General features: G+C 36.6%; 1 pseudogene; it reads left to right on the top strand.

Moving 5' to 3' along the window:
• The first annotated feature begins 30,457 nt into the window (after positions 1-30,457).
• LOC102966382 lies at positions 30,458-66,791 on the top strand (annotated as a pseudogene).
• The last annotated feature ends 5,298 nt before the right edge of the window (positions 66,792-72,089 follow it).

Here is a 72,089-nt window from a genome sequence, read left to right as displayed (position 1 = left end):
CTGCAACAAATACTTTGTATACCAGGAACCCTCTTGAATCATGAAGGAGATAAATAGATGAAAACCAAAAATCTCATAGACAACTAGAGGAATGCAATTAAACTTATGAAAAGATATCCAACAACAACAAACCTACAAATAAAAGTCATGAAAATTTATTCTCAGCCAAAAAATATAAATTGCATGAGAAAGTTTGCTGCCATGCCATTCTTACATAAAAAGTATGTATGTCATACATATTGTGCATATGCATGTATATTGTACATATACATTTGAGAAAAGCTTCTGCAGAAGGTGTTCCACACCATCAACAAAAGATAGCTCAGCAGGATGAAAGGAGGTAGATACACGATCACTTCATTTTCCACGTATACATATCTTTATTGTTTGACTTCTATCAACTACAAATATATATTAGTTTTATAATTGAGAAATGTAAATGAGATAAATTTTGGAAAACAAGAAACAACTTGTTATGATTTGATCCCTGTTTTCATATAAATCTATTGGCCTCATATAAATCTATTGGCAATTCATAGTTAATTGCTAAATTAAAAAAAAGCAGATTACATGAGGTATATACAGTATAATCCCAGTTATTGTTGCTAATACAACAAAGTGCAAACGTATATGTATATGTGTAAGTACAAATGTGTCTAAATGGATATGGCCAAAAATAGCCACATATTCACACGCGCGCACACACACACACACACACAATCCCTCAGAGACACTCACACTGGCAGCTTTCACTTCATAAAACAGGGGTGAAACTTCCTGTCAGAAGTTCAGAGAACCAGGCAGCATCTGACTCTGCAGGAAGGCCTGCCTCTGCCATTCAAATCTAGAGCAAGCCCTGTTTGGTGGTCAGACCAGAGGCCCCTCCCTCCCCAAATCCTTGTAGAGCCTCCACCAGAGGTATCCAGAAATGTAGTTGTGACTCTGACCAGCAGGTGGTGATTATCTCAATATGTTACCTTTATTGCAAAAGAAAAGTCAATTTTTACAAAAAGAGACAAAGACTATGGAATAAATAGTCCTAAATTTATTTTTAAATTCACATATATAGAGGAATATATATATATATATATATATATATATATATATAATTTTTATGACTGAAATCATATGTATACCAGTTTCATTGGTTAATGACTTCTAGAACTGAGTCTCTCACAACTATTCATTTATTCAGCACATATATGTGGGGCACTGCTGGCTCAAGTCCATGTGTTCATCCCGCTGTTCTCTCTGATCCCCGGACTCTCATTTCCAACTACCTACAGGACATGGTCACTGGGAGAAAAATGACTACAATTCCTTTCTACGTGTATAGAGCCAGTGTGTATGTGTGTATGCGTTTCTCTGCTGTTAAACTGAAGACTGAAGAATCAGACAGGATAAATCATTAAATAATAAAAACAAATGGCAAAAATATCCTTTCCTCTTTCCAACTCCATCAGGAAACATATACTACAATGAAAAAAAATAGTACCAAAGCTCATAAATGTGTGTACACTTCATGTTTTTTGTGTATGTTTTCATATGTTATTTATTACAGTCATGCTATTTCTTTTATGTCAAAATCTCATTTTTATAGAAGGGAGGATTCGGGGACTAACATTTTTAACATTTCTTAAAGGCCTAGTATATGCCAGACACTTTCTTTTTTTTTTTTTTTTAATATATGAAATTTACTGTCAAATTGGTTTCCATACAACACCCAGTGCTCATCCCAAAAGGTGCCCTCCTCAATACCCATCACCCACCCTGCCCTCCCTCCCACCCCCCATCAACCCTCAGTTTGTTCTCAGTTTTTAACAGTCTCTAATGCTTTGGCTCTCTCCCACTCTAACCTCTTTTTTTTTTTTTTCCCTTCCCCTCCCCCATGGGTTTCTGTTATGTTTCTCAGGATCCACATAAGAGTGAAACCATATGGTATCTGTCTTTCTCTGTATGGCTTATTTCACTTAGCATCACACTCTCCAGTTCCATCCATGTTGCTACAAAAGGCCATATTTCATTTTTTCTCATTGCCACGTAGTATTCCATTGTGTATATAAACCACAATTTCTTTATCCATTCATCAGTTGATGGACATTTAGGCTCTTTCCATAATTTGGCTATTGTTGAGAGTGCCGCTATAAACATTGGGGTACAGGTGCCCCTATGCATCAGTACTCCTGTATCCCTTGGATAAATTCCTAGCAGTGCTATTGCTGGGTCATAGGGTAGGTCTATTTTTAATTTTCTGAGGAACCTCCACACTGCTTTCCAGAGCGGCTGCACCAATTTGCATTCCCACCAACAGTGCAAGAGGGTTCCTGTTTCTCCACATCCTCTCCAGCATCTATAGTCTCCTGATTTCTTCATTTTGGCCACTCTGACTGGCGTGAGGTGGTATCTGAGTGTGGTTTTGATTTGTATTTCCCTGATAAGGAGCGACATTGAACATCTTTTCATGTGCCTGTTGGCCATCCGGATGTCTTCTTTAGAGAAGTGTCTATTCATGTTTTCTGCCCATTTCTTCACTGGGTTATTTGTTTTTCAGGTGTGGAGTTTGATGAGCTCTTTATAGATTTTGGATACTAGCCCTTTGTCCGATGTGTCATTTTATGCCAGACACTTTCTATAGCTTATCTGATATTCTTCATCAAAATCTTATTAGGCAGGAATTTTCCTACTCAGCAATATCTATTTCCTTCATTATTTTCCATTCATATTTACATATGATAATAGAGATGCAATTAACTGTTTATGAAAACACTGCATAGATGAAAGGGCTGGGGGAAAAGCAAAAAAATAAGCCACAGCCAAAATCTGTCACATCTCAGCAGTCACCAGTGCAGGGAGCAACCTAGTGCCATAGGATCAAGTAAGCCACCACTGCTTATTGCCTCCCCACCCATCCACAACCATTCATATAAACAAAACCACATGATGGAGAGTGGTTGGGTGGAGGGCAAGACTAACCTGAGAGACTGTAAATATTTTCGAGGGAACAGACAGTGCTGGAGTAGGAAAAGCCAGGTGCAATCAGAGCCAATGAGGACAACCAGAGCAGTTATACAGAGATAAAGGCCCTACATAGTTTTGTTGATCTAAGTGTATAGAGGGCAAATTTGGGCACCATTGTGCTAGAAAAGAATCAAATTGGAATTCTCAGTTTATTTTTTTTTAATTTTTTTAACGTTTATTTATTTTTGAGAGAGAGACAGAGCATGAACGGGAGAAGGGCAGAGAGAGGGAGACACAATCGGAAGCAGGCCCCAGGCTCTGAGCCATCAGCTCAGAGCCCAAAGCGGGGCTCGAACTCACGGACCGTGAGATCGTAACCTGAGCTGAAGTCAGATGCTTAACCGACTGAGCCACCCAGGCACCCCTGGAATTCTCAGTTTAATGATAAATGTATAAGTTAATATCTTGAGTAGAAAGTCTATTGCCTTTTCATTGTGGACATTCACTTCTTCACTTTAAACTAACACTCTGTTCTCATGCCTTTTGCCAAACCATTTTTGTTCCCAGTGTATGAAAATGAATTCTTTCAATGGAAGAACAAGGATGCTTTGTATTCAGCCATAGTTATTTTGAGAAAATAATAGAAAGTATTCATAGTTAGACGGTTTTCTTGGAGGGTGAGGGTCAAACATCCTTTAAATAAGAATAAAGGAAACCCAAATTCGTTCTCAAGTTGCATTGTCTGTATTTATATTACCCACAAGCAAACATATTGTTAATCAATCTTTCATTAGTGAGTGCATTAAAATAAAATATTGAAATTTGAGAAAAATTATTTAGTAGGAAATTCTGTTTTTGTATGCTTCTTGCTTAGTTTTGACAGTGAGATTTTTGAACTGGTGGTTTTTTTTTTCCAGAGTCAAATGATCAATAGGTTTCTTTCTCTGTAAATATTGTCCATGTACCAGAAGATAAAACTTTAGAAATGAGGTTAAAAGGTGTCCTGAGTCTTTCACATTGATAAGATTTTAAAAATAGTACTCAAAGCTCAGCAAAGACTGTTGCTGACTTTTCTGATTTCTAGACATCTGGTTGACATTTCTGCTTTCACTATGTGAACTTGTGACTGAGATTTGCATGAATAAAAAGTTATTTATTCCTAGTCCTTTACCTCTAACAAGGTTTATGCCCTTGATTTCCTGACCTATGAAATATATATTATCACTCCTTGCCAAAAAAGAGACTGTGGTCATTATACAAGAGCCTATAAATTGAGAATCCCTGCACAATACAAGAAAGCCATATTTATACTACTCACGACATGTCAGAAATGAGAAACATTCTTATTTTAGGAAGGGTCTTTGAGGGATGGTTGTAGTGTCACCATTTTTCTCATTGAATATTATATTTATCCTTGATAGTTCTGAAATTTTGGCAAACATTTTCATTAACCTCCATAATAACCCAAGCAATGAAAAAACTTCTCTTCGATATCCAGATGAAGTATGTAATGCTAGCTTTTTCATATTTCTGCTTTTAATTTCATTCCATTTATTTTTTTACTTCTGATTTTCTAACTGACTCTCTTTATACAAAGATAATTGTGAAATATTAATCAAACACATCTTTTGACTTTAGTTTATCTGGTTTTAGGTGTCTCTTATTCCTTTAATTAGTATAGTTTACAACAGAGGATAAAAATTGGTGACCTAAGGACCACAATTTTTTCCATATAATGTTTATTATTTAAATAGTTGTCAACTTCTAAAAATTGGGAGATTTCATATATAAGTACAGCTTTCTGGCTTATCTTGAAAAATAAGATTTGGCCACATGGAGCCTACATCTTTACATTCCCTTAGGAAAACAACTGGCTGAAGCTGATAGCAGTTCCCTCACTAGCAGTTCATCATAACATTTATCACTCCCTATTGCATGACTTCCCACACTGACACAGAATGTTCATTTTTTATTTTACTATGAATGCTATTACTTCTTACAGTGAAGAGAAAACTTAAATATTTCTTGTCTTTATTTAATGAAAAGTGGGGGAGTAAAGATTGACTGTGTTGTTTATTTCAAGAAAACTGGAGGGAAGGTGTTTACCTGTAGAAGCAAAGGTTCTTCCCTTGATTTTTATATACACCAACTTTCATTATTTATGTTACCAACATGGCCAACACAGGCTTTGAATTTAGCCTTCGTGGAGTTAAAAGTTTTCCACATCACAACACTAATGTGCCATACAAGTCTTACGAGGAGAATATGATATATATGCACATTCTAGAATATTTTAACACTTAAAGGACAAGCATATTTGAAGTGACTTCTTAGGAACAGGGGAAGATGGTGGCGTAGGAGGATGCTGGACTCACCTTGTCTTGCTGATTGCTTAGATACCACCCACATAGGCCTAAATAACCCAGAAAACCACCAGAAGACTAGCAGAACAGATTCTCCAGAGCCAAGCATAGACAAGAGGCCCACGGAAGAGGGTAGGAAGGGCGGAGAGGCGGTGTGTGCAACACGGACTGAAAGTAGGGAGCCGGGGGAGTGGAGAGGTGGCCTGTGGGCAAAGCAGAGACTCCAAAGTCTGGCTTGCAAAAGCAGAGTGGCTGGACTGGGTGAGTTCTGACAGCCAGCAGGACTTAACAGCTGGAATGTTAATAGTTAACAGCTCTGCTATCAGATAACGGGGAAGGCGAGAGGACACCGGGAGGAAGAGTTTTTGAGCCCCCGAAGGAGAAAGCTCAGCAGGGGAACAAAGGCGCTGGCCAGCACCACTTCGCTCTCCCATCGCCCAGCCAAAATCCCAAAGGAAACCAGTTCCTGCCACCAATCTTGCTTGCACTGTGCAAACGCCCAATGCTGCGCTTCTGTGGATCCATCCTTCTGATGGGTCTGTCTCCCTCCCAGTGCTGCAGAACCCTCCCACAGGGGACCACTGAGGGCAAAGCTAAGCCCGCCCCTCCCACCCCTGTGCACCTTGCGAATCCACCCCGTCTATATGCCCTTGGCCAGATCCCTTCGAAGCAGCATGACATGCCTGGCAGTGTGCAAGCAGCCCAGACAGGGGCCACACCACTCCATAGTGAGTCCTGCTCCTGGGAGAGGGGAAGATAAGGTACACACCAGTCTGACTGTGGCCCCAGCGGTAGGCTGGGGTCAGACATCAGGTCTGACTGTGGTCCCTCCCACCAACACAAGTTACTCCAGACAGCACAGGGGAAGTGCCCTGCAGTTTGGAGCTACTGCAGGGACTAACCAAAATGATGAAACAGAAGAATTCTCCTCAAAAGAAATTCCAGGAAGTAGAGACAGCTAACGAATTGATCAAAACCGATTTAAGCAATGTAACAGAACAAGAATTTAGAATAATAGTCATAAAATTAATCGCTGGTCTTGAAAAAAGCATACAGGACAGCAGAGAATCTATTGCTATAGAGATCAAAGGACTAAGAAATAAAATGCTAAACTGCTATAAATGAGGTGCAAGATAAAATGGATGCAACCATAGCACAGATTGAAGAGGCAGAGGAGAGGATAGGTGAATTAGAAGATAAAACTATGGAAAAAGAAGAAGCTGAGAAAAAGAGACATAAAAAAATCCAGGAGTATGAGGGGAAAATTAGAGAACTAAGTAATGCAATCAAATGAAACAATATCCATATCATAGGAATTCGAGAAGAGGAAGAGAGAGAGAAAGGGGCTGAAGGTGTACTTGAACAAATCATAGCTGAGAACTTCCCCGATGTGGGGAAGGAAAAAGGCATTGTAACCCAGGATGCACATAGAACTCCCTTCAGACAAAACTTGAATCGGTCTTCTGCATGACACATCATAGTGAAGCCGGCAAAATACAAGGATACAGAGAATTCTAAAAGCAGCTAGGGATAAATGGGCCCTAACATACAAAGGTAGATACATAAGGGTAGTAGCAGACCTAACTGCTGAAACTAGGCAATCCATAAAAGAATGGCAGAAAATCTTCAATGTGATGAACAGAAAAAACATGCAGCCTAGAATCCTTTATCCAGAAAGTCTGTCATTCACAATAGAAGGAAAGATAAAGGTTTTCCCAAACAAAAACTGAAGGAATTCATCACCACTAAACCAGCCCTACAAGATATCCTAAGGAGGAATTTGTGAGTGAAATGTTGCAAGGACCACAGAGTACCAGAGACATCACTACAAGCATGAAACCTACAGACATCACAATGACTCTAAACCCATATCTTTCAATAATAACACTGAATGTAATAGACTAAATGCTCCAACCAAAAGACATAGGGTATCAGAATGGATAAAAAAACAAGATCCATCTATTTTCTGTCTGCAAGAGACTCATTATAGACCTGAGGACACCTTCAGATTGAAAGTGAGGGCAAGGAGAACTATCTATCATGATACTGGAAGTCAAAAGGCAGCTGGAGTAGCCATACTTATATCAGACAAACTAGACTTTAAATTAAAGGCTGTAACAAGAGATGAAGAAGGGCATTATATAATTACAGGGTCTGTCCATCATGAAGAGCTAACAATTATAAAGGTCTAAGCACCGAATACTGGAGCCCCCATATATATAAAAAACAATCACAAACATAAGCAACCTTATCGATAAGAATGTGGTAATTTCAGTGGACCTTAATACTCCACTAACAACAATGAATAGATCATCAAGACACAGAATCAATAAAGAAACAAGAGCCCTGAATGATACATTGGATCAGATGGACTTGACAGATGTATTTAGAACTCTGCATCCCAAAGCAACAGAATATACTTTCTTCTTGAGTGCACATGGAACATTCTACAAGATAGATCACATACTGGGTCACAAAACAGCCCTTCATAAGAATACAAGAATTGAAATCATACCATGCACACTTTCAGACCACAATGCTATGAAGCTTGAAATCAACCACAGGAAAAAGTCTGGAAAACCTCCAAAAGCATGGAGGTTAAAGAACACCATACTAAAGAATGAATGGGTCAACCAGACAGTTAGAGAAGAAATTTAAAAATATATGGAAACAAATGAAAATGAAAAGACAACAATCCAAACGCCGTGGGATGCAGCAAAGGCAGTCCTAAGAGGAAAATACATTGCAATCCAGACCTATCTCAAGAAACAAGAAAAATCCCAAATACAAAATCTAACAGCATACCTAAGGAAACTAGAAGCAGAACATCAAAGACACCCCAAATCCAGCAGAAGAGGAGAAATAATAAAGATCAGAGCAGAAATAAACAATATAGAATCTAAAAAAACTGTAGAGCAGATCAATGAAACCAAGAATTGTGTTTTTGAAAAAATAAACAAAATTGATACACCTCTAGCCAGGCTTCTCCAAAAGAAAAGGGAGATGACCCAAATAGATAAAATCGTGAATGAAAATGGAATTATTACAACCAATCCCTCAGAAATATAAGCAATAACCAGGGAATACTATGAAAAATTATATGCCAACAAACTGGACAACCTGGAAGAAATGGACAAACTCCTAAGCACCCACGCACTTCCAAAACTCAAACAGGAAGAAATAGAAAAATTGAACAGACCCATAACCAGTGAAGAAATTGAATCAGCTATCAAAAATCTCCCAACAAATAAGAGTCCAGAACCATATGGCTTCCCTGGGGAATTCTACCAGACATTTAAAGCAGAGATAATACCTATCCTTCTCAAGCTATTCCAGAAATAGAAAGGGAAGGAAAACTTCCAGACTAATTCTATGAAGCCAGCATTCCTTTGATTCCCAAACCAGACAGAGAGCCAGCAAAGAAAGAGAACCACAGACCAATATCCCTGATGAATATGGATGCAAAAATTCTCAATAAGATACTAGCAAATCGAATTCAACAGCATATAAAAAGAATTATTCACCATGATGAAGTGGGATTCACTCCTGGGCTGCAGAGCTGGTTCAACATTTGCAAATCAATCAATGTGATACATCACATTAACAAAAGAAAAGATAAGAACCATATGATCCTGTCAATTGATGCAGAAAAAGCATTTGACAAAATTCAGCATCCTTTCTTAATAAACCCCCCCCCCGAGAAAGTTGGGATAGAGGGAACATACTTAAACGTCATCAAAGCCATTTATGAAAAGCACACAGCTAATATCACCCTCAATGGGGAAAAACTGAGAGCTTTCCCCCTGAGATCAGGAACTCGACAGGCATGTCCACTCTCACTGCTGTTGTTTAACATAGTGTTGGAAGTTCTAGCATCAGCAATCAAACAAAAGGAAATCAAAGGTATCAAAATTGGCAAAGATGAAGTCAAGCTTTAACTTTTTTTTAATATGAAATTAATTGTCAAATTGGTATCCATACAACACCCAGTTCACATCGAAACAGGTGCCCTCCTCAATGCCCATCACCCAACCCCCCTCCCTCTCACCCCCACAAACCCTCAGTTCATTCTCAGTTTTTAAGAGTCTCTCATAGTTTGGCTCTTTCCCTCTCTCACTTTTTTTCCTTCCCCTCCCCCATGGTCTTCTGTCAAGTTTCTCAGGATCCACATAAGAGTGAAAACATATGGTATCTGTCTTTCTCTGTATGACTTATTTCACTTAGCATAACACTCTACAGTTCCATCCACATTGCTACAAAAGTAAAATTGGCAAAGATGAAATCAAGCTTCACTTTTTGCAGGTGCCATGATATTATACATGGAAAACCCGACAGACTCCACCAAATTCTGCTAGAATTGATACATGAATTCAGCAAAGTCGCAGGATACACAATTAATGTACAGAAATCAATGGCATTTTTATACACTAATAATTAAACAACAGAAAGACAAAGAAACTGATCCTACTCACAATTGCACCAAGAATCATAAAATACCTACAAATAAACCTAACCAATTATGTAAAAGATCTGTATGCTGAAAACTATAGAAAGCTTATGAAGGAAATTGAAGAAGATACAAAGAAATGGAAAAACATTCCGTGCTCATGGATTGGAAGAATAAATATTGTTAAAATGGCAATACTGCTCAAAGCAATCAACACATACAATGCAATCCCAATCAAAATTGCACCAGCATTCTTCTCGAAGCTAGAACAAGCCATCCTAAAATTTGTATGGAACCACAAAAGACCCCGAATAGCCAAAGTAATAGTGAAGAAGAAGACCAAAGCGGGAGGCATCACAATCCCAGACCTTAGCCTCTACTACAAAGCTGTAATCATCAAGACAGCATGGTATTGGCACAAAAACAGACACATAGACCAATGGAATGGAATACAGACTCCAGAATTGGACCCACAAAAGTATGGCCAACTAATCATTGACAAAGCAGGAAAGAATATCCGATGGAAAAAATACAGTCTCTTTAACAAATGGTACTGGGAGAACTGGACAGCAACTCGCAGAAGAATGAAACTAGACCACTTTCTTACACCATTCACAAAAATAAACTCAAAACGGATAAGGGACCTGAATGTGAGACAGGAAACCATCAAAACCCTAGAGGAGAAAGCAGGAAAAAACCTCTCTGACCTCAGCTGCAGCAATTTCTTACTCGACACATCCCCAAAGGCACGGGAATTAAAAACAAAAATGAACTATTGGGACCTCATGAAGATAAAAAGCTTCTGCAGTGCAAAGGAAACAATCAACAAAACTAAAAGGCAACCGACGGAATGGGAAAAGATATTTGCAAATGACATATGGACAAAGGGCTAGTATCCCAAATCTATAAAGAAGTCACCAAACTCCACACCCAAAAAACAAGTAATCCACTGAAGAAATGGACAGAAAACATGAATAGACACTTCTCTAAAGAAGACATCCGGATGGCCAACAGGCACATGAAAAGATGCTCAACGTCGCTCCTCATCAGGGAAATACAAACCAAAACCACACTGAGAAACCACCTCATGCCAGTCAGAGTGGCTAAAATGAACAAATCAGGAGACTATAGATGCTGGAGAGGATGTGGAGAAATGGGAACCTTCTTGCACTGTTGGTGGGAATGCAAACCGGTGCAGCCACTCTGGAAAACAGTGTGGAGATTCGTCAAAAAATTAAAAATAGATCTACCCTATGACCCAGCAAAAGCACTGCTAGGAATTTACCCATGGGATAGAGGAATGCTGATGCACAGGGGCACTTGTATCCCAATGTTTATAGCAGCACTTTCAACAATAGCCAAATTATGGAAAGAGCCTAAATGTCCATCAACTGAGGAATGAATAAAGAAGTTGTGGTTTATATATACAATGGAATACTACTTGGCAATGAGAAAGAATGAAATATGGCCTTTGTAGCAACGTGGATGGAACTGGAGAGTGTTATGCTAAGTGAGATAAGCCATAAAAAAGACAGATACCATATGTTTTCACTCTTGTGTGGATCCTGAGAAACTTAAGACCATGGGGAGGTGAAGGAAAAAAAAAGTTAGAGAGGGAGGGAGGCAAACCATAATAGACTCTTAAAAACTGAGAATAAACTGAGGGTTTGTGGAGGGTGGGAGGGAGAGGAAAGTGTGTGATGGGCATTGAGGAAGGCACCTGTTGGGATGAGCACTGGATGTGGTTTGGAAACCAATTTGACAATAAATTTCATATTATTAAAAAATGGAGTGACTTTTTAAAGACAGATTAAAAGAATGATAGGATATAATGAACTTTCATTTGCCATATTTAGGGCCGTCATATTTTTTATCAGAAAAAGGATTATATTCTTCCTCCTGGAAGATCACAATGGAGTAGTTGAATAAAATACATATTAAATAAATTCAATTCTTCACCAAGTTACCTCTAGCCATGATATTTTCCTCTGACCTAACAAATGAAGTTATATAGAAATAGCATTTTAATTGTGCCAGCTCACTTTTAGAGGTAGATATTGGTCTGAATTAGGAAACTCTTAGACAGGCTTTGCCTGTTTTCAGAATGGTTTGCCTTATTCCTTTACAAGAAATGTATTGCAAATATTCAACATAACTTTAAGTGCCTAAAATATTAGGGAATGAACTTAATGGATTTGGATTGTTGATAACAGGAGTAACTCCTGCTGCTTTCTACATTTGTGTCTTTTATTTGTGAACCATGGGAAAGCATTAACTTAACTTCTAAATGCCTTCTCTCAAAATTTCAGGTATTTTATTTGTCCATATTCCCTGCTTGTCCTTGTTCATTTCCAGCCATTTGGTAATGCCATGAAAACAGATTTGTTTATTTACTTGTACATTTATTTCTGTCAATTATGCACAAGCAATACCTGCTTTGGTTTAAAAATGAACACATGGCCTGCAATTCTACTCCTAGGTACATACACAAAAGAATTACAACAAGTGTTCAACAGAAACTTGAATCTTAAGAGCAACATTATTTATAATAGTCAAAAGGTGGCAATTATCCACAAACCTATCAGTGGATGGATAGAGAAATGAAATGTGGTATATACATATAATGGAATATTATTTCTACGTTAAAAAGTACTGAAACATACTACAACATGGATGAACCTTGAAAGCATTATGCTAAGTGAAGGAAGCCAGACACAAAGAGTCACATATTGTATGATTCCATTTATATTACATGTCCAGAATAAGGCTAGCCATATACACAGAAAGTACATCAGTGGTTGCTTAGGACTAGAGGAAGAATGAGAGGATAAGAGAGTGATAGCTAAAGGATATGGAATTTCTATTTATTATGATGAAAATATTCTAAAATTGACAGTGATTGGTGTCATATATCTGTAAATATACTAAAAACCATTGAATTTTTACACTTTGAGAAATTGCATGGTATGTGAATGCTATCTCAATAAACTGTCACAAAAATATAATTTATTTATTTTTTTTTGCTTATTTATTTAGAGAGACAGAACATGAACAGGGGAGGGACAGAAAGAGAATGAGAGAGTGAATCTCAAGCAGTCTCCACGCTGTCAGTACAGAGCCCAATGTGGGGTTCTAACCCACGAACTGTGAAATCATGACCTAAGCCAGACTCAAAAGTTGGATGCTTAATCTACTGAGCCACCCAGGCGCCCCGAAAAAAAATATAAATTTTAAAATTAAACACATGAGCCCACTGGTTTTGCACACTAAACTTTTAATTCCAGTTTTCAGATTGACTCACAGTGAAACTGTATCAAGGAAGAAATTTTTGCTTGTTTTCTTAACCACTATATCTGCTGCATCCAGAATAGTGCCAATAAATTCCCTTTTGAACACCATGGGTAATTTTCCAATATTTAAAATCATTATCCACAAGAATATAAGCTTCAAGATGGCATGAATTTGTATCTGTTTTCTTCACTGCTCTGATTCTCCTGACCTTGAACAATGCCTGGCACAAAATGGGCACTCAACAAATATTTGTAAAATGAGTGTACTGCTCCTTCTGTCCCCAGCTCAATGGGAAACTATGTCTAAAATCCAACCAGACAATAAAATGGTGGGAGAGGAACCCAAATGAAAGAAAATGAATTGGTAATGAATAAAAACAGATCATTCACAGAAGAAATGGCAATCAAATACGTGAAAAGTTTTTCAAACCTCCTAAAACTTGAGGGTATTAAAGGAAAGCAAAGTACAGACTGATCCTGCACTTTGCACTTGCTAACACTAAGGCTTCTGTCACCACTGCACTAAGATATGTTGTATACCTCCCAAATAGACACACAACCACTGGAGAGATAAAAGACTTTGGGCTTGGTAAAAGTGGAAGTGCATTAAGGTTGGTTCAGACAGCTAACTGTCCTGATGTTGGGACCTGGTAGTCACACATATTACACATCTAGGTCCCATCTTCTCCTTACACTGGACACTCCCATTGGGATATGGGTGTGTGTGTGTGTGTGTGTGTGTGTGTGTGTGTTTATGTGTCCGCTGTGGAATGAATCAGATCCAGATCTTTGAAATCCACTTCACCCAGAACCTCTCATCTTACATGTGTTCAGCAAGTAAAATTTCGTTTAGAAAAGGTCTGCACCTGATGTTATTGAGTGAGTGCCTGTACATTGTTATCTTCATTGCCAAAAGGAGGAGACAGTGAAACATTAAACTAATGTTAAAAAAAAGAAGTCAAAGAGAACTTGAGGACCCATCCCAAATCTACTGCTTTTGCATGTAATTCAATCGGGGAATGAGCAGTCCAGTGAACTGCCCAAGATGATACAGTTAATCAGAGAGAAAAGTCTGGGATCTGATAATCAAAAATAAAGTGTATTCACTACTCTACACAGTAAGTCAGTATGTTTATGTCACCTGATTTATAACTATTGGATTTACAGTTGAGGCTCCATGGCATCCTGAAAGGAACATAAGTTTGGCAGTTAGAAGGACTTGGTTCTCATTTCTATCCACTTAGTGAATGTGTGATCCCAGACAAGATAATTCACTGATTTGTGTCCTAGTCTCTTCATCTAGGAAATGGAGGTGATATCTCCCCACACCACAAGAATGTAGAGGATAAAACTGACAGGCCAGGCAAGGTAGCAGCCACAGTGCCTAGCATACAATAGTCACTAGGGTATCTCTCAGCTCCAAAAGCAGGCAAAGGCCATACGTCTTATGTCTTAACTCTTCTGCTTCTTCTCTACACCTCAGGCTTCTGTGATTGTAACTGCCTTTCCCAGCACAGTGATTAAATGCAGAAAGGGCAATGATATCCTCCAGGAGGTACACTCCCAGGGGAAAACTAGTGTAAGTATGAATTTGACTCCTGAATTCTATTGCTAATGCTCTTGCTGACCTGAACATAAACCTCCTGATCAGCCAACTCCCTCTGTTCAACCCCCACAGTCTCAATGAATATCAGCCTTCTGCCTTTGCTAGGCAGCCTTAATGCCACAACACACCATTGCTTCAACAACTCTCCTGTCAGTTTCCTCAGTTCTCTCATCCCAACATCCTTTTATCCCAACCACTACTTTAAAAAACCACACACTATGAGGAGTGCTTGGGTGGATCATTCAGTTAAGCATCTGACTTCAGCTCAGGTCATGATCTTACATTCATGAGTTCAAGCCCTGTATCAGGCTCTGTGCTGACAGCTCAGAGCCTGGAGCCTCCTTCAGATTCTGTGCCTCTCTCTCTTTCTGCCCCTCCCCCACTTGTGTTCCATCTCTCTCTCTCTCTCTCTCTCTCTCAAAAATAAACATTAAAAAAAAATTTTAAAAAACCACCCGCTATGAAGCAATAGAGTGGCTTTATTTATCAAGCAAAATCCTGTCAACAAGACAAGGATAAATTCCCAGAAATGTTATTATAAGGTCAGAAGTTCTTCACATTTTATTTATTTTTTTTAAGTTTTTATTTAAATTCCAGTTAGTTAACATAAAATTTAATATGAGTTTCAGGTGTACAATATAGTGATTCAACAACTCCATATAACATCCGGTGCTCATCACAACAAGCGCCCTCCTTAATGCCTATCACCTCTTTAGCCCATCCCCCCACCGACCTCCCCTCTGGTAACCGTCAGTTTGTTCTCTATAGTTAAGAGTCTGTTTCTTGGTTTCTCTCTCTCTCTCTCTCTCTCTCTCTCTCTCTCTTTCCCATTTGCTCATTTGTTTGGTTTTTTTGTTTCTTAAATTCCACATATGAGTGAAATTATATAGTATTTGTCTTTCTCTGACTGACTTATTTCACTTAGCATAATAGTCTAGCTCAATCCATGTCATTGCAAATGGCAAGATTTCATTCTTTTTTATGGCTGAGTAATATTCCATTATATATATGTGTGTATGTATTCACAATATTCACAAATAAATCATGTATATATGGAGATATATATATCACTTTATCCATTCATCAGTCAATGGACCAATGGACATTTGGGCAGTTTCGATAATTTGGCTATTGTAGGCAATGCTGCTATAAACATCCAGGTGCATGTATCCCTTTAAATTAGTACTTCTGTATTCTTTGGGCAAATACTCAGTAGTGCAATTTCAGGATCACAGAGTACTTCTATTTTTAAATTTTTGAGAAATGTCCTTACTGTTTTCCACAATGGCTAGACAAGTTTGCATTCCAAACAACAGTGCAAGAGGGTTCCCCTTTTCCGCATCCTCAACACCTGTTGTTTCTTGTGTTGTTGATTTTAGCTATTCTGACAATATTCACAAATCAATCAATGTGATACATCACAATAATTTTAAAAAAAGATAAGAACTATATGATCATTTCAATAGATGCAGAAAAAGCATTTGACAAAGTACAACATCCATTCATGATAAAAAAGAAACCCTCAACAAAATAGGTGTAGTAGGAGCATACCTCAACATTAAAAAGGCCATATATAAAAAACCCACAACTAATTACATCCTTAATGGGGAAAAACTGAGATTTTTTTTTCTATGGTCAGGAATAAGACAGGGATGTCCACTCTCACTTTTATTTAACATAATACTGGAAGTTCTAACCACAGCAATCAAACAACAAAGAAATAAAAAGCATCCAAATCATTAAGGATGAAGTCAAGCTTTCAGTATTTGCAGATGACATGATATAGAAAACCCGAAAGACTCCCCCAAAAACTTGCTAGAACTGATAAACAGATTCAGTGAAGTTGCAGGATACAAAATCAATGTACAGAAATGTGTTGCATTTCTATACTCCAATAATGAAGCATCAGAAAGAGAAATTAAGGAATTAGTCCCATTTATAATTGCACCCAAACCAATAAGATACCTACTAATAAACCTAACTAAAGAGGGTAAAGACCTGTACTCTGAAAACTGTAAAAAACTGATGAAAGAAATTGAAAACAACATAAAGAAATGGAAAGACATTCCATGCTCATAGATTGGAAGAACAAATATTGTTAAAATGTCTATACTACACAAATAAATCTACACATTCAATGCAGTCTTTATGAAAATACCAAAAGCATTTTTCACAGAACTAGAATAAGAAATCCTAAAATGTATATGGAACCACAAAAGACCCCAAACAGCCAAAACACTTTTGAAAAAGAAAAGCAAGGCTGGAGGCGCCACAATTCTGAACTTCAAGTTATATTACAAAGCTGTAATGATCAAAACAGTATGGTACTGTCACAAAAAATAGACACATAGGTCACTGGAACATAATAGAAAATGCAGAAATCAACCCACAATTATATGGTCAATTAATCTTTAACAAATCAGAAAAGAATATCTAGCAGGAAAAAGTCTCTTCAACAAATGGTGTTGGGAAAACTGGACAGCAACATGCAAAAGAATGAATTATACCACTTTCTTATACCACACACAAAAGTAAACTCAAAATGGATGACAGACCTAAATGTGAGACCAGAAACCATAAAATCTTAGAGGTTCTGCACATTTTAAATTTTTAAAAATAGGTCATTCTTCAAACATATTTACATTATGTTTGGAAAGTATACTCAAATATTAAATTGTGTAAAATAGAAAAAATTATCAAAAAGAAGAAAAATCAAGATGACTTCCCCTACTAGCAATAACTTCTCTTTTCTTGTTCATATTATTGTGAGAATTTCTACATATGTGTGTACCTGTATAAATGTATATAATGCATGTATATAAATGTCACTGGCATGCATGTGGGTACCTTCTCTGACACTGTGCTGAAAGATTTGGCAGATGTAAGAGTTCTGGGGTCAGAATCAAGAGGCCAGAACAGTGTGTGGAAACTATGGCATCCCATACTAATGATCAAAGGCACAGACTCCAAGGTGGAGGATGGCAGAAATACAGATGGTTTCCTCTCATTTCTCAACACATTTGGGATAAGTCAACTTACTACTTAGAAATAGCTTTGATTCTCATTTTTAATATGATGGGGTCACATTCCTTCTCACGGTTACATTTCCAGACACACTCTAGAAGAATTACGGTGTTAGGCATCTCTTTTATGGGAGGATAGAAGACGTGGGAGGATAGAAGAGGTAGGCTAAGGCCTGGAATAACGTTTTTTTTGCTACATACAAGTCACTTAATATGGGTTTTCTCAGCTTCTGCTCACCACAATCCTGTGAGAAATATACTGTTAGTCTTATTTTACATATAACCCAACTGAGGCACACAATGACATCCACGCTGTAAGAGACAGAAGAGGAGTTTTGCATCTTGACCAACTACACCCAGAAAGCTCCCTTCTGGAAACCTTGTGGTCTTCTAGTCTCAAGGATTAGGTGTCTGAACTTGCAGGGTTGCCTTCATAGGTTGTATCTTGAAGACAAGAGGTAAGTGGCTTAGCATGGTGGCTTCATGATTCAGCCAGTCCTCAAGTTACTAAGGTAGTTTTATAAAAGCACAGACTTTACAATGGGGAAAGAAACCCTGGGAGAATGGTGATAAACTAACTATTTTAGAGTTTCCTCTCATGCCAGTATCTTTTGAACCCTTGATTTCTAACTACAACCAATGGAAACCAGATCTGCAATTCCCACTATACAAGTGAAGAAAGCAAAGTAAGGACAAAGAGGGTAAGATTCTTGAAAGCTGAACCAAGCCTAAAACAAACTTTCCTTTCACATCATCCTGATGCTTTTCTAATATGAAAATAACTTTGAATTTTGTAAGCATGTAATTTACAGCTGAGGGATTATGTTATAGCTGAACTTGGTGGTATCCTGGAGAGAATATAGGGTTGACAGTCAGAAAGGCATTAGTTACCATCTCTGTCTTTTTCTCCAGTGATTGTGAGACACTAGATAATATCTCTCTTGTTTTCAAAACTCAGTTTCCTTATCTAGAAAATGGAGATAATCATCTTCCTCGCAGGAATAAATAAAATAACATGTGGGACAAATGTTCAGAATTACCGGAGTTCCCTACAGGGCAGGAACCAGGGAATCCATCCACAATGGAACCATATACCAGTGGGTATTTAAATAACGATAGTAATAGAAGTAAATTGATGGAAAGTACAATCAAGTATAGTGGTGAAAATAACCAGTAATCCAAACACCAACTGATAAACAAAGTTAGTATTTGGATACAGTTTCTTTAGATAGATACATACATATCTTTAGATAGATGGATACATAGATAGACAGATTTATAACTTATATAACCAGATTAATATCTAACATAGATGGAAGGAAAAGAAAATATAAGGTAATAACTTGTTTTGAGCCAATATATCAATTTTTTAATCAGTGAAAGTAAACAATATAATGTCTTTTAAATATAGGAGAATCTTGTGAATTAAACCACAAAAATTATTTTAGAAATTTATTCAATTACTTGGAAAATATGTTATATGAAAAAGACATGTTGCAAACATGAGTTATGGTAAGATTGAATTTTCCTTTGAAAATATATTTGTCTTTATATTTTTATTATACATATATTAATATCTCAAACATGTATGTGTATGCACACAGATATGCAGAGTCCTCTTTAGGTGAGTGTAGTTGAAGGGAACTTGCTATCACTTGCTGTGGTTTAAGATTGTGTACATTGTGGAGGAAAGTCAATTCCAATAATTTATTATAAAACCTCACATACTTCTTTTTTATTTTATTTTATTTTTTTTAATTTACATCCAAATTAGTTAGCATATAGTGCAACAATGATTTCAGGAGTAGATTCCTTAATGTCCCTTACCCATTTAGCCCATCTCCCCTCCCACTACCCCTCCAAGTAACCCTGTTTGTTCTCCATATTTATGAGTCTTTTCTGTTTTGTCCCCCTCCCTGTTTTTATATTATTTTTGTTTCCCTTCCCTTATGTTCATCTGTTTTGTCTCTTAAAGTCCTCATGTGAGTCCTCATATGATTTTTGTCTTTCTCTGACTGACTAATTTCACTTAGCATAATGCCCTCCAGTTCCATCCACGTTGTTGCAAATGGCAAGATTTCATTCTTTTTGATTGCCAAGTAGTATTCCATTGTGTATATATACCACTTTCTCTGTATGGCTTATTTCACTTAGCATCACACTCTCCAGTTCCATCCATGTTGCTACAAAAGGCCATATTTCATTTTTTCTCATTGCCACGTAGTATTCCATTGTGTATATAAACCACAATTTCTTTATCCATTCATCAGTTGATGGACATTTAGGCTCTTTCCATAATTTGGCTATTGTTGAGAGTGCCGCTATAAACATTGGGGTACAGGTGCCCCTATGCATCAGTACTCCTGTATCCCTTGGATAAATTCCTAGCAGTGCTATTGCTGGGTCATAGGGTAGGTCTATTTTTAATTTTCTGAGGAACCTCCACACTGCTTTCCAGAGCGGCTGCACCAATTTGCATTCCCACCAACAGTGCAAGAGGGTTCCTGTTTCTCCACATCCTCTCCAGCATCTATAGTCTCCTGATTTCTTCATTTTGGCCACTCTGACTGGCGTGAGGTGTATACCACTTCTTCTTTATCCATTCATCCATCAATGGACATTTGGGGTCTTTCCATACTTTGGCTATTGTTGATAGTGCTGCTATAAACATGGGGGTGCATTTGTCCCTTCAAAACAGCACACCTGTATCCCGTGAATAAATGCGTAGTAGTGCAATTACTGGGTATAGGGTAGTTCTATTTTTAGTTTTTTGCAGAACCTCCATACTGTTTTCCAGAGTGGCTGCACCAGCTTGCATTCCCACCAGAAATGCAAAATAGATCCTCTTTCTCCGCATCCTCGCCAATATCTGTTGCTGCCTGAGTTGCTAATGTTAGCCATTCTGACAGGTGTAAGGTGGTATCTTATTGAGGTTTTGATTTGTATTTGCCTGATGATGAGTGATGTTGAGCATTTTTTCATGTGTCGGTTGGCCATCTGGATGTCTTCTTTGGAGAAGTGCCTATTCATGTCTTTTGCCCATTTCTTCACTGGATTATTTGTTTTTGGGGTGTTGAGTTCGATAAGTTCTTTATAGATTTTGGATACTAACCCTTTATCTGATATGTCATTTACAAATATCTCCCATTCTGTCAGTTGCCTTTTAGTTTTGCCAGGAGGAGGTCAAACTTTCACTCTTTGCAGATGACATGATACTCTATATGGAAAACCCAAAAGATTCCACCAAAAAACTGTGAAAACTGATCCATGAATTCAGCAAAGTGGCAGGATATAAAATCAATGCACAGAAATCGGTTGTATTCCTATATACCAACAATGAAGTGACAGACAGAAAAATCAAGGAATCGATCCCATTTACAATTGCACCAAAAACCATAAAATACCTAGGAATAAATCTAACCAAAGAGGTGAAAAATCTATACGCTGAAAACTAGAAATCTTATGAAAGAAAATGAAGAAGACACACAAAAAAATGGAAAAAGATTCCATGCTCCTGGATAGGAAGAACAAATACTGTTAAAATGTCGATACTACCCAAAGCAATCTACATATTCAATGCAATCCCTATCAAAATAACAGCAGCATTCTTCACAGAGATAGAGCAAATAATCCTAAAATTTGTATGAAACCAGAAAAAAAAACACAAATAGCCAAAGCAATCTTGAAAAAGAAAACCAAAGCAGGAGGCATCACAATCCCAGACTTCAAGCTATACTACAAAGCTGTAATCATCAAGACAGTATGGTACTTGCACAAGAACAGACACTAAGATCAATGGAACAGAATAGAGAACCCAGAAATGGACCCACAAACGTATGGCCAACTAATTTTTGACAAAGCAGGAAAGAATATCCAATGGACTATTTTATTTTATTTTTTATTTTTTAAAATTTACATCCAAATTAGTTAGCATATAGTGCAACAATGATTTCAGAAGTAGATTCCTTAATGCCCCTTACCGATTTAGCTCATCCTCCCCCAACAACCCCTCCAGTAACCCTGTTTGTTCTCCATATTTATGAGTCTCTTCTGTTTTGTCCCCCTCCCTGTTTTTATATTATTTTTGTTGACAGTCTATTTTATATTTTATAATGTTGACAGTCTATTATATATTATTTTTGAAGACAGTCTCTTCAACAAGTGGGGCTGGGAAAACTGGACAGTGTCATGCAGAAAGATGAACCTGGACCACTTTCTTACACCATACACAAAAATAATTCGAAATGGATGAAAGACCTAAATGTAAGACAGGAAGCCATCAAAAGCCTCGAGGAGAAAGCAGGCAAAAACCTCTTTGATCTTGGCCACAGCAACTTCTTACACAGGAAGAAAGCCATAAGAAGGTACCACAAATTCTGTATAAATTCTTGGCCCAAACCTCTGGTTGGCCCTTGAACTGCATACACATGGAGAGGAAAATGCTAATATTCTGTTCTTTTAGCTTGAGCTAAAAATATTTCAGCTGGTGATGATTTCAGGAACTAGATTGAATTCAAAATTGAGCCAAGTTAACTTGCTTTCTAAAACAAATGGTCTTTAAAGAAACAAAATTCAGAATCTACAGGGTATCATTCACAATATCCATGATACAGTCCAAAATTATTTGACATTTGAAAAAAATAAAAGAGTGTAACCCATACTAGAGTGGAAAGGTAATAAACAGAATTAACCCAAGATCAGCTAGATGTTAGAAACAGCAGATAATCTATTACAGCAGTACTCAAATACATAAAGAAAAATATTCCCATAATACATGAAAACACAACAAATTTCAACTGAGAGATGGAAGTATTTATAAATGGAAATGTGAGATTTAGAAAATATATTTAAAAGAAAAAAAATTCCTGGATGAGCTTCACAGAATACTGGAGGTGATGGAGGAAAGAGCCTGTAAACTTAAAGCTAAATCAATAGAAATTATACAATTTGAATAACAGGAGAAAATGTTTGAAAAAATTTGAGTCACAGTGACCTGGAGACAATTCCAGAGGTCTAACATATGTGTACCTGGGAGTGGCAGAACACAAGGGAGGCAATGGGGAATAAAAAGTATTGGAAGAAATAATGATGGAAATTTCCTCAATTTGGTGAAAGACATACATTTACAGATACAAGAATCTGAGAAAACCCCAAGCAAGACAAAGACAAAGAATACCACCCCTAAGCACATCATGGTCAAACTGCTGAATGCCAAAGACAAAGAGAAAAATCTTAAAAGAAGTTTAGGGTCAAGATAGCCCATTACATACAGAAGAGCAACAATACAAAAGATAACTGACTTCTCTTCAAAAACAATGGAGGCCAGAACCTGTCAATCTATATATTTCTATCCAGCAAAAATATATGACACTAGTCAAAGCAAAACGAAGACAGTGTCATGTAAATAAAAACTAAGAAAAGTTATCATAAGTGTACCTGAAATACAAGATAAATAATACCAGATATAAAATCTAATCTATAGGAATGAATAAAAAGCAGAAGAAGTAAATACGTGGGTAAATATAAAAAGCTATGTTTTAGTTCCCTCTTAATTTCTTTAAAATACAAATGATTGGGGGCACTTGGGTGGCTTAGTTGGTTAAGTATTCAGACTCTTGATCTCAGTTCAGGTCTTGACCTCATGGCCATGAGCTCAAGTCCCATGTTGGTCTCTGCACTGGGCATGAAGCCTACTTATAAATACATACATACATACATACATACATACATACATACGACTATTTAAAGTAACAATTATAACGTGTTATAGAATTATAATGTATGTGGATGTAATACATATGACAACTATAAGCATAAAAAGGAGGTGTGGTGAAAGGAAATGTATGACCACATGTTTCTTTCATTTTATGTGAAGTGGTACAATATGGACTCTAAAAACACTGTAAAAGGTTAGTGATCTATATTGCAATCCCTAAAGCAACCGCTTAGAAATGCAAAGAGGTATAGTTAAAAAAATAAATAAAATAGAATGGAATTCTAAAATCTATTCATTTAATCTAAAAGAAGAAGAACAGAGAAATTTTTAAAGGAAATACATTAAAAAATAACAAAATATTACAATTAAATCTAATTTTATTGATATTTATTTTAAATGTAAATAGACTAAACACCTCAGTTAAATATATGGGAATGGATTTAAAATGCAAGATCTAAATATACAATTTCTACAGGACATGCATTTTAAATAAAGGTTTTACATAAAGGCCAAATGTGATGAAAGTAAAAGGAGAGGAAAAGATACACGATGCAAATAGTAAACATAAGAAAACTGTAGTGGCTATATTAGTATCAGATTTTTGTTGTGGTGGCTATAGAACTCTGTGCCTCTGCTTCAGGATATAACCATGAACAAAATGAACAAAGTCCTTGCCTTTTTGGAGCTCATGATATAGTGAAGTGGATAATAGTAAACAAGAAGTAATATATAGAGTATGTGAGATGGTATAAGTGCTTTGGAGAGGAACAAGAAGGTAACAAGAGCAGAGACTCTGGAACCAATATGATGAGTTTCAGACACAGCTCTGCACACATAACAGCTGTGTGGCCTTAGGTAAGGTACTTAAACTTCTCAGTGTCTACCTTTCCTCATCTTATAGATGGAGATAAAGTAATAATAATAATACCTCCCTTTATGTGAGAAAATAAATGTGTTAGTACATATGAACACTTAGGTGAGCACTACCTAAGTTTTCCCTATCATTTTTATTTTGTAAAATTTAATGCAGGGAAAGGGAGAGGGAGTGCCTAGGATGGGGGTTTGAATATTTTTAAGTAGTGTAGTCATAAAAGTTCTCTGAAGAAGGTGGCATTTGAGTAAAGAATTATTTCTTTTTTTTTTTCCGAGGGAGAGAGTGAGAGAGCACAAGCAAAGGGTAGAGACAGAGGAAGAGAGAGAATCCCAAACAGGCTCCACGCCCAGCACAGAGCCCAATGAGGAACTCAGTCTCAGGATTGTGAAATCATAACCTAAGCCGAAACCAAGAGTCAGATGAGATATCAACTGAGATACCCAGGTTCCCCAAGACATATTTCTATATAGAGGATTATTGTGTGTTAGACATATTTCTATATAGAGGATTATGATGTGTTAGAGCAAAGGCCAGCACAGGGGGCAAGTAACTCACTAAAAGTCTGATGATCAGTGATGGGTCTGGTATATGAAGACTATGTATCTTGATTCCAGTCTTCTGTTCATCATGACTATCACTTTTATCAAACTTAATGGGAAATTGTTTTTTATTATTCAACTAAAATGTGAGATAACAAAGAAAAGCACACAGATTGAAAAAAAAAAGTTTCAGGTATGAATTCTGTTCCTCAGAGATTTTTGGCATTTCATTCTTATTAGCAATGTTCTTCCTCACATTAACATCTTACCTTCCTCATTGTCATCACTTTCATAAACATCTTCCTTACCTTCCAAACTTAATTCCAAAATCACCATTCCTCACGCACTCCTTACAAAGTCCTTCCATAGTATCAGTAGAATCACAAATTTTCTTTTTAACAATCATCATTAAGTAACAAATGGATATTGATTCCAATTTTTTACAGCGAACTGTATTATGAATTTATTTAGAAAAAATAATGAAAAGTTAAAAAGATTTTGTCTATCCATAAACAAAAAGAAGTAACTTTAAGGAAATGTGATTTGTGGGTAAGGTTTCCAGCATATTTCACAGACAGATATTAAATAAGCTTAATATAAAAATAACTCTGAATACCTCAAAAGGTGTTATTCAAAATCATAATGGAGCTCATGATATAGTGAGTTTATATGAAACCTCTACATCACAAACATATAAGTTTAAAGAATAAATAATTATAACATACTAAACAAAAGGTATATTATAAATAGAATGTATATATACACATTTTTATATATGTAGTGATTAAAATTTAGAAGAACAATATATATGTTCATGTGAACCTACCTATACAGTATTATATACACAGACATATATCTGGAGAATATAAACTAAATTACCAAGGATGGACATCTTGCTATGTAATAGGATCAAAGAAATGTAACAAAAACTTTTTCACAAGCAGCACACATTTTTCTACTGCATAAAATTTTGAAACAAATACATATAAAGTTTTATAACATTGTAGTTCATTTCTGATTGGGAATTTGGTCATAAATTAATGTTGTAAAATATAATACCATATTTTATATTATATATACACACACATTTCATACACATACGTACACACATAATTTTAAAAGAGAGATCACAGAAAGTTTTACAAAATATATACTTGTATGCAGGCATTTATGTATGTGCCTCACTATATATATCTATACATTTTTATTATTTCTCCCCCTCTTTCTCTGTCATACACACACACACACACACATACAAACACACACACACACGCGCACACACACACACACACACGCACACACGCACACACACAGCTTTTTATATCCTGGAGGAAGATGAAGAAAAGTTCTCATCACATGACTTAATGTGATTCAATGTCTGGGGACTCTGTCTAAATTATTTCATTTGCCAAGTAAACTTCCAAAAGAACCCTTTCCTGACTAAATGATGTACAAACCACCATTCTGGGCTTTATCACTAGATGATACTAATCTCCAATTTTTAATTTTCTCCAATGAAAAAATATTATTTGGAAAAATTAAATATCTATTAAAAGTTATTTTGCATTGTGAAAGTGTATGTAAAACAAAATCATGATTAAACCCATTTACTCAGCAGTTTTCTTCTTTTCCATGGTTCCACAGATGAAAATGATATTACCAGGCTGGGGTCAGAGCAAAGGGAGAAGGGGTTCAGGTACCACTACTACTGTGCTGTGAAGGTACACACAGTTTTCCAGAGATGCCCAACAGCCGGGTAGTGGATCTCCACACGGGATTTCCTCAGGGACAAACCAAGTCATAGAGTATTTCCTGACTGTGATACCCAGTTAGGGTCTCAGATTAGCTCCATGCTCCCCTCTTTCCCTGGTTAGTGCCCCCTTACCCCTCAGGTCTGTTTAAACCTTGCTTCCTGTGGGAAGTGTCCTCAGCCTAGTGGTTTGATTATCCTTAGTCATCTGGTAACTCCACTAGCTCACCATTGCCAGATACACTTTTTCATTTGCAAGGGATCCAATGGGAGTGAGTTCAAAATTTCTCATGGGCTGTGGCTTCACACAATGCGCTGAGAACCCTAGAGCTTTCAAATTCTTATTTGGAGCTTTGCCCCAGGATTCACCTCTTCCACTTTTTTTTTTAAATTTTTTTTAACGTTTATTTATTTTTGAGACAGAGAGAGACAGAGCATGAACGGGGGAGGGTCAGAGAGAGGGAGACACAGAATCCGAAACAGGCTCCAGGCTCTGAGCTGTCAGCACAGAGCCTGACGCGGGGCTCGAACTCACGGACCGTGAGATCATGACCCGAGCCGAAGTCGGACGCTCAACCGACTGAGCCACCCAGGCGCCCCATCACCTCTTCCACTTTTGAGAAGGATGCCCAGGACATGGGCCATTTGAGTAATGGAACTGCAGAGCTGTTCCATAGAGAACAATTGGGGCACGTACTGTAGGGAAACTGTGGAGGCTGCGGATTGATGCTTCCTCCTCTAAAAGATCCAATGAGAGCTCTGTTGTGACTCTGTTCCTTTTACCAGACACGGTTGTCCATAGCAAAGACCACATGAACCTTCTAGAGGTAGAGTTGCAGGTTAGAAAGTTTTAAACCATTTACTTTGTGGAATACTGTTGAAAATATATTTCCAAAATATATAAATGAATTTGGAAAAGAGGAAAAATTAAAAAGGACATTTTTTAATGTTTATTTATTTTTGACAGAGAGAAAGACAGAGCATGAGCAGGGGAGGGGCAGAGAGAGAGGGAGACACAAAATCAAAAGCAGGCTCCAGGTTCTGAGATGTCAGCACAGAGCCCGACGTGGGGCTCAAACTCACAGACGGTGAGATCATGACCTAAGCCGAAGTCGGATGCTCAACTGACTGAGCCACCCAGGCACCCCTGGAAAAGAGGAAAAATTAAAGAAGCAAGCAAAATTCTCTATTACATTCTGGTTACATATAATCCTCTATATTCTTATTAACTGTGTGTATAATATGACACTGACTTATCTTTTAATCTACATAATAATATTGAATCTCTTGACATAACTTCAGGGTCCAGATGGTGTTTCTCTCTTTACAGATGAGGAAGCTGAGCCTCACATCCCAAGCATGGCTGAGACCAAAACACCTGAGTTACCTATGCTGCTTTTGTGATTTCATCAAATGCCCACAAGGACTCTGTGAGGGAGGGTCTTCTGCTCAGTCCCTGGATGGGGGGCCTGAGGCTTGGGGAGCTTAGTGCCCTATCCTGCCATCTTTCCATTTCCTGGAACGCTCTCCAAAATCACCTGACATAAGCCCAAATTCCATAAGACTTTCCTAATGCCCTCTTATTGAAATACTCCATGGGTCTCCATGGTGTGCATTCTCCCTAATTAAGAGAGAAATGCCTAACTTTGGTTAAAGGTATATTACTGGTAATCTTTTGGCTAAAGAACATTGACCGAAAAATGGTCCTGAATTGGTTGGTCATCTCAGAGTGGCAATGCAGTTTCCTAAGCTTGGCACTCCTTATTTACACAGTATCTGGTCTCCATGCTAATCAAAGATCTTTACAGAACAGAGCCCATGGTGGATGCCTATATCCAGGAACAGGTAGATTGTGGTATGATATGGAGTGTGATGTGGGAAGACAGAAAGCAAATAGGAGACCCAGCCAGAAGTGTCCAGAGGCAGCTGCTCTGTTCATTTCCCTACGCCCTGGAACACTCTGCTTAGGGATAGCTCGGGCTGTGGAATTAGTGTGGGTTTAGGTCTGTGAAAAGGCATTTCCTGTGTATTGCTTCTTTCCTTCCCATTATGCATAAAGGTATCAAGTTCATGGACACCTCCAACAAGGTGCACTTCTTACAAGGGTTCCTGGTGGAGTGGGGGGTGGGCCCCCCTTCCTGTCCCCTTTCAGGGCCCAGGAACCTCTGTGGGGAAGGAGCCCCAGAAGAATCTGCAAGTGTCCAAAAGGAGCAGCCACGATGATGCCCTTTTCCATCCCTCATCTCCAGCCAGTTTGTGTGCCTTCACTCCAAATACCTCTAGATCCCGTGTTACTCTCTGCTCCCAATACTTTGTCCCAGAACTCATCTCTGACTGATCAGATACCCTTAACCCTGGGATCCCTGCCTGTTGTCTCTAACCCCAAAGTACTGCATGACTGCTGATCTTCCTAAATTTGGATTCTATTGATCTTATTTGACTGCTCATAAATCCTTAATGGCATCATGCCCTTAATGATCCCAGAATTCCCCTCTATTTATGGTTCCTTGTCATCTCACTGTCTTGTAACCCCTGTGCTGGAAAAACAGTGGTTAGATGTTAACCCTTCACCCTCTCAGTGGCCATATGCAAAAGCAGAAACCTCACACCTAGAGCAGACAAGGTTAGACACTGTCCCCACTCCTTTAAAATAAAATAAAGTGGGAACAAGTGATGCCTGGCTGTTCTTAGCATCCTAGCCTGCATCTGAAAAGGTGGTGAGGTAAAGGTAGGAGGACACACCTCTAACCAAGTATCTCCTAGGTCAGGCAAGGCTTTGGTCTCACCCGGACTTTCTGGAAGATCATGTATTATCAAAAAGAAGCAAATATATAATAATCGTACAATTGCTCCTAAACCAGGATGGTCTCAGCCCCCTGGAGTGTCCAGTCAGTTATTTCTGAGCCATGTCTGCTCACCTGGGAGCCCAGTCTTCACCAGTCAGGTTGGACTCCCCATCCCCTCCCTTCCAACCAGCCCCCATTAGTCCTGCCCACTGTGCCAGGCCCAGTTCATCTTTGGGGAATCTCTGACAATTCCAGTGAGCTCTTCCTCCTCTTTATACATTAAGGAGGTTATACAGAGGTTACCTCCACAAAGACTTGGACCATATGGAACCATTACCATGACCTCTGCAACCCCTGGGCACTGGAGGTGTGAGGAGTGACATATACTCAGTGAACACCTATGTGATAGTGTAGGACATGCAGGGGAAGGAATTTACCCTGGGATGGCTCAGGCACTGAGACCCAGGAAGAGCTGCCGACCTGCATTCCAGTGTCCCTCCCAGCTGATCCCCAGTCACCTCTTCCTGGGCGTCAAGATGTTCACAGACACCCAGGTCATGTGCAGTCCTGATGCGAACATAGAGAGTAACAACTGAGTATAGGAAAAACATAATTGTTTCATGGAGAGAATAAGGACTTTGCGCCGGCACATCTCCATTACACTGCATGTCACAGAGATGGCACTGAAATACCTATGTCAAGTGGATGGATATGTGCGGTTCCCTTCTTCTTACAGTCGCAAATATTTACTAAAACATGATAATGCTATTTAGGTTGAGAGAGAACATCCTTTTTAAAGATCAGAGTAGTTGGGATGGGAAGGAAGCAAACATTGGTATTGTGGGTGATGCACCAAATACCATGTTGAGGTCTTTACAAAGATTTCTTCTTGAACTCTTCACAACACTCCCTTGAGGTAAAGGTTAGAATTTCTTTTCAAACATCAATAAGGAGAGGCTGAAAGAAGTTAAGTAGATTCTCCAACCTCACTCAGCTGATAACAAATAAAACTATTATCATCTCCCCTGTTTGCCTAACTCCAGGGCCCATATTTGTAACCAGAAATGCAATTTCCCCCTTAGATGCATGATATAGGCAAATAGAAATGACAGGTGCCACTGGTGAATGTACAGCCGCTCTGGAGAGCAATATGGCAATACCTAGGAGGTATGTAGTAAAGCTGAGTGTGATCCTACATAATGATCCAACAATTGCACAACCTTCATACACAATGTGAAAAAGTAGTTGACATGTGAGCACCAGGAAACAAATAACAAGAATATTCTTTGCAACACTGTGATAATAAATCTTTAGGGGGGAAATGCCCATTAATAGGACACCAAAAAAATAGTATATTCATTGGAATCATATATAGATGTGAACATCAATAAAATATAACTACTGAAATCAGTACATAGAGCATCTCAAAAACATAAGGTGGTGTGACAATAGTAGGGAATACAAGGACACTTACATTATGAGATCCATTCTGATTCAAAGGGTGCAGTCATTGGTAATGAGAATATAAAGAAAAGTAGGAGAATCATAAAACCTAATTTTAATAGAGTGTTTACCTCTGAGGAAGGGAAAGTACAATCAGAGAAGATTAGACAGTGGTATTCCAATGTAATTAGAGTACAAATTTCCCTCTTAAAGTGCCGTAGCTGCATTCCATACGTTTTGGTATGCTGTGCTTCTATGATTCATATCAAAGTAGTCATGCAACATCTTCCAGAGTAGACCATACGTTAGGTCACAACAAAACCTCAAAAACTTTAAAAAGACCAAAAGCATACCAAGTATCTTCTCTGATCACAATGACATGAAACAAGAAATCAATAACATGATGAAAACTAGAAAGTTCATAAATAGGTGGAAATTAAACAATGCCCTCTTAAAATACCAATGGATAAAAAAATTGCAAGATAAATTAGAAAATACTTTGAAACAAATGAAAATTAAAATACAACATACCACGATAACTTATGAGATGAAGTGAAAACAGTGCCCAGAAGGAAATTTATAGCTATAAATGTTTACATTAAAAAAGAAAAAGATTTCAAATCAGTAACCTACATTTACACCTTAAGGAAACATAAAAAAAGAGAAAACTAAACCAAAACATGTTAGAGGAAAGAAATAGTAAATATTAGAACATAAATAAGTGAATAGAGAATAAAAAAAAACAATAGAATTGACAAAACCAAAAATTAGTTCTTTTAAAAAATCAATAAATTGACAAAGCTTTTGTTATAATGGCAAAAATAGAAGCTTTGAATAACTGAAATCAATAATGAAAGTGGGGGCATTACTACTGACCTTCCAAAAATAAAAAAGTATTATAAGACAATACCATGAACAATGATAAGCAAACAAGTTATATAATCTAAGTTAAATGGACAAAGTCCTAGAAAAACACAAATGACCATAAATGACTCAAAAAGAAAAGAAAATCTCAGCAGACCTATAAGAAGTAAATAAATTGAATCAGTAATCAAAAACTTACCAACAAAGAAAAGCCCAGGATCAGATAATTTCATGAATAATTATTACCAAACATTTAAGGAATCAACACCAATCCCTCTCAAACTTTTCCAAAAAATAGAATAAAAGGGAATACTTCCTAACTTTTTCTATAAAGTCAGTTTTCCTCTGACACCACAAGAAAAATATAGGCCAATATCCCTTATTAATAAAAATGCAGAAACCCTGAATGAAACAGTAACAAACTGAATCCAACAACATGGTAAATGGATTACACACCATTACCAAGTAAGATCTATCCCATGAGTGAAACATAGTTCAACACAAGAAAATCAATAAATGTACTATACCACATTAATAGAAAAAAGGAAAAAAAACCCACAATCATCTCAACTGAGTCAGAAAAAGCATTTGACAAATGGAACACCCATTTAAGATAAAAGCACTCAGAAAACTCAGAATAGAAGGGCACTTCCCCAACATGATAAAGGACATTTATTTTGAAAAAAAAAACAAACAAACAAACTCAAAGCTAACATTATACTCAATGGTGAGCAACAGAAAACTCTTGCCCTAAGATCAATAACATGACAAGGATCCCCTTTTTCACCACTACTATTCAACATAGTACTGAAAATTCTAGTCAGAGCAATTAGGCAAACAGAGAAATAAAAGACATCTAAATTGGAAAGGGAAACTTAAAACTATTTCTACTGACAGTTGACATGATCCTATATACAGAAAATCCCTAAGAATCCACAAAAATCTACTATAACTAACAAACTTATTCAACAAATTTGCAGGGTATAAGATCAACACACAAAAATCACTTGTATTTGTATACATGAGCAATGAACAATTTGAAGAGTAAATTAAGAAAATAATTTCATTTGTAGTAGATTTCAAAGGAATAAATAGAAACAAATTTAACCAAGGAGGTGAAATATATGTACCATGAAAACTACAAAATATTGTTGAGAAAATTAAAGAAGCCCTAAATAAATGGAAAGATATGTTCATGGTTAGAGAACATAATATTGTTAAGATAGTAATATTCTTCAAAGCAGTCTTCAGATTTGACACAATCCCAAAAGATATAAAAGCATAAGTCCATACAAAAACTTGAACACAAATGTAAATAGCTGCATTGTTTATAATAGAAGAAAAGTGGGAAAAAAAACAAATGGATAGCAAAATGTAGTATATTCATTCAAAAGGATATTATTTGGCAATTAAACATGAAGTACTATTGGGGTGCCTGGGTGACTCAGTCGGTTAAGCATTGGACTTCGGCTCAGGCAATGATCTTCTGGTTCGTGGGTTCAAGCCCCACATAGGGCTCTGTGCTGACAGCTCAGAGCCTGGAGCCTGTTTCAGATTCTGTATCTCCCTCTCTTTCTCTGCCCCTCTCCCACTCACGCTCTGTCTCTATCTCTCTCTCAAAAAAAAAATGGATAAATATCAAAAAAAAAACCTTTTTAAATGAAATACTATTATAATCTACAACATGGATGAATCTAAAATTAATATAGCTTAGTGAAATAAGCCAGACCCCTGTCCAAAAAAGAATATTTACTGTATGATTCCATTTCTATGACATTCTGGAAAATATTAAACTATGGACACAAAAATCCGATCATAGATTGTCAGAGAATTGGTGGAAGGGAAGAGGAGATTGAACTCTATCAGATGATAGGAATGTTTATATCTCCATTTCGGTTGATGGATGCCAACCAACTGTATGCATTTGTCAGTTATACACCTAAACACCTAAAAAGAGTCAGAGGGCCTATATGTAAAGTATACCTCAATAACTTAAGTTGAAAAAAGTAAACCACATTTAAGACCACTTCTGAGTTAAAGAGGCTGGTAGAACACTTAGAGAAGAACACTTGTAGAAACCACAGGAAACATTTAAAAACAATTAAGACAGCAATTTTTAACATTTGGTTATTTTCCTTCCCCTCTATGCAAAATTTCTGGTTTTAAAATAAAATAAGCAAATTATTTTATTTTATTTTTTTTTTATGTTTATTCATTTTTGAAAGACAGAGAGAAACAGAGCACAAGCAGGGGTGGGGCAGAGAGAGAGGGGGGACACAGAATCAGAAGCAGGCTCCAGGCTCTGAGCTGTCAGCACAGAGCCCAATGCGGGGCTCGAACTCACGAACTGCGAGATCATGACCTGAGCCGAAGTCCTGACGCTCAACCGACTGAGCCACCCAGGCGCCCCATGAGCAAATTATTTTTAAAATATAATGATAATAGCTAAAATAATAGTAAGTTAATGTGTAATTTCCAGAGGAGTAGAATTAAACCAGGGATTTTAGAGGAAGAAAAGCCTAAAAGAATCCATAAGATTCCAAGAAAGTAGAAAAGAAGAAAAGCATAGAAAAAAACAGGAGAATAGAAAGGACAAAATAAAAAGAAATCCAAATATACAAGAAATCATCCTAAATATAAATAAACAAACCCAGCCATTAAAAGACAGTACTTGGTTGATTTGCAAAGGACACCTAAAATATAATGGCACAGAAAGGAAAAAATAATTCCAGATATAAGGAGTTAACAAGATTTACTACTAAATAACAGCATCAAAATGTTGAAAGTAAAAGGACAGAAAAGATATGTCAGGCAAATACTGAACAAAGAAACCTGATGTAGCTATATTATTGCCAGAAAAAAACAGTCTGTAAGGCAAAAAGCATTATTAAGGATAATGAGGGTCAGTACAGAATGATGAAAGGTATAATTCTCCCAGACGGTATCACAGTTATATGCTTTTATGCTTCCTGATAACACAGCTACAAAACCTACAAAGCAAAAATTTATGAATTACAAAGAGAAATTGACAAATCTACCATTATAGTGAGAGTTCTTAACATTCCTCTCTCATTAATTGATATATCAAGCAGACAAAAATCAGTAAAAATATAGAAGACTTGAAAAATAAAATTAACATTTGATCTGATGCACCAACAATTAGAGAAATCAAATTCTTCTCAAGCATTTTGTAAATGAAACATTTATAAAAATTGACATTATACTAGTCCATAAAATAAGTCTCAAAAAATGTGTAAGCTGATTCTAAAGTACATTAGGAAGAACAAAAGTGCCAGGAATAGCCAAGATAATTCTGAAGCCAGAAAGATAGGAAACTTACCCTACCAGACACCATGACACATTAGAAATCTATACTAATTAAGATAGTGTGGAGGAGGCCGGGTGGCTCAGTAGGTTAAACATACGACTTCAGCTCAGGTCATGATCTTGCCTACTTCACCGTTGTGAGTTCAAGTCCTGCGTTGGGCTCTGTGCTGTCAGCTGGGAGCTTGGAGCCTGCTTTGGATTCTGTGTCTCCCTCTCTGCCTATCTTCTGCTTGTGCTCTGGTCTCTCCAAAAATAAATAAACATTATTTTAAAAAAACACGACATGTGATATAGGCACAGGGACAAATAGATTTGTCAGATAAAATAAAGAAAGCCCAGTTAAATTGGAATTTCAGATAAATAGTGAATGTGTATTTTATATGCTAATTATGGCAACCCTATAAATAAACCATTGGAGACTCAGAGAGAGCTTAGAAGCAGAACCATACACATATGGGACTTCACCCTATTACAGAGGTAGCAGATCAGGTCAGTGGGAAGAGATGTTATTCACTATATGGTATTGGGACAATTGTTTATTTATATGTAAACAAATATAATAAAATTGCTTCTGTATCTCACACTAATAAAAATTCAGTCCCAGGTGGATTAAAGATTAAATGTAAAAAAAAAAAGTCTTGAAACACATAGAGATAAATATAGGAATTAACTTTTTGACATTTGAGTAGGAAAACTTTCTAAAGCAAGACACAAGAAGAACAAACCATAAAGCAAATGACAGATAATTAAATTACAATGAAATATAAAACTCTTGTGTATCAAAACATGCATTTTATATTTTTTCAAAACATGTATTTTATTTTTTTAAGTTCATTTATATATTTTGAGAGAGAGAGAGAGAGCACAAGCAAAGAAGGGGCATGGAGAGAGAGAATCCCAAGCAGGCTCCACACTGCCAACATAGAGTCCAATGTGGTGCTTGGACCCACGAACCTGAGGCGAAATCAAGAGTCGGACGATTAACCAACTGAGCCACCCAGGTGCCCCTCAAAAAATGCATTTTAAAACACATGAAAAGGCAGACCTCATACTAGAAAAATATTTTTTCAACAAATATAATGAACAAAGGATTCGTATCTAGAATTCATGAAGAATATGTAATGTATTATATGAATCAGTAAGAAAAAGACACCACAGTCTATGAAAGGTTCTAAAAGATGCAAATATCTTGACTGTTTCGTTTTTGGTGGCCTCTGCTATTCATCCTGTAGGTCCGGTCAGGAATGGACTTCTAGAAGCCCCTTAGACTGAAGAGGGATGGAATGTGAAGCAGTGTGAAACTGCTTTTTCTGTATAGTTGCTATGAGTGATAGAAATGCCTTCATATGGGTCAGAGGCAACACGATGCCTCACTTTTCTCTTGTAAGCAAGAAATAGTTTTCCAGAGTCATTGTAAAAACAGAATCAGCCAAATGCTTTTGTCTGAAGGGCCTGAAGCAGGTACAAGCATTATATAACAAAGTCTTGGTAAGTAATGGATAATTTCAGATTTTACTTTATATGCTCATTTATTTTTTGAATTGTTAAAGGCACATATGGTGAACAATATTATTTTATAATCCACACAATATAAACATTAAAAATATCCTTATTTTGAATTTTGAAGCTCTCCCATTTGTCTTTCTCCTGGAATAGTCTGCTCCCTACTCCTTTCTGAGAGTATATTTCATGACATGTCTCACTTTAACACATTTTTAAGAGAAGAAAAAATGGTGTCCCATGTCTATGCACATTGGGAATTTTAAATTTTATTTACAAACAATAATAATTAATCTTATATGTCATTTATGTAGGGTGGTACTTAGTGGTCCAGAGTAATCAGGAGATACAGAAACAGGAAACAATAATCTGTAATTTTACTTTACACATGTGTATATTGATGACGTTGAACAGGATAATATTTTTATTATTAAAATAATGGTATTAAGAGGAAATGAAAGTGAAAATTTTATTAAAGTTTAAATTTTTGAATGGCCTTGCTTGCATCTTCCTTCAGCTTTCTTTTTTTCAACTAGAATTTTAAATCCCAACCAAATTTTAGATAATAAAACGTGAATGGGTTAAAGTGATCCTGATGACTGAATCCATCTTTTTAATACCTACAGCTGAGAAAAATATGGCACACAGATGTGCAGTAACTTGCCCAAGGTTATAGAACTACTATGCAGGAGGGAAAGGACTAGTACCTAGCTATCAGAAAGGAATACAAATATTTCTACTGTACCACACAATAAGACAACAAGAGGAGAAAACAATACCTGATTTATACCAGTCTTATTTACCACTAAGGTTTTGTATTATGCCAAGAACATAGTCCCTTGGTCCTTCTGCCTCAACCATAGGGTAAACCCCTGCAATATATAACTCTGTGAAGATTGTCCTGTAAGAAAAAAATTCCCTGCAAAATGGGTCAATGTGCATAAACCCCTTTTTAACTTATTGGGTGACTGTGAGGAAAGAAGATGTCTCACTCATTGTCTATGGGAATGGAAATCAGTAAGTAGTGAACGTTTTAAATCTGCATTTGGTAATGCCATATGCCTTGGATGAAAATTTTTGCTCTCAAGAATTTATCCTATGGAGAATCTTACACAATTTCTAAAAATATATGCACAATCACCATGATTGTATCATTGTTTCAAATAGGAAATTCTTGAAACAAGTTTTGCTGTAAGATAAATTCCACAGAGCAAAATGGCTGGATCAAGGCTTCTCAGGATATATAATAATATTTAATTACAAAGAAGAAAGTAAGAATTACTTGAAAAAATAATAATCACCATTAATTGTCCTGCCACTAGTCAGAAATAACTATCTCTTTATTTTCTACTACTAGTATGTATAATATTTATGGAAATAATTGCCAAGGGGGAGTGCCTACTATGACACTGCTTGACAGATAACATACATAATTTTTCTAGATTATTATCAGTACATTTAAAGATGATGTAACTGAGTTTCAGAGGGGTTGAAGGAACTTGCAGGAGTAAGTAGCAAAGCTACAATGAGATCCCAAGTGTATTACAGAATAAAATATAGCACATTAATCTATATTTGATATTCCATCAAATTACTTCAGTAACCCTGTGAAGAAAGAATTACTTTACTCCTTTTCAGAATGAGAAACTGAAGCTGAGAAGGGTTAAGTATCTTACCTTTGGGTCACTCTTTAATAATGCACAGAACTCTGATAAGAACACAGTGTGCGTGACCACAAAGCCTTTTCTCTTTTCAACTCATCATACTGCCTTGTGTTCTTTAACTATAAAAGGATTCACAAGCTTTGGTTCTGACTATAAAAGTAATTGGTGTTGGGGCACCTGGGTGGCTTAGTCGGTTGAGCCTCCCACTTCGGCTCAGGTCATAATGTTGTAGTTCATGAGTTTAAACCCCACGTCGGACTCACTGCTGTCAGTGCAGAGCCCGCTTCATATCCTATGTCCCCCTCTCTCTGCCCCTTCCCCACTTCTGCTCTCTCAAAAATAAAACATAAAAAAAGTAATTCATGTCCATTTAGGATATTACCAAAAGCACAGGCAAATATTTAAAGATATAAATAACCTCCAATCTCACTTTCATTGATAAATAGTGTTCATGGTTTGTTGCATCCACTTGCAGCCAGAAACATCCACATATATGCACATACATATCAGCTGTACATACATTTTACGTTACTGGAGTCACATCGGATCGATACATGGTATTGTGTACTAATTTTTGACCTTTACATTATATCATATGGTGTGAGGATAAGGTCCCCATTTCCTTTGTAGTAATTTACCAATGATCCAGCACCAATTCTTATTGACTATAAATTCTCAAGCAATTGGAAACGCCACATTTATCAAATACTCAATGTTTCTGTGAACTTGGTTCTACTGATTATTTTTCTATTCTGACTCATTAATATATATGTAAATTCTTTTTTTAATGTTTATTTATTTCTGAGAGAGAGAGAGAGAGAGAGAGAGAGAGAGAGGAGCGGGCAGAGAAAGAGGGAGACATAGAATCCGAAGCAGGCTCCAGGCTCTGAGCTGTCATCACAGAGTCCAATGCTCAAACCCATGAACAGCGAGATCATGACCTGAGCCAAAGTTGGATGATTAATCAACTGAGCCACTCAAACACCCTTATATATATGTCAATTCTTGCACCAGGATTGAACTGTTTTAATATTGTATCTTTGTCGAAATTTGCCTTCCAAGTTAATACTTTACATTCCTTCCCAGCCACAAGCCCTTTATCCTTCTTCTGATTGGCTTGAGAAAGCTAATAATAAAGGAACATAAAGGTAACACTTACTGAGCACTTAGTGCCAGACATTTCACTAAATGCTTTACATGTGTTTTTTCATTTAATTTTCATTACAACTTAATATGTAGGTTGTTGCTGTTATAACAGCCATTTGAAAGATGTTTTTTAATGGGGCTCAGAGAAGTTAAGTAATTTGCCAAAGGTGATTCAACCACAAAATGGTAACACCCACGAGCCAAACCCCTGACCATAGTCATATTGTGTGTGACTCCATATTACAGGTGAGGCCAGCACTGGGGAAATGACTCATCCAAGGTCCTGAAGTTCATTATTATACTTGGTTTGCCTGTACTATATCCTCTTTCCAAGGCTTAGGGAAAACTGTTTCTTTGGAAGCAGCACTATCAACAATAGCCAAAGTATGGAAAGAGCCGAAATGTCCATCGATGGATGAATGGATAAAGAAAATGTGGTATATGTATACAATGGAGTATTACTCGGCAATCAAAAAGAATGAAATCTTGCCATTTGCAACTACATGGATGGAACTGAAGGGTATTATGCTAAACGAAATTAGTCAGAGAAAGACAAAAATCATATGACTTCACTGATATGAGGACTTTAAGAGACAAAATAGATGAACATAAGGGAAGGGAAACAAAAATAATATAAAACAGGGAGGGGGACAAAACAGAAGAGACTCATAAACATGGAGAACAAACAGGGTTACTGGAGGGGTTGTGAAAGGGGGGGTGGGCTAAATGGGTAAGGGACATTAAGGAATCTACTCCTGAAATCATTGTTGCACTATATGCTAACTAATTTGGATGTAAATTAAAAAAATAAAATTAAAAAAATAAATACAATTAACCATATTGTTTTTAATAATAAAATCAATAAGATTTTAAAACACTAGCATTACAAGAAAATAAAACAAAATATAAAATGGGAAGGAAAATCATTCCCATATACTACAGACATTGAGTTAATATTCATGATACAACTGAAGGTGACCATATGGCTTGATATGTTCCCAACTTATGTCTGTTGTTTAACAGTGCAACTTTCATTCTCAAAAGTGTCTCATTCAAACAATAAATTATATGGTCATCCTCAATACAAATAACTAACTTTTTGGTCTAACTTTTTGATCAGTTATAGATGAATAAGGAGTAACTTGTAATTTTCATAAAAAGCAATATAAGGACACAACAAATCAATGAAAAGATAACCCAAACGCAATAATGAAAGAAATACAAACAAAAATCTTAATATTTCATAAGAAAAAAGAAAAGGTACAGATTAGAATGTTGACCCTTTTCTTTTTGCTGAATAATATATATGTGTACCTGTATATTTATATTGTGCATATATATATATATATATATATAGTGCATGTATTTGCACAAAAGTACTTATGTATGCTAGTACCATTATATTGGGATAAAAATATTTCTGGAATATATTAACACTCTATTAAGAATGTTTATCTTAGGAAGGCAAACAACAGTTTCATCTCTATACATTTCTCTATGATTTGATGTCCTTAATGTACGTATATACCAATTTTGTCATCCAGAAAAGTAATTGATATACAATTTTCAAAGCACAAGAAACATATGATTTAGCTCGTACAAATAATGTTATAGAACTATTCACTTAGAACGGCATTCACCTTTAAGCATAAAAAGCAGATTATACACTATGTACAATGTGATCCCATTTATTGTTGGTAATACACCTATGTGTATAAGTACATAGTGCAAAGCAAATGTGTGTAAAAGATATGACCCAAAATACAAAATATACACATACGTATACACCACACACACACACACACACAGATAAATACACTAGGTTACACACTCCCTCAGAGACACTCACACTGGCGGCTGTCTCTTCCGTGAGACAGGGATAGAACTTCCTGTCAAGAGCTCAGAGAACTAAACAGTATCTGACGCTGCAGGAAGGCCTACCTGTGCCATCCAAGCCTCCAGCAAGCCCTGTTTGGTGGGTCAGACCAGAGGCCCCTCCTTCCCCAAATCCTTGCAGAGCCTCCTCTCAGAGATGTTGAAAGATGTAATTCTGACCCTGACCAGCAGGTGGCAATTACCTTTGTGGCAACTGAAAAGCATTGATTTCTGTTAAGAAGAAACAATACTAATTGTTGTACTTTTTAATAACAGATTATGAAACAGTATGTACACTATAGTACAAAACATTTGAAAATTTTTTATGGATATAAAAAAATTGAAATAGTGTATTCTTTTATTTCCTGACAACTCCCAAATCTGCACCTCTCGTTAATTTGTTCAATCAGGAAATATACATTCAGAGAAACATCCTTTTATCTTAGCTGTGATACATTTCTATACAAAATTTCTTCACAGATACAGGAGTGCCTTTGTGGATTATCCGGCTAAATTTCATATTTAGCTCCTTCCTCTGCTTGTTGTCTATCTACTTGCCCCATCTTGCCAAACTGGGTTTTTGATCCATGGTTTTGTGGAACTTTGTGGTCACCTTTATTAGAAGGGTTTCCATTGAATATAGCTAAGACCTACAAAACCTTACTTAAGAGTCAGTTCAATGCAACTAGATCGGACAAAATATTTATTGAGATCTAATCATGGTCTAGAGCATAGTCAATTCTCATTAAAGAGAAGGTTTCTATGTAGCTCTTTCTGACACAACACAGTGGCAGATTTCTGGGAGAGATTTGGGCTTACCTCACCCCTGGAACGGTGACCTATGCAATTTAGAATTCCTGTTGTTCTTTATGCCCAATGTCCTCTCCTAAAAGAGAACTGTTTTTTCTATTTCAAGTCAGAGTTCCCAAAGGAAATTCTAGAGGGGAGTGGAGAAAGGTGAAACCAAATAACATTATACATGCACTTCTTATGTACCATGTGCTTTCCTGTCTTCTTATTTTACTTTCTAAATGTTAATATCAGAGAATACCTTAAAAGGCAAGACACTCAGAAGGGGAAAAAATTTCTTTGGCTTGGCTTCTGGAGAGTCCAATTAAGTTGGGAGATCTTTCTGGGTCCTAACAGACCTAACCCAGTATCTCTGTGAAAACTTTGGGTAAATTCCTTCAAACTCTTTTGGCCTCATTTATTTGAATTCCACTGCTTTTCAGTCATCCAGGATTGTGAAGGTTAAAAATGAGATGTATCTTATACTCAAATTTCCCAAATGTAGGGAACCAATATATTGTAGGTTAGAGCTAATTGCTGCCAAAGGCACAGGCCTTAGACTCATTACCATGAGTGCCATTCCAGCTTTAGGAGAAGAATGTGAAAATACTTTAAATCTCCATTAATTAAAGTTTTTGATTATCATTTTACTGCAAAATAGAACCCAGTTAAGCATTCAGAGTTCACTCAAGTCCCCATCAAACTGAAGTATGTCCTTTGCTTTAAGAGATATCATCTAGCTCCCCTCTATCTTATCCATGGTGTCCTCTTCTAAACTAGAGGCCCCCTTTCTGTATTCAAGTGATAACACAGTAATGAGATACACCACTGTCACTTCTCACCAGCACCAGAATTTAAACTGCAGACCAGGTTTGTTCTTCACAATAGACCTCCATTCCTATAAAGCCATACACCTCTGCAATGAGATTATCATTGATCAAGACTTTGGCAACTGACTGCACAAGCAGTTTATAATCCTCAAAAAAAATCAGAGTTACTATTTTATAGTCACAGCCAACACACTCAGGTTTTGCTTGATTTATTTCTTTTTTTTTAATTTGTTAATGTTTATTTATTTGTTTTAATTTTTTTAATGTTTATTTATTTTTGAGACAGAGAAAGACAGAGCATGAATGGGGGAGGGTCAGAGAGAAAGGGAGACACAGAATCTGAAACAAGCTCTGGACTCTGAGCTGTCAGCACAGAGCCCGACGTGGGGCTCCAACTCATGGACCGCAAGATCATGACCTGAGCCGAAGTTGGACGCTTAACCAACTGAGCCACCCAGACGCCCCTAATGTTTATTTATTTTTGAGAGAGAGAGGGAGACAGACACAGTGCAAGCAGGGGAAGGGAAGAGAGAGGGAAACACAGAATCTGAAGCAGGCTCCAGGCTCTGAGCTATCAGCACAGAGCCCGACGTGGGGCTCGAACCCACAAACCGCAAGATCATGACCTGGGCTGATGTCGGACACTCAACTGACTGAGCCACCCAGGCGCCCCTGCTTGATTTATTTCTTAACTTTTTATCTAGTATAACCCCAACTCAAAGCCAAAAAATGATTTCTGTATCCTGAACACTTCCAAATAAATATACCTTGTATTACTCTATATCCATATGATATTCTGTTATATAAAACAGAAGATTTATAGTTTCATTTTGTAATATTTTTCTTACTTTTAAATGTTCGTTTTAGAAAGAGTTTCACTCCCAAAGTATTTAAGGGCATCTTTGCACACTGCTGCCATATAAAAAGAAAAAGAAGGCAGGGAAACAAAGGTAAGTAATAGGCACAATGAAATAATAAATTATAGGACATAAAATAGTTCTTGACAATGACATCTAACTCATTTACTTTTACAAGTGATAAAATAGAGCACAGAGAAGTTCAATGACTTGCCCAAAATAAGACAGTTAGTGAATGAAAGAGAAAGGACTAGGACCTATGTATCAGAAAATGCATATGCATTTTAATTTTGTTACACATTAACATAGTAATAAAATAACCCCTGGTTTATAAATGTGAGATTTACAGCTGAGGCTCTGTGGTATACTCGAAGAAATGTGGAGCTGGCAGTCAAAAGGACACTTATTGTCATCTCTGTTTACCCACTTAGTAAATGTGTGGCCCAAAACAAAGTACTTCATTTTTTACTGCCATAGTCTCCTGATCTGTGGAACGGAGATAAGAATTACTCACATCAGAGTTATGAGTAATGAATAAATTAGGTAAAACATATAATGGAGAAATCACAGTGCCACGCACACTGCAGATGCTCAGAGTTCTCTGGATTCCCTAATAGGCAAAAACAAAGCATCCACCTGAAATCCTGCCATGGACTATGGTGCAGCCTGCCTAAAACAAGCCCTCCCTCTCATAGAGATACTCCATATTCTCCAGGTGTGGGATGGGCATTTATACCATCCTGAGAGAATGTGTCCCCTTAAATGGTGTGCCCTAGGTGCCTCACTTCCCTCATTTCCCTCACCTTTGTCCTGGCCCTGGTTGAGAGGAATACTTATAGCAATAAAGGCTAAAATTAACTGAGCACTCAACTATGTGCTAGTCACTATGCTAAGACGGTTCCATGTGTTACCTATTTAATTCTTCCCTACCACCATGTAGAATAGGTAGTACTATTATGCCCTGTGTAGAGAAAAACAGAGGCTTAGAGAATTAAGTTCTTGTGCAAGATCAATCAGTTATTGGCAAAGTTATGGTAGTGGACTGTGTGTATTCAAAATCCAGGTTATTAACAATTTACATATAGGATTATTTTGTTATGAAAATGAAATTGAAAGAAGATAAGTGACATGAACATAATAACTGCAACACAATCACCTGAACCTCAATGCAAATATCTCTCAAACAGACCAGCTATTATGCTTTGTTCTCATGTAGCATCTTGTCTTTCCAGGACTCAATGAAAAACTTCTCTAAAAGTAATGTGGAAAGTGAAACAACACAAAAGGGTTTGATTATTTTCTTAGTGTGTCATCTGTATCACACATATATGGTAACTAATGCAACAATCCTTTGTATTGACAATTGTAGGGCTAAAATGTGCACATTATGCTAAGACAACTAAGAGTCACATGAATTAGCTGGTTCCTGAGGGTTCAGGCAGAAGTATTGGTGTTGCAATTTGGGAAGGTGAAATAAGGGGAGTGAACGTAACATTTATATAATTTATACTCTATGGGGTAAACATTATATTTCATCTTTTTTATTCTTAATAACCACCATTCAAGGTAGCCAGAATTATTGCCATTAAACAGATGAAGACTATAACATTCATAGGTTAAGTAACTTGTCCCAAGTTTCCAGGTTACTTAGGCCCAAGATCTTTCCTAATTAACCAGAAGCCTCCTAGGCCTTGAATCTAATTATTTAGGGGACTTGAATTTACCTAGAGATGATCAGGACAGTGAAGAATACCCACCAGTGCATTTTCTCTCTTTTTTTTTAATTTTTATTTATTTTATTTAATTTTTTTTAACGTTTATTTATTTTTGAGACAGAGAGAGACAGAGCATGAACGGGGGAGGGTCAGAGAGAGGGAGACACAGAATCTGAAACAGACTCCAGGCTCTGAGCTGTCAGCACAGAGCCTGACGTGGGGCTCAAACTCACGGACCGCGAGATCATGACCTGAGCCGAAGTCGGCCACTTAACCGACTGAGCCACCCAGGCGCCCCCCACCAGTGCATTTTCAAACACCTGCTGTACTGCCTTATAAATCAAAACTTTTATAAATAATAATGGAGATTTATAAATACTTAAGAGGCAGAAATCTCACAGAGGAATACTACTGACAATAAAATATGAAAAAATTCAACTCTAATTAATTATAGAAATGAAAATAAGACAATATTTCAGAATATTATGGATATAATTTCAGAAAATTGTGAATATATTCTGCAAAAGAATATTAAACTATATGTGTATCTATATAATCTGTTGATATATTTAAGTTAATAAGTAATTAGCAAGGAAAAACACCTGGAAGAACACATAGCCTAAAAGCAATAGTGGCTTTGTGGAGTGAGATAAGAGACATAGAGGTTAAATTTTGCCTTCAAATAATGTATTTCCATAATTGTTTCATTTTATTTCAATAACCACATATTAATCTCATAATGTGAAAAATAATTGTACTGATACTTCCAACACACACACAAAAAAACAACTGGTTTTAAACTGAATCACGAAATGATCATGAAAAAAACCTGTATTGATATTGAAAAGTGCTCACAATATACTTTACAACTGGAAAAATATAATTATACACTATACAGTAACTATACTTTACAATTGGAAAAAATTTAATTATATACTGTACAGTAAGAGCCTATTATTTCAAGGGACACCTGGGTGGCTTAGTCAGTTAAGCATCTGATTCTTGACTTGGGCTGAGGTCATGATCTCACAGTTCATCTGTTCAAGCCCTACTTCGGGCTCTGTGCTGATAGCATGCAGAGTCTGCTTGGGATTCTCTCTTCCTCTCTCTCTGCCCCTCCCCCCTCAAGCTAAGTAAATAAACTTTTAAAAAGATCCTATTATTTCAAAATAAAACAATATACGTGTAAAGTATGTTAAAATACATAGCCCCAAATATTTACACACAATACATGCACACATACACACACACACACACACACACACACACACACACACATACACATCGCCTTCTTTATTTTGTTTTAATTCCAGTTAGTTAACATACAGTATTATGTTAGTTTCACGTGTACAATATAGTGATTCAACAATTCCATACATCTCCCAGTGCTCATCACAAGTGTACTGCTTAATCCCCATCACCTACTTCACCCATCTCCTTCCCAACTTCCTCTCTGGTAACCATCAGTTTGTTCTCCATAATTAAAAGTCTGTTTCTTGATTTGCCTCTCTCTTTTTTTCTTTGCTCATTTGTTTTGTTTCTTAAATGCTACATATGAGTAAAATCATATGGTATTTGTCTTTCTCTGACTTACTTATTTGCTTATGATTATACTCTCTAGCTCCATCCATTTTGTTGCAAATGGCAAGATTTCATTCTTTTTTATGGCTGAATAATATTCCAATAGATAGATGATAGATAGATGATAGATAGATAGATAGATAGATACTTGGGCTGCTTCCATAATTTGGCTATTGTAAATAATACTTCAATAAGCATCGGTGTGCATGTATCCCTTTGAATTAATATTTTTGAATTTTGGGGGTAAATACACAGGAATGTGATAACTGGATCACAGGGTACTTCTATTTTTAACATTTTGAGGAAACTCCATACTATTTTCCCAGTGGGAGCACCAGTTTGCATTCCAACCAATAGTGCAAGAGGGTTCCTTTTTCTCCTCATCCTCGCCAACACCTGTTGTTTCTTCTGTTGTTTATTTTAGTCATTCTGACAGGTGTGAGGTGATATCTCACTGTAGTTTTGATTTGCATTTCTCTGATGATAAGTGATGTTAAGTATCTTTTCATGTGTCTATTGGCCATCTGGATTTCTTTTTTGGAAAAAAAAATGTCTCTTTGTGTCTTCCACTCATTTTTTAATTGGATTATTTGTTTTTTGGGTGTTGAATTGTAAAAGTTCTTCATATCTTTTAAACACTAGCCTGTTATTGAATATGTCACTTGCAATATCTTTTCCCATTCAATAGGTTGCCTTTTAGTTTTGTTGATTTCTTCCTTTGCTGCACAAAAACTTTTAATTTTGATGTAGTTCCAACCATTTATTTTTGCTTTTATTTCCCTTGCCTCAAGACACATATCTAGAAAAATGATGCTATAGCTGATGTCAGAGACATTACTGCCTGTGCTCTCTTCTAAGATTTTTATGGTTTTAGGTCTCACATTTAAGTCTTTAATCCATTTGGAGTTTATTTTTATGTATGGTGTAAGAAAGTAGTCCAGTTTCATTCTTTTGCATGTAGCTGACTAGTTTTACCAACACAATTTGTTTAAGAGAGTATTTTTTTCCCAAATCATTTCTTTCTTGCTTCATCAAAGATTACTTGACCATATAATTGTGAGTATATTGCTGGGTTTTATATTCTGTTTCATTGATCTATGTGTTTGTGTTTGTGCCAGTACTATATTGTTTGATGACTACAGCCTTGTAATATAACTTGAAGTCTGGAATTGTGATACCTCTAGCTTCGTTTTTCTTTTTCAAAATTGCTTTGGCTATTCGGAGTCTTTTGTGGTTCCATATAAATTTTAGAATTTTTTTGTTCCAACTCTGCAAAAAAAAATGTTGTTTTTTTGATAGGGATTGCATTAAATCTGTAGATTACTTAAGTAGTATAGACATTTTAACAATATTCGTTCTTTCAATCTATGACCATGGAATGTCTTTTCATTTCTTTGTGTCATCTTCAATTTCTTTATAGTTTTCAGAGTACAGGTCTTTCTCTTCTTTGGTTAAGTTCATTTCTGGGTATCTTATTATTTTTAGTACAATTGTAAATGAGATTGTTTTAATTTCTCTTTCTGCTGCTTCGTTATTAGTGTATAGAAATGCAGTGGATTTCTGTATATTGATTTTGTATCTTGCGACTTTACTGAATTCATTTATCAGCTCCAGCAGTTTTTTTTTTGGTCTAGTCTTTCAGGTTTTTTATATACAGTATCATGTCATCTGCAAATAGCGAAAATTTTACTTCTCCCATACCAATTTGAATGCTTTTTATTTGTTTGTGTTGTTTGAATGCTATGGCTAAGACTTCCAGTACTATGTTGAATAGAAGTAGTGAGAGTGGAGATCCTTGTCTCGTTCCTGACTTTACAGAGAAAGATTTCAGTTTTTCCCCATTGATGATAATGTTGTGGTTTTTCATATATAACCTCTATTATGGTGAGGTATGTTCCCTCCAGACCTACTTTGTTAAGAGTTTTTGTCATGAATGGATATTGTACTTTGTTAAATGCATTTTCTGCATCTATTGAAATGATCATATTGTTTTTACCCTTACTCTAATGGTGTAATGTATCATGTTGATTGACTTGTGAATATTGAGCCACCTTTGCATCCAAGGAAAAAATCCCACTTGATTGTGAATGATTTTTTTCATGTATTGTTGGATTTGGTTTGCTGATATTTTGTTATGGATTTTTTTATCTATGTTCATCATAGATATTGGCCTGTGGTTCTCTTTTTTAGCGGTATCTTTATCTGGTTTGGTATTAGGGTGATACTGGCCTCATAGAATGAATTTGGAAGTTTTCCTTCCTCTTCTATTTTTTGGAATAGTTTGAGAAGATTAGGTATTAACTCTTCTTCAAATGTTTGGTACAATTCACCTGTGAAGCCATCTGGTCTTGGACTTTTGTTTGTTGGGATTTTTTTTGGATTACTGATTCACTCTCTTTGCTGGTAATTGCTCTGTTCAAATTTTTTATTTCTTCCTGCTTCAGTGTTGGTAGGTTATATGTTTTTAGGAATTTGTCCATTTCTTCTAGGTTGTCTAATTTGTTGGCATATAGTTTTTCATAATATTCTCTTACAATTTGGTTGTATTTCTGTGATGTTGGTTGTTATTTCTCCTCTTTCACCTTTTTGTTTGTTCATTTGTTTGTTTTGATGAGTTTTGCTAGAGACGTTATCAATTTTGCTGATCTTCTCAAAGAACCAGCTCCTGGTTTCTTAGATCTGTTCTATTGCTTTTTTAATTTCTACATAATTTATTTCCACCTTTATCTTTATTATTTTCTTCTTCTGGTTTTGACTTTTGTTTGTTCTTTTTTTTTCTGGCTCCTTTAGGTGTGAGATTAGCTTGTTATTTGAGTTTTTTTTCTCGCTTCTTGAGGTAGGCCTGTATTGCTCTAAAGTTCCCTCTTAAAACCACTTTTGCTACACCCCAAAGGTTTTGTACCACTGTGCTTTCATTTTTCTTTGTTTTCAAATACTTTTTGATTTCTTTAATTTCTTATTTGACCCATTCATTGTTTAGTAACATGTTATTTAACCTCCATGTATTTGTGGCCTTTCCATATTTTTTCTTGTGGCTGATCTCTAATTTCTCAGCATTGTGGTCAGAAAAGATGCATGGCATGGCTTCTATCTTTTTTAATTTGTTGAGGCCTTTTTTGCAGCCTAATATGTGATCTATTCTGGAGAATGTTCCACACACACATCTCCTTCTAAGATGGGCTGGGCTTGCCTATTCCCCCTCTCTCAAGTTATAGGCAGTTCCTGAGTTCCTCAGAAATATCTTGCTCTAGGATACTTCCAGAAAGCTCACTCTGGTTGATGGAACACAGCTTCCTCATTCCCCAAATTCTTGCTCTATGATATTCAAATTGATATCCACATTAATGACAATGGGTATTTTTCTAAATTTTATTGAAAATAAAAAAAATATTTTTTTATTTTATTTTGAGAGACACAAAGCAAGGGAGGGGCAGAGAGAGAGGGAGAGGGAGAATACCAAGCAGGCTCTGCACTCACGAACCATGAGATCATGACCTAAGCCGAAATCAAGAGTGAGTCGCTTAACCAACTGAGCCACCCAGGCACCCCAATGAATTTCTAGTAATAACAAAAATGAACAATATTTTAAAAATCAGATTAGGGGTGCCTGGGTGGCCCAGTTGGTTGAGCGTCTGACTTCAACTTAGGTCATGATCTCACAGTTCATGGGTTCATGCCCTGCATCAATCTCTGTGCTGACAGCTCAGAGCCTGGAGCCTGCTAAAGATTCTGGGTCTCTGTCTCTCTCTGCTCCTCCTCCACTTGCACTCTGCCTCTCTCTGTCTCTCGAAAAAATGAATAAACTTAAAAAAAATTAAATAAGATTAGAAAGCAGATATATAGCATGATCCCAATCTATGTCAAAAGATAAATATGGATGCAAAATGCCTGAAGAGATAAACACACAGTTTCATTTTCTATTTTCTCCAAAATCTTCCATTCATTCATTCATTCATCCATTTATCATGCAGTGTTTGAGTGTCTTGTGTGCCGCCCAGTGCCACCCTAAATCTTTGCTTCCTGACCTCATCTTTCCTGAGCTCCAGAAGTATAGTAGTCTACACTTCACTAGATCTGCTCAGTGTTAGTGTTCATCTGTACACACATGGCCAGGCTCAGACATCATACATAGCCCACTAGCATAAACCAGAGTCCAAGAATCCTGGAAGACCAATCCCTCCTTCTAAAGGGAAGGGGGAAGTAGTCGAGTAGAATTATCCTGATGTTTTGATCATTTCAGCCACTGTCTCACTTGTGCGTTCACTTATTTTTAAATTTGAGTATAGCTGACACACAACGTTGCATTACTTTCAGGTGTACAACATAGTGATTCAGCAACTTTATACATTATGCTATGTTCACCACAACTGGGGCTGCCTTCTGAGATTTGTGTCTTCCTGACTGAGCTCATTGCCAAGATGGTGTAAAAAGAGTTAAAGATTTGACAAATCTTGGGAAATCTCATTCGTGGTTTCTCTCATGGGCATGAACTGCAGAGTTCAGGCACTTTCTACAACTGTGCTGTTAAATTTCATGCACTTTTCCGGACATGCCCAAATGCTGGGAGTGGATTTCCACACAGGATTTCCCTAGGGATGAATCAGGTCATAGAGTATTTCCTGACTGTTATATCTGGATAGGGTCTCATATTAGCCCTGCCCTCTCTTTACTCAGCTAATGCCTTGTTATTCCTCAGGTCCTAGATTAAACATCACTTCCTGTGGGAAATTTCCCCAACACACACTAGCCCAGTCAGGTAATTGTGCTATCTGCTCTGCTCTCACAGCACACTGACTTCCCCTATCATAGTAACTACAATACTTGATCATACTGCTAGCTTCACTGTCTTACCCTTTAGACTGCAAGCTCAAGGAGGTTGAGGATGAGGTCTGAGGGTTTTTGTTTGTTTGTTTACAATTGTAATATGTTATACCTCTAAAGTCTTCATGTCTGTATTTTTATTTATGTTCAAAAGTGACATGGATTGTTAGTGCTGACTTTTACTATATACCAAAGAATATCCTCACCCTTTTATAATTTTGTTATAATTTACTTTGATTTAGGTCTTACCAAATGAGTTTCCACATACTATTGAAATTGCAGAAGCTTGTATACTTATATTAATGAGAAAGTTCATTCTTTAATTTATGTTTTATCTCATAACACCTATCCATAAAAGAAAAATTAATACAGAATATCAAAAGAACATATCTTTCATAATCCTACCACACAACTAACGCATTTTTCTTATAAAAAATAATGGTGAGATAAATGACATTGTCAGTTCCTTTGCTAAAGAAGGCATTTCACATTTGTGTTTAGAACAGCTTATTTATGGGGGCGCCTGGGTGGCTCAGTCGGTAAGCGTCTGACTTCCAGCCAGGTCATGATCCCACAGTTCGTGAGTTTGAGCCCCACATCAGGCTCTGTGCTGACATCCCAGAGCCTGGATCTTGCTTCAGATTCTCTGTCTCCCTCTCTCTCTGCCCCTTCCCTGCTCACACTCTGTCTCTCTCTGTTTCTCAACAATAAATAAATGTTGAATTTTTTTTAATCTTTAGAATAGCTCATTTATGCGTTTGTCTTTGTGCCCCTAAAACTCATACAGGTACTTTTTAGGTTTTTATGAATATATCTTGATGACTACTTTGATGTGTGTACACATGAGTATTTCTGTGTGTTTGTGTATTTCTAAAACACCTATGTTTCCATATACGCTTTCATTTATAGGCATCCTTTCTTTTATTTTTATCTTTCAATAAATTTATGTCTGTAGTGAAGACTAAAATTAAGTATTTAGGCTGACGAATTTTATTGTTTCCATGCTCTTGTGCACATTCTTAACCATTTCCTTAGGGCACATTTCAAGACATAGAATTGCTGCCTCACATGTGTATACACATCCTTAATTTAATTCCCTACCTGCCACCCAGAAAAGTTGTACCAATTTAAAGTCCATAAACTGGAATTAAGTGAAAAAAAAGCCTCAGGGAAGTGAGGAGCATGGCTGCACTGATATCCTGTTAGAAAGTGCAGGCCTTAGATTGCACTGAGCAGCATCTTTAAGGTCACAATAATTAAATACATCTCAGAGTGGTCAGTAGAAAATGGCGATATTAAACACAAGCACATCATGAAACAGTATGGGGGTAAATAATGGCAAGTGTAGTCACCTTGAATTATAGTTGTGATTTGATGTAGAATATATAAAAATGTTTTTAAAATGCTTGTATAATAGTTATTATGAGAGAAATTGTACCCCCAAGGCCAGAACCGTATTTGGCCAAAGTTAATCCAGGTTCTCACTGAACTAATGTGTGGGTCAAATGTTCTCCTACTTTATCTCATCAGCAGAAGGAGACTGTTCTGTTCACTGATCACAAGGATCTTCTGAAAGAAGGATACAGCTCTGTTTTATTATCTGAGCACTCATTACCAAAGATACTGTGATAAAGAGAAAGATGCTTAGACTTTGCAAGATGTTGCAGATGCCTGATCTTAATGCTTAGCACCTCTTTTGAAACCTAAAATTTGGTACTTTCCCATTTTTGATGTCTAAGAGATAGAAAGGTTCAAACAAATGACTTGAGCAGAAATTGTTGATTTTGATGCTGGATTGGCCTGGGTTGGTCCCCAAGAGAAACTTCTGAAAAGTAAAAGGTTTATTTAAGGGTCATATGACTGAGGCAGAAAACAAGCAATTCCAGACATTCTGCTTTAGACCCTGTAAACAGTCATTACTTTTCCTACTTGCACTTAGGCTTTTCTTTCTTTTTCAACAGATATACTTTGGCACAACAGAGAACAGTACTACTCAGCCAAATGCTGTAGAAAGAGGCCTGAATAGAGGCCTGAAAAATCAGGTTTGTTCCATTATATTACATGAGAATTTGCAAGAGGTAGACAAAGGCATTACATAATACTGTTTAGCTTTGAGGGCTAGACTTTCACATTTTACTTCAGACACTCCTAGAATAATTGACATTTTTTACAATTACCATCAACATTTTTTAAGTTTACTTATTTTGAGAGAGAGAGAACCAGTGGGGGAAGGACAAAGAGAGAGGGAAAGAGAGGATCCCAAGAGGGGCTTGATCTCATGAACTGTGAGATCATGACTTGAGCTGAAATCAAGAGTGGGACACTTAACCAACTGAGCTATCCAGGCGCCCCTGCCATCAACATTTTTTTCATACTTTACCATATATTACTCTTTGTGATTTGGAATTAAAAATCAAGTTTTTAAATGGTCAAGATATAAAATAAGAGGGAAATAAAGGGAAAAAAGGATTCCCATGATAATCAGTTTTACATCAGTGCTCACTTTTTTTCAAGTAAAATTTCAGTTCCCAACAAAATGCCATTTTCTACTCTTTCATGTTTTATGTTTTTCCATAGATACACTCCGTGTTAAGCTATCTTCATTCATGTCATTCTGATTAAGTGAATTATGAACTGGCTATTCTTATTACATAGAGATCTTATAGCAGAGAGTCCTCTGAAAGAGAGTCAAATTGCTAATGTTTAAACTACTATTCAAAGTTATTGTCTATTATTCTAATATTGAAAGGGCAGATGCACAAAAATGTGAAGGCATATAGAATGCCCATTGAAATAACACATCAAAGAAAGTAAAAAGGATAAAACACCTTGATCAATCCAGTTTCCTTATTTTTGGTTGAGGAAACAGAAGCTAAAAGAGGTTCAGTGGCTTGTTGATGATAGAGCTGATTAATCGATGAGAAAAGGCTAGGTATCAGAAACAGAAATCAGCAATGATTCTGAAAAACAGACATGTATTTTCCACTCTCCCTGTGATAGACCTCCAACTTTCCTTCAATTTCCCAACACCACAAATAATCCTCATACATATTCCCTTATTTAGCTATATAAAAAATGACTCTGAGGTATACATCCAGGAATGGAATTGCTGTACCATTGGTATGACTAAGCACTTCTATATAGATCCCCAGAATGAATTCACTAGTATATACTCCTACCAGCAGTGTGACCAGTCTTCATAACCTCCAGCAACACTTGGCATTACACACCATTCTAATTTTTGATTGCTTATGGGATAAGTGATATTTCATTTTTGTTTAACTGGAAACTACTAATGACTTTGAGTCCTAAATACTTAAAATATATACAGTGTGATTTGGTTAAACTTCTGAGCTTTAAAAAAATCCTTGGGGCACCTGGGTGGCTCAGTCGGTTGGATGTCCAACTATTGATTTATGCTCAGGTCATAATCTCACAGGTCAGGAGTTTGAGCCCTGTGTCAGGCTCCATGCTTACAGTAAACTTTGTAAAAAAAATTGTTTTTAATTTAAATAAATAAATAAATAAATAAATAAAATTATTTACCACTAAGCTATATATTAGTTTTTGTACAAATACCATGGTATGTTTTTTGTTTTTATTTTTGATTTTTTAAAGTTTATTTATTTTGAAAGAAAAAGAAAATGGGGTAGGAGCAGAAAGAGAGAGAGAATTCCAAGCAGGCTTTGCACTGTCAACACAGAGCCCAAAGTGAGACTCAAACTCACCAGCCATGAGATCATGACCTGAGCCAAATCAAGAGTCGCTTAACTGACTGAGGCACCCAGAGGCCCCATGGTGGAGTTTCTTCATATTTTGTGATGGTAAAATGATCAAAAGTTACATTTTAATGAAGAATTTACTGACTCTCCAAACACCACTTCCTGAATAATACATGTTATCTAATGGTTAGAAATGCCATAAAACCTTTTTAAGACTGAGTTTTTATTCTATTGTATTAAATTGTATATCAGATTTTTCCACCAGTCTTATCCTGTTTTAATATTGTTATTTCGTAGAACACTTTATTATCTAAAAAGTAACATTTCCCCCATTATTTGCTCTCTGGAAAGTCAAGAGTAACAATAACACAACAATAAATGAAGGTAGTATTTTATTGAGCATTTGCAATGTATCTAACACTTTACTTACATTATAACACTTAATTCTCTATTACACATAGTGGTGTAAATACTGTTCTTATCCCCATATGAAAGGAAATAAACGTGAAATACAGAAGATTCAACTGCTATAATGTGGAACCTAGTGTCAAACTGACGTCTTCAGCCCATACTCCTAACCACTGTTATATAAAAATGAATTGTATGAAATAGTCAATATTGGACCATTTCTGACCAAAATAATACCAATTTATTATTGCCCAATCTAATATACAGCATTTTTCATTTTAGAAATGAGGCCATCCTGGAGGAAGAAACATGTCCATGGTACAATAACTGGTAATGGGTGTACCATCTGAATCCCTGATCTTCAATCTCCAGTCTTCTAACCATCAGAGACTTACTGTTATTTATTTCCTGGACTCAGTAGGAAACTTTCTCTGATGACCCACTAGAAGGTAATATAAGAGAAAGGAGAGCACATGAAATGAAAGGAAATGGAATAATGTTTATTTTTCCCTTTACCCATGTTTATCAGGTGACCCATCCTACAATTCAGAAATAATGCTGAAGCTCACAGATAATTAAAACTGTATTTACATTTTATTTGTTGCTGTCAACATCTTCAAATATTCTCTATAAAAATTTCCTATTTAATTTATATTAAAATCATATCTTTAATGGGAGAGACAGGAATAGTATTTATTCAAAGCCTACTGTGTTCTAGACAATACTAAAGGTGTTGCAATTTTTACCTTGCATTAGCTCTGTGAGTGTACAATGTATTATATCTACTAAAAATATCATTTTTCACAACATAAAAGAAATACACTTTATTTACAAAAAAAAACATTTCATGAAATAGCTGATACAGAACTAATCCAATTCTGTATTCAATCACATAATTTGAAAAAGGAGATATTCTTTAAGTTTTATTTTCTAAATTTTTAATTTTTATTTATTTTTGAGAGAGAGAGTGACAGAATGCAAGTGGGTTAGGGGCAGAGAGAGAGGGAGACACAGAGGCAGAAGCTGGCTCCAGGCTCTGAGCTGTCAGCACAGAGCCCGACGCGGGGCTCGAACTCACGAGCTGTGAGATCATGACCTGAGCCAAAGTCGGACGTTCAACTGACTGAGCCACCCAGGCACCCCAAGTTTTATTTTCTAACTGATGACTAACAAATATAAATTTCTTTCTTTCTCTCGTTCTTTTATTCATTCAACAAATACTTACTCTACCTTCAGTAAGTGCAAGGCACTGCCAGATCAAATCATATCTCCATCACAAGCTTTTCTTCAGATTTCCAAGCCCTGCTATCCAACTATAGCCTAATACATATTTACATGTATGACCAGGCATGGACACTTTATCAAGCTAATTCAAATTAGACAATACCTGAACTCTGAAAGCTTACCATCTAAATAAAAGGCTACATGGCATTAGCATGGAGAGAGCATAGGGTTTTGAAATAAGCAAACATGGGTTAAAATTCCTGTTCTGCCACTCATTTACAGTGTGTAAACTTGGAATGTTTACTTAGCATCTCCAAGACCTAACTTCCTGATCCGTACAAAGGGATTGTTATCCAAGTTTCAAAGGAAAGCATATGGAAAGTAGTGCGCTCAACCATTCTGACTGAAAATTTAACACGTTTTTTACCACTCCATCTCTTCTCTTTTTTAGCAGAAATAACTCTGCCATTAACTCAGTAGCATAACTATGTCATAGGGAACATTCAGAAATGTAACAACAAAAAGAAAACTAACCGTATGCTTATATCATGAATGTGATCCAATATCATTTCTGTATAATGGAACCAGTTGGCTGATAGAGTTCAATCATTGTGCTTTTCCTAACCCATTTTGGACTTTTTAGACTGACATGATGAATACCTATGGCTTGGGAGGGTCTAATATTCCTTGAGCCTCAGAATGTTAAGATATAGTAGAAACATCATGCATAATGATGAATCTGCAGGAATGAGACAAGAACAAAAGTCAGGAACTCTGTCTGTGTCCCAGTTCCTAAGTGATACCTGATGGAAGCACAAAGCACTCCCAAGCATTCAGAAATGTTGTGGAGATCAATGAGATCTACATTTCTGCAAGCACTCTGAGTCTCAGAAGAGAAAGAAGAAGCTCTCTTATGTGCAAAGAATCAATTTGACAAGAATTATATGTAAGAAGATTAGGCCTCTAGAGAGTAGTCACCTGATACATGCTTTCCATTAATTTTATCTTATAAATGCCCTAGGTACCTGATAGAATTCAGAGGCCACCCAAAAATACATGAAGCCTGCCCATTAGGGAACAAGCTAAGGGAACTCTCACTATGATAACCTCTTTACATGGTCAATTAATTTAATTATGCCAGCAAGCCTCTGAGATAAAGATTGTCCTGGAAGAAGGATTGTTCTGAGAGAGCAGTGCTCTATAAATACACACATGCACACACACATAGATGTGTTGTTTGTATCTCTGCTCCTGCCTACAATTTTCTACATGCCTTTCTGCAGTTTCATTGTTGCCCTTTTGTTGGGGATTCTTTTATCTCTAAATTTGGACCTTTACTGAACAATTTAAGCTCAATTTTATGTTATTATAATAACTGAACTGGGTTCCCACTTTTGCTAATAGGGAAATGGATGTACTAAATGCTAATGAATGTTATTGTGACTGTCTGGAACAACTGTACATCCCATTCTAGAGAGGTGATCATGACAGCAAGGTGTCCAAACAGCCAATATTCAGAACCCTTTCTTTCTCTTAAAATATGGTATGTTTTTTCTTATTCTAAGGTTTCTTTCCTTCTCTTCTCCCTTGCTTCTGCTCTATAACAAATTGAATTGTAGCAGTAGCTCATATATAGCCATTTTCATTGTATTTGATACTAAAAGTCCGTTGGTGATTATGGAATACTGCAGCATCCCCTGGATGTTGATCAAATTCTTACTTCCAAAGTGAAAGAAGTCATTCCAAGATATGAAATAATCAGAGAGAAAGAGGACATTTCATTCCTTTCTTTATATTTCAAAACCATGGGACCATTCTTACCAGTCTTCAAAAAAAGAATACAGTCACATTGCATCATATGCAGACATTAGCCTTTCAAACTCATTAACTATGTAGTATCATCTGTAAGCAACTCTCTGTCTTTTGGAATTTTTAAATATAATCTGAAACTTGTGTCTCTCTTTTCTGAGAGTTCCCCATATAGGAGAGGACCTTTCACGAGGTGGGTCAGGGAGTCATGGTTCATCAGATCTTGAGAGCTTTCACAAATTATATATATATATATATAGTCTTTCCCATATTCTACCAATCTAAATGTAGGCAGTGTTTGGTTATCTGCTGCTCCATAACAAGTCACTCCAAACACAGACGCTTAAAACATCAACATTTTATTATTATTCTTTGTCATGATTCTATGGTTTGGTTTGGTGGTTCTTTTGTTTAAGGTGGCCTCAGCTGGAGTGCTGGGATGGTCAAAAGGTCAAAAATAGTATCACATACTAAGGACTCAGATGCATGCCACTGACTGGGAGCTCAGTTGGAGCTAGCAGCAAGGAGACTCAATTCTCCACGTCGACCCTTCCACGTTACTGCTTGTAATTACTCCTCACAGCATGGCAGCTGAGTTACAGAAAAAGGAGAATTCAAGAGATAAAGGTGAAAGCTGAAGACTTTTTAGCGCACAGACTTGGAAACTCTACAGCATTACTTCTGCTGAATTTTATTGGTCAAAAATAAATACAGGGACTCTGGAAAGATTCAAGGAAAAGGAAAATAAACTTGTATTCTTGACTGGTTAAACGCAAGGTCACATTCCAAAGGAGCACGTGGAATGACAGATATTGTTGCCACTGTCTTAAGAAACATGATCTACCACAGACAGCAATTTGAAGCACCATCTCTCCCAGACTTTTACAATGTCCTTTGCCCCATAATCCACTTCAAGCTTCTCCCACAAAGATCCTACCTCTTCTCACCCACAACCAGAGGAAGTCATGATTTCATCTTTCATAGAAATCTGTATTCTGTTGAGTCCTCAGGCCTCAGTCATCCCTCCCTGTGAATTAAGTACTACTTGACACAATGATAGAATGTTCAGATACAATTTACCTTCATTCAAGTTTTTACTGATAATTTGGTACTCATCTAAGTGGGAAGGGCATTGCTTAATCACTATACTATTTAGTTTATATCACAGTCATCACTATAATTAAAGGAAGCCATATGAGGTTAGATAACATCCCAGAAGCCAGAAAAGCACATGCCAGAAAACTTCTTTAGATTGACTCATTTTCTCTTTGGAAAAAAATTCTTTAAAGAAGGCAGCAATATTTTACATTTTTCAGATGATTAACCTTATGTTTATAGAAAGTAAATAACTTTTCTAAGGATGAGCACATAAAAAATGGCAATAAGATGATTCTAACTCTCATTCTCCCTATATGCCTTTCTGCTAGATGTGTTTTCAGGGTTCAGGGAGTGGTTGCTTTAAACGTGTTAGTCATGTTGTCCAAGGTAGATGAAGACGGGGGAAAAGAGGAGGAGGAGAAGGAGGAAGAGCAGAAGGAGATGGGGAAGAGGAAGAGGAGGGGGAAAGAGAAGGGAAAAAAGAAGGAGAGAAAACATGACATCAACATACAATGTGAAACTATGCCCCTTAGCCTAAAAAGCTAGAATAGAGGAATATCATAGTGATAACTTTTTAAATATCCTTTAATAATGGTGAAACCTCTGGAGGCTTAGGTAAGTTGCTTATCCCAAATCACCAAACATATAAATGTGAGAGCAGAGATACAAAACTAGAACTGACACTGAGAGCCCTGCCCCTTACACTAAGTCCTGCACTTACTAGGGTTTCAATTTTGTAGATTTCTGATCTCCTGCTTAGCTGACTTTGAGGTTTATACAATTAGCAATGATGCACTGTTATTTGGTCCAAATTTGTTTATGTTGAACTTTGTGCATAAGCAAAATGTAAACACATTCTATATGACAAAAATTATCATGAATACAATTAAAAGCCATAAAAAATCTTGAGAGAAAATATTTGTAAAGTATAATATAAAAGTGGTCAATAATCTTAATATATAAAATGCACTTACACACCAACAGAAAAATAGGGTAAGAATATGAACATTTTTTTTAAATTTATTTATTTTGAAGGGAAATTAAACAACTGAGCCACCCAGGTGCCCCAGATATGAACAACTTTTGTGTGTGTATATATATACATAAATGCTAGTATAATAAATACAAAGAAATTATTAAAGGATTTTTAGATCAAAAGATATCTTTGGAAAAAAAAGAGGTAATATAAACAGATTCACCTTATTCATGTCTGCATTATTTAAATTTTTTACAATTATTTATTTCTGTCACATGTCTTAAAGAGTTCTGAAAATGGGGATTCTAAGAATGTTTCCTTTACTGAAAAAACTTCCAGACAGATGTCTGGAGTAGAGTAATGATCCTCACCTTTGTTTCCTTCTTTTGTCTGAGATATTTAAGTTTCATTTCTGGCTCTGATCAAGAGCTGAAATTCTGCTATGTTTTGTGAAATTCCTCCAATAAATAAATAAATATAATTTTTACAAGGAGGGGAAAATATGGCAGGTGTGAATTTTCAAGACACAATAAAGTACACAGTATATAAGAAGTGTCACTTTGTGTACTTTTCTATATTGTAACTAAATCTAATCTCCATTTTGAGCTCCAAGTCTGTTGTGAGTAGGAAGTATATTGTCTCCAATTTAGTGTAAATTCAGTTCTTCTCATTTTTCTTTGTTAATGTATGATAAATCCAACCCATCAATATGTCTCCACTTCTCATTATATGACATCTAAATTATCAGAGCTTATGTAGTGTTTTGATCTTTACTACTCTTGGTGACATCCCTAAGATATTTTAATTAATTCCTGTCTAAACCGCAAAGATATGGTTCATTTTGCCATGCTGCAGCCTCTCAACTTGACCATGAGACTGGCTCAGCACCATAGGCACTCTTGCTCAGCTAACTTTTGAGCCTGCTGGGAACACAGAAAAACTGGACTATGTTCCACACCTCTGAAAGATATGGGAAACTCAGTGGAGCTACCTTGGACATTCTCTGACCTTCATATGAAAGAAAGCCATTTCTATTATACCATACCCACATTAGGGCGACACCAAGAATTCCTGTGAAGCTATAGTTTCTCAGGTATCCAAACAGGAAGAGGGAAATATCACAAGGTAAAAATATATGTGAGAGGGCAGGAAATATACCAGATAATATTTCATCTTGCCACATTTACTACCCCTAGCAAATCCTTTTCCCTCACAAAGAAAATATAGGTATTACCCCTTAGAGAAGGTAAGAATGAAGTTGCTGTAAAAATTTGTCTACAATAGTAACTCCCATATACAAATCAGCAGACAGGTATTATCTTCCCCAAGGTCCCCTTTTGTCAAGTGGATAAGGATGGATACTGGATATATTTTTTTACCCTCCTCATTTAAGGGTGGTTACTTGTTCTTCCACACCTAATTGCTGTCAGACAAATTATTTTTATTTAACCACCCCCATTCATGATTCAGTGATGTAATGTAAGTCCCTTACGTCTGGGACTCAAATTTCAGCCTCAATTGATTCACCCCACACTGAATAGATTAAGAAAACCCTAATATAGCTGAGTTTACCTTCAATTAGCAAGATTAGGTTTTTTGCAGTAGGCAGAATGGGGCTCAAATGCATACTAAGATTAGTTATATAAAAACAGAAATTTCTTTACCAGATGAGTTTTAAATCCTAGAAATTTATACCTGTTAAAAATCAATAAAAGTTATTTCTAAAGAAATGATGAAATAGTTTATATAGTATAATCTCAAATACTTTGAATAATGGATATGGATAGAAAAATATAGAAGGATATACATTCAATGTTACTTACTGGTGACTCTCAAAATCTGTAATTCATCTAATCATTCATTCATTTGAGAAACATTTATAGGAAATTATTATGTGTCATTCAATGGAAATCCAATTCCCTAGCTTCATCTCATAATTTATTTCTCCTAAATTCCAAACTCATATAGCAAACTCCCTATTACACATGCCTATTTGAAGAAGATAGATATTACTAACCAACTCAATATCTATGGCCCCACATGGACTGTACCAAACAAGTTTAAACCAACTTTGGTCCTGCCATCCTAAAAGTTCACCATAAAAGGAAGGCCATATGGCAAAGTGGAGAGAGCTTGGGCCTTTAAGTCAGATACAACTGGGTTAGAACTCCTCTGCTTCTTATTGACTACAAACTTGGAAAATTTAATTAACTTCTCTGAGCTTCACAGAGCATACTTAATGAAAAGGTGAATATTAAAGAGATCCTGATGTCCACTGTACAACGTTTTTGAACATAGACTAAAAGCGGGTAAAATGCCTAACAGAGTTTCTGGCCCATCCTTGGCACTCATCACAAGTTTACTTCCTATCCCATTCCCTCCATTCTATAGCAGACGTGGCATTGCCATAAACACAATTGAACAACTATGTGATGGAAAACATTTGGAATGGCTACAATAGAAAGTAAAACCAACAGACATTTACTTTGTGTAGGAAACACAGCTCACTAGTTGTTATATTGGACAAAACAACATGAAATTGCTGAAATTCAGTCATTTTTCAACTACAAAAACAATTTCATATCTTTCAATCTAATAGAATGACTTGTGTGTTGAGTTCAAAGAGGAGAGCAATATTGACTATCCTTTGAACTTTTTCCCCCTCTTCTTTTTCTGTATCTCAAAGAAGACATTGCAAAGTCCATAGTATGGGTGCTTCTGCTATCCTTTTAGCCCCAGAAAGACTATGAGAGCATGAAGCTACAGAGATAAATACATTAGGCAGGATGCCAGAGAGAGGGCCTGAAGAGCTGCCTGATTCAAAGACTGGAAGTATCCTGATAACAGGACGTTTGGTGAGTCACTTCCCCTCTTTTGGCCTGGACTGATCACCAGGATGAAATTGGGGAGCCCACCCAACCATCCTGGAGAGCTGTGGAGATCCTTGAGACTCAAGCTAGGCAAGCACTCTGGGTTTTCAGCTGGGAAGATCTGTTAAGGACAAGAAATTATTTTAACAGAAATTAATTTGCAAGAATAATAGAACACTACACATTAAGCACTCAAGTGGCTATTATTTATGAAATGTCAACAAGCATTTGTAAAACACAAATGACACTCAGATGGACATGAATCCTGCTCTTTACAGAACTAAGAAAACTCATGTGAGCTGTACCTGCTAGTGTGTTATAAGCTTTCCATGTGCTAGCTCTTTTAATACTTAAAGTAAACCTATGAGGCAATATTTATGTATGTAAATAAATATTTACAGTATTTATGTATGTAAATAAATATTTACAGTATGTAAGCAGCAGAGCCTAGAATTCACCTCTGGCCTCTGTATTTCTGCAATCTGTACTCTTTCCTCTCCAAAACATTGGCATGGGGCTAATTCAAGTTCCTAGAGTGTTCAGCCCTAGCCTTTTAGCCCAAATAACAAGCATGACATGTCTACTATAAACACCAACAAGAAATAAAAAAACATTGAATCAGTACTTGTGGATGTACAACACGACATGTAAAGGGAGCAATGTGAGTGAAGCCATGGAATTCAAGAGAACATTTGGTCTGCTTGAGAATTTGAATTGGACTGCTGGGGCTTGACACTGCAGAAGGGAGTTCTTTGGACTAGGATGGTCCCATAAGTCAAAAATGCAGTTATATATCTCAGGCAACAATATAGAACAACTGCAAAGCCAAATAAGTTGTAAATATTATTTGAAGCTTAATGTTCTTCACTATCCATTCACACTCATAACTTAGATCAAATTTTAAAAGCAAATTTTAGTAGACGTAGAGGTAAGTTGGGTAAGATACTTCCTTGAGTCTTCATAAATCTACCTACGAGAGATGCACAAAATTTGAAAGAAATAGCTTTCTCTTTGCTGTTATCTTCTAACTCAAATTGAAGGTTGAATTTTCTCATCAGAATTGTGGAATATGTCCTTTTTGTTCATCTTCAAATGCTCTTAGGTTAATAATGAACTGGGAAATGAAAGTCACATCAGTGGTAGAGTATGGGGAGTGGTTGTCCAGAATAAGTTTTGCTATTTATGTCTATGTTTGTATGAATGTGTGTATGTGTGCATGTGCATTTATACCTAGATGAATGTTGTGTATTCCTCTTTTGTTGCTGTTGCCATTCTTTCAAAGTTCCTCTTTTGTTCTCTAATTCAAATCTTTGTCAAAGCAGTTAAGGCGAAATTCAAATACATACAGCAAATGTATTTGGATTGACTTCCTTGGCAGTTCTGTATAATATGTCCTTGATGTCAATCTTTCTGACTGAGAAGTGGACCCACAAAATGTTGACAGATATTATGGTGACAAGCTAAAACATCTCTCAGACAGCATATAACATTTTAAAGATATAAACCAGAAATAAAAGGGAGAACTTTAAGGTCAAGATAATGGAAATTCTAGGCAGCCAATATTTGAATTCTGACTCTCCATTCAAGAAAAAAAGGAGGGTTTAATTTTTGTTTTTCCTTATCCAGAGTTTCCCTCATCATTAATTCGTTTATTTATTCATTCATTCTTATATTATTCCCAATGCTGGTAGAATCTAGTGTTCAGTTCTTTTCTTTTGAAGTTCTGCTCACATTTTGTTGATTAATTTAAGTTGCTACAATAGCCCTTGTATATTGGTATCATTTTTCCTTAACAAATTCAAGGAAAGAGTTTAATTAGAAAATGGTAACTGAGAGAAAGAAGCCTTTTCATTTCTTCATTTCTTTTCCAAACTCACTCCTACAAACAAGCAACTCTTCTGAACAATCCTGGCAGTCAGAGACATCATTTGCAAACGTCAAACTCCAGACCCACCACCTGTCCCTGCCGTGACTCATAATATAAACATAGACCCTCTGTGTAGCCTGTTTCCTAGAAGTTAAAAACATAACTCACAGCTGGTGTCTCCCCTTCTGAGAGGCCACTGTGTATGAGAGGCCCTTTCATGGAGTGAGCCAGGGTCCAGCAAAGCCTTGCATAAATTTTCAGTCTTAAGAGCCTTCACAAGCTTATGTTTTTCTCCAAATGTATTGGTATAATCGGAAGCACCATCGCTCCAAGATCTCTATAAAGTCCTAAGGGACATCCCCATCATCCACTTCAAGCTTCTGCCACAAATATCCTGCCTCTTTTCCTCACCCTCATCAAGATGCAGTTATTCTTCACTCTTGCCTAGATATTTGTATTCTATTAAAGAGTGCTCAGGCCTCAGTCATCCATATCTGTGAATTAGATTGTGCTTGACACAATGACAGAATGGCCACATTCAATTGCTTCTCATCCACATTTGATACTATATATTTTTGTTTGTTTACTTTCAAAATATTTTTAGAGCTCTTTTGCTCAGGCCTGTGGTGCCAACAGGATGAGCAAGTGCCAGAAAGCTCGGTAGCTACCAAGGAGATCAGAAGTAGCATGATAAACAATACAAGAAAGCACATTTGGGCACAGCCCTGAAAGCCAACCCTTTTGGAAGTGCTTCTCATGCAAAAGAATTGTGCTGGAAAAAGTAGGGGTTGAAAGAAAACAGACAAATTCTGCCATTAGGAAGTGTGTCAGGGTCCAGCTAATCAAGAATGGCAAAAAAAAAAAAATCACAGCCTTTGTACACAATGATGGTTGTTTGAATTTTATTGAGGAAAATGATGAAGTTCTGGTTGCTGGATTTTGTCTCAAAGGTCATGCTGTCAATGACATTCCTGGAGTTTGCTTTAAGGTTATCAAAGTAGCTAATGTCTTTTGGCCTTATGCAAAGACAAGAAATAAAGACCAAGATCATAAGTTTTGATGGTGAAAACATGACAATAATAAATTTTCATATGCCAACAAATAATTAAATAATAAATAAACAAATAAATAAATAAATAAATAAATAAAATATTCTTTAGAAAGAAATAAGGGTTGTATGAATCTCTTAAACCTATTGTCCATAGGAAGACTCTAATTCACTGAGGACAAAGGTTTGTGTAAACAATTCCAGAAAAATAGAGGATGGGCAAAAAGAACAGACCTGATATAGAATTTTGCAAGCTGGGGGCACCTGGGTGGCTCAGTTGTGTAAGCCTCCAATTCTCAATTTCAGCTCAAGTCATGATCTCATTGTTCATGGGTTCCAGCCCCGAGTTGGGCTCTGCTCTGACAGCATGCAGAGCCTACTTGTGATTCTCTTTCCCACTCTCTCTCTGCCCCTTCCCCACAAGAGTGTGCTCACTCTCTCTCTCTCTCTCAAAAATAAATAATAAATAAAATAAACTTTAAAAAAAGTATTTGGCAGACAGACCAAGGAGTGGATCTGCTGAAAGATTTATAGTGGTTGTTATATATCTGCTTTGACCATCTAGCCCAGGGAGTGGCAATTTTTTTTTTTTTTTTTTTTTTTTTTTTTTTTGTAAAAGGCCATAGAGTAAAGATTTTGGCCTTTTTGGGCTATGTAATTTCTGTCTCAACTACTCAACTCTCCCGTTGCAGTGCCAAAGTATTGTGGGTGTGTTCCAATAAAACTTTATTTATAAAAACAGAGGGTGGGCTGAATTTGGCTCACAGGCCATACTTTACAAACTTTGATCTGGCAAATGGTAAAGTCCATAAGTACATGTACCTGCATATCCAAGCAATCAATACTCAAATTCTAAGAGTTAGTTAGGAGGTGGGGTTCTTATTCCTCAATCCAGTGCCTATCATCTAACTGATTCATGTTATAAATGGATCCCTACCATTGGTTAGTGAGTTGATACTGAGGTTCCACGGGTACTTGTAAATCACTACAATATCTCTTGGAAGCTGAATCATTATCTTTTCACAAGTGAAGTGAAAGGGTTCAGGATACAAAAGGCTAACAGGGAAAAAACAGAAATTTCCATTTCCTAATGCATACCACCACTCTTCAGTGTAGTAACAACACTCAGAAGTAATATTCCAGATCAGCTGTTTCTGTTGCTACTGTAAAATGCAAACATAAATAACCTTTAGATTCATTTTCAGGGCACCTGGGTGGCTCAGTTAGTTAAGCATCCGACTTCAGCTCAGGTCATGATCTCACGGTTCATGAGTTCAAGCCCCACATCGGGCTCTGTGCTGACAGCTCACAGTCTGGAGCTTGTTTCAGATTCTGTGTCTCCCTCTCTCTGCCTCTCCCCTGCTCATGCTCTCTCTCTGTCTCTCTCTCAAAAATAAATAAACATTAAAAAAATTTAGATTCATTTTCTAGTTGACAGTATTCTTGCCTTCTTTTAAACAATAAATGTGGCTAATACTATGTTAATGTTAGAAAGAACAAATTTTGAATGTCAAATGAATAATACAATAAAATTAAGAGATAATAATTATCATAAGGATACAAGTTTTTGTTCCTTCATTATTCCAACATTTACCTAATCAAACTACTATAATTTTTGCTCTCTAGTTAGGAAATCTGACCTTAAAATTTTAAACGACTGGCCATATATATATATATATATATATAGCATAGTTTTTAATTGTTTGTCTTTCAGAAATTCATTTTAATTCAAAGTTATAGGGAGAAGGTTTTCTTTCATGGTCTCCAAAAGAGATGTTACCCTTTCCCTTTATTTTATTTTTAAGCAGATCTTATTTTCATCTTGAGTATCCATGGATTGTCAATCTGATCATATTGCCCACATTGGGTCAGATGGATACAGAGTTCTCTTAGATCACTTTATTCTAATTTCCTGGAGCTGTGCTTAAGTTCTGGAATGTGGGGTCTTATATGAGAATATTTTTGAGGAGAACCTTCCAGTCTCTGAATCTCCTGTCCAAGAAGGTATTTGCTAATACATCTCTATCCCATCAGTTGCTTGGCCATCTATTTGTAATCAGTGGCCTCATGAGTACTGGAATTAATCATGCTGAACACATAGTCCTTTGCAACAAAGTCATGCCTACTGTCTCTGTACCAGGCTTCTTCTGATTACCTATTAGGCTTTCTCACTATAGTCCTGCATTTATCCACAAGTGTGTTATATAGTCTGGTGCATCAGTATGATTATCTTCCCTTGCAGACATCCATCCTTAAAGGCCAGAGATCCAGCATATCTTAGATATGTTTGGGTGATTTTACCTCGACTTTCCCTCTTCTTGAATATTTCCAAAGTTCTGCTACCTCATGAGTCAAACTTATGCCATCCATTTGTTAGTTTTCTTCCAAAAATGTCTTTTACATTTTCTGTAGGACTTCTGATGTCTATTTTTTATTACTGTTCCTAATGTGTCCCCTGGACATAGCTTAGATTTTTCTGAGTGAATGCAAATGCATTTCAGCCCTGCCACCATAGAATTACTGCTGTTTCTCTTTGGTTGTAAGAATGAAACACAGATCCTTCAGAAATACATGTAGTGATTACCTCCATCTTTAGTCCCAGAGTTGGATAACAATCAACACTGCCAATAGATTATTATTCTTAAATTCTCTGGTTGTATACTTATATCCAAATTATTTTTGGGATTTGGGAAAGCACTCTGCTGTAGCTTCCATGTATTTATATTATTCTCCTTATTTTTGGTCTTCTTTAAAAAATAAATAATTGATGACAAGCATATGACCAGTTCCACAAACTGAGGAAATGGTTGTACTTTCCTAGTCACTAGAGGCAGAATTTGGGCAAATATTACCCTAATTACCTGGTTGGTTTTTTTTATTATGGGTCTCTGTTCAATCCGAAGTCTCTGAAAGCATGCTCATTGTCATCCTTCATGCTAGTTTCCCTTTCAGAGGTCCTTTCTCTCAGAGGAAAGCAGGAAATTTTGACAAGGCTGATTTAATTCAGCTGTTATGCCAAGGCTGCTTCAAAATGTCAATGCTGAATGTCAAAAGAATGTTTTTGATGCCAAACTATGTATGCAACAGCCATCCCTGACCCTTACCCTATCTTTGACTCTTTCTTCCAAAGAACACACCAGCTTTTCTCTTATTTTCCACTTACAACGTCTGTGGTCACTAAGTCTCCGTGAGATCTGAGGCAATTTTCCAAACCCTCTTTATTCAGTCAGCTTCTCATTGGAAAGTCTTACATGATATTTCCCCATCATTCACATTTAATAAGATCTCTGACATTTCTCCTGCACCTGATTTACATATTTTAGGGGATTTACATATTCCCCCCTTTTTAACATATTATTATTACCTAAAATTCATACTTTATTCAGATTTTACCCAATTTTACCAAATGTTTTGCTGTTTCAGGATTCCATCCAGGATTCCACATTGAATTCAATTAATAGGTTTCCTTCTAGGCTTCTCTAGACTGTGACAGTTTATCAGACTTTCCTTGTTTTTGATAGTTTTGAAGGTCTTGAGGAATACTGGACAGGAATTTTGTAGAACATCTCTGAATTGGGTTTTCTTTTTTTCTTATGATTAAACTGGAGTTATGGATTTTTGGGAAAAGGGCCACAAAAGTAAGATGCTATTTTCATCACATCATAGCAAGAGTTCATACTACCAATGTGATATCACTGTGAATATAAACTGTGATCACCTGGTAGAGGAGTGTTTGTCAGATTCATGCTATAAACTTACCATTTTTCCCCTATTCTGTAATATACTATTTGGGAAGAAGTCACTGTACACAGGTCCTACTTAAGGAGTGGGAAATTATGCCCATTCCCCATACCTTGAGAAGGGAGTGTCTACGTAAATTATTTGGAATTCTTCTTCAGAAGAAAGTTGCCCATTCTTCTTTGTTTGTTTGTTTTCTATCTATTTATAATTTATTTATATGAGTATGGGCTTATGGATATTTATTTTATACTTTGTTATAGTCCAATATTGCATCACTTATTTGCCCCTCAATTTGTTCAAGCGTTGGCTATAAGAAGTTCTTTCAGTTGGCTTCTGTGCCTTTTGGTATACTCCCATAGTTGTGTATGGCATTTTGTTTAGTTTTGTTTTCAGTTTCTCCTACATTCTGGCACTATAATATGCTCCAGCTTTATCTTGTATATACCTACCCCAGTCCTAGAATTAAGCTTTTCTTCAAAGAGCTTTGTGTCATTTTATTTGGAGATTAGTGTTAGAAACCAAAAGCTTCTATAAGTTCATCTGTGTCTTTCACAGAATGAAAGATTTTAATTTTAACAAAGTCCAATTTATCATCTTTTTCTTTCATGGATTGTGCTTTTTGGTGTTATATCTAAAAGGTCATCACCTGGCCAACAGGCACATGAAAAGATGCTCAACGTCGCTCCTCATCAGGGAAATACAAATCAAAACCACACTCAGATATCACCTCACGTCAGAGTGGCCAAAATGAGCAAATCAGGAGACTATAGATGCTGGAGAGGATGTGGAGAAACGGGAACCCTCTTGCACTGTTGGTGGGAATGCAAACTGGTACAGCCAGTCTAGAAAACAGTGTGGAGGTTCCTCAAAAAATTAAAAATAGACTTACCCTATGACCCAGCAATAGCACTGCTAGGAATTTACCCAAGGGATACAGGAGTACTGATGCATAAGGGCACTTGTACCCCAATGTTTATAGCAGCACTCTCAACAATAGCCAAATTATGGAAAGAGCCTAAATGTCCATCAACTGATGAATGGATCAAGAAACTGTGGTTTATATACACAATGGAGTACTACGTGGCAATGAGAAAGAATGAAATAGGGTCCTTTTTAGCAACATGGATGAAACTGGAGAGTGTTATGCTAAGTGAAATAAACCATACAGAGAAAGGCAGATACCATATGGTTTCACTCTTATGTGGATCCTGAGAAACTTAACAGAAACCCATGGGGGAGGGGAAGGGAAAAAAAAAGAGGTTGGAGTAGAAGAGAGCTAAAGCATAAGAGACTCTTAAAAACTGAGAACAAACTGAGGGTTGATGGGGGGTGGGAGGGAGGGGAGGGTGGGTGATGGGTATTGAGGAGGGCACCTTTTGGGATGAGCACTGGGTGTTGTATGGAAACTAATTCGACAATAAACTTCATATATTGAAAAATAAATAAATAAATAAATAAATTTTAAAAAATAAATAAACAAAAGGTCATCACCAAACTGAAGGTCACGTGGATTTTTCTCCTATGTTTTCTTATAGAATTTTTATGGTTTTACATTTAGGTAT

Source organism: Panthera tigris, chromosome X, assembly GCF_018350195.1.
Source record: "Panthera tigris isolate Pti1 chromosome X, P.tigris_Pti1_mat1.1, whole genome shotgun sequence".
In the NCBI taxonomy this organism is placed as follows: Eukaryota; Metazoa; Chordata; class Mammalia; order Carnivora; family Felidae; genus Panthera; species Panthera tigris.
This window is presented reverse-complemented; position numbering and strand designations above follow the sequence as displayed.